General features: G+C 47.7%; 1 protein-coding gene across 1 annotated transcript; it reads left to right on the forward strand.

The window, feature by feature from the left end:
• The first annotated feature begins 642 nt into the window (after positions 1-642).
• BLK (BLK proto-oncogene, Src family tyrosine kinase) lies at positions 643-44,962 on the forward strand. The gene is made up of 13 exons (XM_085574379.1): positions 643-1,787; positions 19,268-19,370; positions 21,694-21,742; positions 27,773-27,866; positions 28,867-28,965; positions 30,021-30,124; positions 35,363-35,512; positions 36,152-36,304; positions 37,156-37,335; positions 37,864-37,940; positions 41,006-41,156; positions 42,949-43,080; positions 44,239-44,962. Exons 2-13 carry the CDS (start codon positions 19,269-19,271, stop codon positions 44,445-44,447), a joined length of 1,500 nt encoding a protein of 499 aa, XP_085430505.1. The 5' UTR covers positions 643-1,787; position 19,268; the 3' UTR covers positions 44,448-44,962.
• Positions 44,963-52,287: the final 7,325 nt, after the last annotated feature.

Raw genomic sequence — 52,287 nt, forward strand, 5'->3', positions numbered from 1 at the left:
TGAAGATCCAACCTTCTCTTAAGTAATATTTCCATCCCTCATCTCAAAAAAAAAAAAGAAAAAGCTGATAAACATCCCATGCTCAGCCAGTCTCAGCCAGGATCCCTGTTGTCCTTCTTGATGAGGCTCTGGCTGGTTTTCCTCTCTCCTTGTCTCAACATGCAGCTTTATCTGCATCTTTATTCCGGCTTTATCCAGGATCCAGCAGGATCAGGAGGTGACACTCATCAGCTTCCTGGCCTTCAGATGAGTTGGTGGGCCTGGAACCCTGGGGGTGAGGGTGGAAATGAGGATGATGGAGCTTCACAGCATTGCACAGTAAAAACAGGAAGGACCTGGAGTTTCTGGAGTGATTCTGGAGGAGACCACGGAGATGCCCCAAGGGCTGGAGCCCCTCTGCTCTGGAGCCAGGCTGGGAGAGCTGGGGGTGTTCACCTGGAGAAGAGAAGGATCCAGGGAGAGCTCAGAGCCCTTTCCAGGGTCTAAAGGGGCTCCAGGAGAGATGGAGAGGGATTTAGGACAAGGAATGGAGGGACACGACACAGGGAATGGCTTCCCACTGCCAGAAGGCAGGGATAGATGGGATATTGGGAAGGAATTCTTGGCTGTGAGGGTGGGGAGGCCCTGGCACAGGGTGCCCAGAGAAGCTGTGTCTGCCCCTGGATCCCTGGAAGTGTCCAAGGCCAGGCTGGATGGGGCTTGGAGCAGCCTGGGATAGTGGAAGGTGTCCCTGCCCATGGCATGGTGGAACATGATCTTTATTTTCCCTTCCCACCCAAACCATTCTGTGATTCTCTGGTGCCCAAAGGCCCTTGGGAATGGAAGGCTCTGAAATCCCCCCGTGCAGTGAGATTTGAGCTGGGCCTCACCCACGGCAGCTCCAGATGTGCTCTGGGTGCTCAGCACAGGCAGAGCTTTCTGCAGTACCACAGAGAGTTAATGGCACCAAACAGAGGGAAGGTAGATCTCACAAAATCTCTCACACAAGCAATAAAGAGATGCCAGGATGTGCTGTCAGCTGTCTCCTGTGCTCTTCCCCCTGTGCCCTAAATGGCATCAGCTGTCTTGTACTCGTTGAAGAAAGGAGGAAGAACATGACCTGTCTCTTTAGGTGAGATCTGAAGCAGAAGCAGAAGCTCAAATGGAAAGTGAGTGAGGTTACAGCCCCGTAACCCAGCTGAGTACAAAAAAAGAAACTTCTCAGACTCGAACCTGACTGGTGATAAGCTCTCTGAAAGTGAAGTGCACGCAATAAATAACCCCACCCCTTCTATTGGCTCAGACTGCTCTGAGCTGTGAATGGGCCAATTTAGACAACTCCAGACCCATATTTCCCCTCCCATTTTCAGACCAGCTTTATACCCTGAGGCTCCAGGGGCTGACTTTAACCTCACCCCAACCTGAATGAGAGCAGTTCAGGGTCCTGTTGAAGCAGGACCGGACTTCTTACAGGCTGTGGAGCCTTTGTGGGTTCTTCTAAGGTAGACCCCATTCTAATATTAGTAGGGTGTGAGAAGTGTGGTCATACCACCAGCCCTCCACTGCTCTAAGTGTAACAAACCAGCTCCATTTGTCATTCAGCTGTTGGCAACAGGAAACCACCAACAGCAACTCAACACACGACAACAAGAAGAATTAGGATTTTCTCTTTCTGCATACTCCAAGGATTGAAACTCATCAAAAGCACCTGATGGTCCCAAGCTGATGATCTGGAAGGGCATTTTCAACTCTGGTGGACAGCTAAGATTGAGCAGGATATGATTTAGTCTGAACACAGGGCTCTCAAGGTAAGTGCAAATGATGTTCCAGCAGTTTTTGTCCTTCCTGCTGCCTGTTTGTTGTCTGGTGCTCCACTGGGCAAATTCCCTTAGGTTATTTAAACATTTGGCCCATCTATGGACCGGTGATTATTAAAGCCTTTAGGGTGGGATGTCCAATGAGCCAACCTGCTGCTGTGGACAAGGATAGGGCATGTGTCTGTCTGTCCTTCTGCCAGCTTCCCAGTGCTGGAATTGGGAACACGCTGAGGTGGGACTGATGCTCCAAGTTGGGCGCTCACCCAGTGGGTTCTGTCTCAGGCACAGGCACAGGCCAGCCTTCTTTCTCTTAAAAATAGTGAAAGTAGGTGATAGCCAGGGGTGAATGAGTTTCATCCAACCGAATTTATTGGAAATGAGAGTGACAGGAGAAAGTGAAATCAGGGACTCAGTTCTGAAGTTGAGGGGAGGTGGAAGTTTGGGTACTCAGCTTCCAACACAGCAACTTTTGGGTGCTGCAGACAGTGCAAGGAAGGGTCAAATCTTTTATTTCCCATTTGTGGAGATGCACATTTGGGATTTTTGAGAGCTTTTGCTTTCTTCCATCCCACAGATGGTTTAAATGGTCTCACTGGATGCAATATTTTGTTTTCACCAGCTCCTCCACTGAAGCTGGTAAAACCACTGCAGAGTTAACAGTGGTTGTAGACAAATCTTTTGGCAAAGCTGGAAATCTCCAGTGGAGCTATAGGAAGAGTGGACTTGCTGCTTCTACCCTGGTCACTTCCCAGGGTCTGCACTAAGCCTGTAACTTTCATTTCTGATTGAAATTTAGGTCAGGCTCAAAATTGCAGAGCTCTAAGTTGGAGCGTGGATATTTCAGGATATCCCTGCTTGCTGTGGCACCTTCAGGAGGGAATAGCACTTGCTGTGTTGTGGGGTATTTGCATCTCAGACCTCCTCAGGTGTTTCCTCAGGGCTTTGTGGCTGATGATGCCCCAGTGAATGCTCTTCAAAGTGCTTTAGTTACCCCACTCATGATTTGGGGCTGTTTCTTGCCTCTCACGATGGGCTGCTCTGATATTTAATTGATTATGAATCTTTAAAAGTGCAGAACCAGGACACAGCCAGCAGTGAGGGTTCCTGCTGCATGCAGAGCACATGGTCTCACCTCGGGTACGTGCTGGAGATGGACGAGGCAGATGGAAATGAGGAATAAAAAAAGGACAGCTGCAGGGCAGCCCAGGCACCCTCATTAATATGCTCGGTCAGTCATTCTGTCAAGGTTTAAGTCATTTTTATCAGAACATTTGAGGGCTGCAGAGCTTGTGGTTTCTCGTCCATATTCTGCTTTCTTCTCTCAGACCTCCTGCATCCTTTTCATTATATTGGTACCCGAAAGTCAGTGAAAAAAACCCTTCTGGCTCATTCTTGTTTTGTTCTGCTGATACAGGGCTATTGCTGCCCCATGAGGATTGCAAAGTCAAAACCTGAATTTTCTGGTGGAGAGGAAACACCCAAGGCATATTTAAGTGAAAATTTTGCAAAAGTGCTGCTGATTATTCTTCATCTTTTCTTCCAACAAATTCCCATGTTCGATTTAATCAGCATGAAGTGTTCTGGGATGCTGTAAAACGCAGGGCTTTCATCTTAGATGGTGTGCTCCCAGCTCCTCCTAACTAAACCCACAATATCCCAGGATGGCCATCCCATTCCCTCATAATTTGGGCTATGTGTCCCTTTCAAACATGACTATCAGCTCCTTAATTTCTGCTTTGTGGCTTTCTTCCTGATTCATATTTCAACCTTTAATTCTCTGTGGCACCTTGATGGGCATATCAGCATCCAAAAATGACCTTGAGGATATTTTCAGAAATAGCCCAGGCTATTTGTCATCTGAAGCAGCTGTGGAAAGGGGGGATTCACATGGATGGATTTCACAGGGATCTCAGGGATGTGCTGAGCAGAGTTAGGAGCTCCTGGGCACGCTGTTGGTTCACCATTATTTGCTGCCCTTCCTTCCCCTCATTCTTTCCATTCCATCTGTGTTAAAAAAGGAGTTTCCTCACTGCTCCTCCATGGTTCACGAGCCTCTGGAGGCAACCAAGCATTGCCTCCATGTGGGTGAGTTCTCTTGTAGCCAGTCATTTCCTGCGGGTGTTCTATCACAGGCAAAATATCTTTCGGGACACCTGGGGCTAAATCCTGCTGGAATCCTTGCCAGCCCCAAAGTTTCCATCTATGTCTTAATTCCATGTGGTGCAAGTCAACTTTTTTCATTAGGCTGACTCCACACTGAAAGATTAGAAGTAGCTGGGGCGGGTAAAAAAGGATGAAATTCCCCCTTGCAGAGGTCTTGGCAACAAATTACAGCCCTAGGGTCCTGATGCTGCTTGTGGAAGGAGCAGTTGCACCACTCGACATCACTGGACAAAACAGGCTGTGAAGGGTCACAGTTCTTGCTTAAACATAACAGGAATATAAACCAGAATTCCAATATTTCTTGCTGGACAAGACATTTGCTTCTCACAGGTCAGCCTGTTTTCCATACCAGGTTTAAATCCATCACAATATCCAGCCAAAAATATCTCCCCACGCCACCAGAAACCAAGCCCAAACCACAGAAGCTCCTTGTGTTGAAGTAAAAAAAATGGGTTTTAATTATATTTTTTTCTAAGAAAAAGTTGCAACTGAGCAGGAGAACAATGTTCCCGTGGTTTTACAGAGTAATTTTTTCTTTGTTAATACTGGTCAGTTTTAATTTCAAAAACATTGTGGCCTTGCCTATTCAAACTTCCAAACCCAGTGATAAATGCCTGAAGGAGAGGGACATGGTTGAGCAAAGGTGTGGGAAGGGTGAACTGTGTGGAATTACTGCAAGAAATGATTTTGCTTCATTTGCTGGAGACACAGCAAAGAAAGAAGGAATAAACTTGCAGTCCACCACGGAATCATGGAATGGTTTGTGTTGGAAAGGAACCTTAAGGGTCAGCTCATTCCAGCTCCCTGTCACAGGCAGGGACACCTTCTGCCATCACAGGTTTTTCCAAGCCACATCCAACCTGGCCTTGGACATTCACCATGGACAGGACAGGCAGTCATGAGTCTTTCAGTGAAGGAAATTAGTGGTGGTCATTAGGAAATAATTTTAAGGCTATGGGAATTGGAGGGGTGGGATAGTCTGATAGGAAAAAGTGGGAATTTCCATCGCTGAAAGTTTTGAAGTACAAGTTAGGGGGTCTCTGAGATTAATGACCTTTTTGGTGCCTGTTCTACATTTCTGCCACCCTGTGTAATACACATGGCTTCTGAACTGAAACGAGCTTTTCAAAATCATCCCCCTGCATTTCCCCCTCTTTATTTTCTTACGTACTTATGAAATAATTTTCCAAATTTGATTCAATCCCACTGACGATTTCTGCCCCTCTGGAAGCTGTGGAATGTGTTACTGATCAAAAAGCAGGGAGCAGCAGCCCTGGGGTCCTGTGTGTCAGGCACATAGGACACACAGCAGAAATAATAAACACATGGCTCACAAATTAATTCTTCGCTACTTAATGAGCGTAGAGGAATGAAAAATTACTCACTGTCCAGGGTGTCTGGTCTGCTTTGATGATGGCAGATTCAGGAATGATTTTGGGGGATGAAGGTTGGGTGAAAAGCTCTTAGTCCCTTCATAAAGGGACATTACAGACAAGAGGCAAAAGAGGTGCTTGGCCCTGTGCCCCATGGTCCCAATTTACTACAGGATAGTGTTTCCTCATTTATGGAAGGTCCCTCTTCTCCATGAAACCTGTGTGGGAAAGAAAAACAGTAACAAAATGCCTGGCACAGAGGAACTGCTGGGCTTCTTTCAGCCCAGACAGCTCCTTGCCCAGCACCTGAGCCTTGGTGGCATCCAGGGTTCTGTGAACGACTCAGAATCATGAAACTTGAGGCAGAACATCTCAAAACATGTCTGTTGGAGCATGATGACTGAGGAGTGGGCTTTGAATAAGGGTTAAATTCGACCTTTGGAAAAATCAAGACGTCACCTGTAATGCATTATGGAAAGAGGGAGAAGAGATGGCAATCTAAGCAGGCAGAGAAATTGATAGAAAAGCTTTCAATTGACTTTTATCTCGACTTTTTTTCCTGGCTGTCTCTTGCACATTTGGCCTTGACCATTTTAGAAACAGAGGAAGAAGAGCACAGCTGCTTGAGACATTAATGCAGCAAACCTGCTCAATTATTATTCTTTTTTTCCAGTGAAAAGTGCCAATATTCGTGGTGTTTGTGTGACAGAACCTTTTGAAAGGTGGTGATTTCCAATGGAATGCTTTTTTTTCCCCTGAAAATTGTGGTGAAAAAGTTGGAAAAAGCACTCTAAAAGTCACTGAGTGGTCTGCCAAGGAATAATAACTGTGAGTGGAAGGGATTGTGGGACTCTGTACAAGACTGGTCCTAACCAGGTGAGAAGAAATTCTGGTTGTTTTAGTGCAATACTGCCAGTGCCAGGCAGAGGATGGACACTGGCAAAGCAAGAAATTTTAGGAAATAAGATTTCTTCCAGCTCTGAGGCAATAAATTCAGGCCAGATCAAATGTGAGGTAACCTGAGAGTGGATCAGCCCCATCAATTCAGTGCCATAAATAATGACTTTATGTAACAAACCTGGTTGCGAGGTTTGGCTTTGTTCTACCATATTTCTGTCTCCTTCAAGCACCATAAGGATGTTTTGATGTTATTTTAATGCTGAAAATTGAGTTAATCTTCTAATTTTGGATAAGGGTAGTGGGTTCCTTCTTTCTTTACGAGCATCAGAAAGGAAATAACATTGAGACAAAGTCTTGGCTGCTGCAAGTAGTCAAGAATAGTCATGTTGTGACTGTAGGACAAGCTTGGCAGGGAGGACTGGCCTATGTAGGAGTCACTTTCTCTGTCCAAAAAGGCTTTTCCTCATGGGCTGCAGACAAAATCTCTTTGTGGCAATTACTAGCAGAATATCTCCCATTTGCAAAACCTGCCTTTTCATCTCAGTCCCTGGAGATATCCCTGCAAAAACAATGGGATTTAATAGTAAATAATGGTAGTGAAACAAGAGGGAGCCCATCTTCACCCTGCACTCGGGGTATTCTGGTACCTGTGTCTGAGTGTTATCCCAAACACAGGGATGGCATCAGGGAAAATCCTCTGTTTTCCTTCAAATCAGGGGAGAAAGGATAGCCTGTGTCTTGCAAAGTAGAAATCCAACAGGAAGGCTGTTGAAATCGGGATAGACTTTAAATAAACATAACAAACATACATGCATAAATATAAACCAGGAGCAATCACAGCTCCTGTAGAATGGGGATCATATGGGGTTTGGGTGCAGCCACCAAATTTTTAAGAAGGGGAGAACCCAAATATTGCCTGTTTTAATAGTTGAGATGCTGCCTCAGCATTCAAAAAGTCCTCGGAGAACTCTGAAAATGAACTCTCAAAATGGATTCTGGTGGGTTGGTTGAAACACATAAGCGTCTTCCAAGAGCAGCAGGACACTGTAAATAAGCTTTTCATTTGCTACAGGAGAGGGAACAGGGTGGTTCTGATGGTAAAAGAGACTACTCATTCCTAAAAGGGAAGAGAAAAGCTTGGCCAGCCCATGAAAACAAAGTCTAGAGGAAATGAGCTGCCCAGCTTTTGCAGCAGCAGGATGGGGAAGCAGTCCTGAGGGCCAGCTGGGAAAGCAGAGGTACCTTCATCCTCTGAGTGGGCTCAGTTCAAAACTGGAGTTGCTTCTGCAGCAGAAATCCCAACAAGAATGCCTTTGTGTCAGAGTGAAATGGATAAAATGCCATGGGATGGGCATTGCTGCACGAGGCCGTGCAGGAGCCACCATTGCACAAGTCTGGCTGTGGGGTCATCCTGGTGGGCTGTGGGTTCTCAGGAACGGCTTCAAACTGACAGAGAGTATCTTTAGATTGGATATTAGGGAGAAATTCTTCCCTGTGAGGGTGGGGAGGTCCTGGCACAGGGTGCCCAGAGAAGCTGTGGCTGCCCCTGGATCCATGGAAGTGTCCAAGGCCAGGTTGGATGGGGCTTGGAGCACCTGGGATAGTGGACGATGTCCCTGCCCATGGCAGGGGGTGGCACTGGATGATCTTTAAGGTCCCTTCCACCCAAATTATTTTGTGATTCTGTAATTCCATGATTTCACACTCGTGTAGGGGCCTGCAAAGACATTGGAGAACATCTGGGGGCTGGCACATGAAAACAGGGTGGAAGCCACCACCAGAAAGACCCTGCTTGGCTGGGTGAGATCACAGCCTGTGCTTCCAGGTTGGGTGAACAGGGACAGATGGAGCCCATCTGGAGTGACTCTGAGCTGCAAATGAGAGACTCTTTCCATTTTTAGTGCCCTTTTACACAAGCTTTCTCAGGGTTCCCCCTCCAGCAGCTTTCAGATGACATCCCTGGGCTGAGGAAGCAAATTTTCTGGGCTTCTGGACTCCAGAAGCTCCATCTCGTGGCCACGAGATCCCCAGGCTGGAGGAAACAGAGGAGGCCCAAGGATGAAGGGATGACTCCAGGTGACACACAGACTACCTTAGATACCTGGAAAACCTCCCTGGGAGGCAGTAGGCAAACCACACCACATCCAGTAATTTTTAATTCTTGCTTTTGAGCTGCTTGAACTGCGCCCATCGCTGGGAGAGCCTTTGCAGCAGGCGGCGGCAGCGGCTGGGCTTCCCCGCTGTCAGCAGCAGGAATGTGTGTCAGATCAGAAGCAGGTTTCTGTCTGGAGCTGCCACGCTGTCGCCCTGTTCCCAGGATGACTTGGCAGACACTACTGCAGTGCTCAGCCTTCGCTGCACCTCGTGGTAGCTCCTCCTTCCCACCTCAGCACTGGGTGACAGCAGCTTTCTAAAAGAGCAACTTCCCTTTTCACAGGGGTAGGAAGTGAAGCTCATTTAGCAAAGAGAGGTCACCCACCAAATGGCGAGCCCCTGTCCTAAAGCTCAAAGTACTCCACCTAACCTGACGCTGCCCTTTTCTTCCCCAGCACCAAACCTGAGGAGCTCCACCTCCATCCCCTGCCCTTAGCTGGAGGAGAATTGGGAAGGGGAAATGGGAATTGGCAAGGGGGAAGTTTGGTAAATCTGCAAGGGCTTCCTCATTTCTGTGTCTCTAAGAGCAGGCACACCTGGTTGAGGCCTGCTGTGCTGGATGTCTGTCCTGGTTGCCTTCAGTGCCACCCAGGCTTGGAGGATGTCAGAGGATGGTGCCAGGCTCTTTCCAGTGGTGCCCAGCCACAGGATGAGCAGAAATAGACATAAAATAAACCACAAGAAATTCCACCTCAACCATGATGAAGCAATTCTTTATGTTGAGGGTGTCAGAGCACTGAAACATCTGCCCAGGGAGGCCATGGAGTTTCTTCTTTGAAGACATTCCAAACCCACCGTGGTCGTGTTCCTGTGCCACCTGTTACAGGTGATCCTGCCTTAGCAAGAGAGTTGGACTGGGTGATCTCTAGAGACCCTTTCCAATCCCAAACTATTCTAGGATTCTAGGATCCTGGGATTCTGGGATTCTGGGATTTCGGGATTTAGAGATTCTGAGATTCTGTGCTCACCCTCTAGGGTGATGGACTCAGTGCGACCCCCAAGGACCCACAGGCCCCTGTGTATGGCCCAGACAGCCTTGCAGCCCTCCATGGGGCTGTCTTCCTTTGTCAGGAGCACAGCTGCAGAGCTGATTCCCATCCCATGTTTCCAGAGGGGGCAGCAGCCACGTGCACCCTGGAGCAGCTGCCCCCACCTCACACATCACGGTGTCCTCAGCCACCCTCTTGTTGTCCTTGTGTCCCGTGGCTGGTCAAGGTCTTCTGCCGTGACCTCAGCTCAGATCTGCCCTGTGAAGCTTTTTCCTCCTGTAAACAACATCACCAGCGTGGGGTGACCTTTAGCTTGTGCATCACTCCCGGCAGATGTTGGCTCGTGTTTGTCCTACTCGGTGGGGGCAGCTGAAGTGTAAACCATGTGAGGTCATCCCAGCCTCGAGCTGGCTGAGACCAAGCGTCCTTTTCCCTCCTGCTGCCGCTTACAACGCAAAGATGACGCCATGCAATTACCCACCGAGGTGTACACGGTGGGTTTTGGGGGCCTCGTGTTTGCAACAGCTGAAGAAAATACACTGAAAACACCGCGGAAGAGCCAGCTCATTACACATTCACCATGGGAAGCCTCTACAGAAACAAATCCTGCTTCTTATACAACATTTATCTCTCAGGATAGAGTTTCAGTCTCTCAATTGAACATGCTGAGGCAAAGTGAGAAAGTCACTTCCTCAGAGCCACCCACAAGTCCCTGACCAGGTCTTTATTCGTTAGACCACGCTGCTATGGTTGAGTAGGTTCATAGAGGGATGGAGCTGGCTGGAACAAGATGTGTTTCATCAATAAAAGGTCTTTTTTTAATGACAGAAAGGAAAGATCATTGCAAAGCCAGTTTGTTGGGCTGTTTTCTAAAATTTGGTGGTTTGCACAGTGGAAGTGCAATCCATTCACAGTCATTTTTGTTGCTTTTAATGACAGCTGCTAATAGCCTGTGGCATTTGCTGGGGTTTGTGTCTGAATTCTCTTTGTGTTTCTCGCCTTCCTCATTGTTGTTTTCATTGGCCAGGTTGTCTGGGAAGTGCAGCTCCCACCCCCTCCCAGGTGATCTTTTTTATAAGCAAAATAGAGCAAAGAATCCTTAGGGGGGAGAAAAGAGTCAGTTCTGACACAAAGACCTGATTAAAAAAAGAAATCCCATTAAAAGCATTTGCAAAACCAGGCTGCTCCTGCGATCTGGGGGTGTAAAGCTGTCGGTCTCATGGATGGTGTGGATGTGGTGGAAGCCAGAAAGCTCTGAAATAAAAATTTGGGGAGAGCCTTCAGCCCCATGGAGCATCTGTCATGGGTCCGACCAGTGGCTCGTGCGTCCTCGGATCGTGTCCCCCGGAGCAGCAGCGTGGGAAGCAGGCAAGTCGGGAACAGCCCACCCCCATCCACATTCCCCTGAGGGTGGGGAGAAGCCCAGCAGGTTTTTCTCTGTCTTCATCCACCCTCCCATTCCTCCTTGTCCTATTTCCTCTCCCCACAGTCTGTGGGTTAAGGAGATGATGGAGGCACTTCCCAGTGCCTGCTGGATCTGGCACTGAGGGATGGTTTGCAGGGATGTTTTTCCCTTGGTCTGTTGCAAAAGGAGGGGAGGACAAAGAAGTGCCAGGTTTGCACATCCTGGCACTCCCATCCCCCCCATTCTCCCAGGGCCTGGAGGGGAAGAGAGAGGATTTATGTGTGGGGAAGGCTGACAGGAGCTGGACACAGCTGTGATGAGTAGGGAAGTGATCTGGCATCCCATTGCTATTCCTGACATGCAGCTGGAGGTGTTCAGGTGGGGAATTGGAATGTACATCCTTCCCTACAGCCCTTTGCCTCTGCTGATGAGGTGGGAGGGAGCATCATTCCCTCTGAGACTGATCCAAGGAACTGCACTCCTGAGCACCAGCCTGCCACCAGGTTCATTTCTCCTCCTGGTCCTGTAAAATACTGTCCTCTTCCTAGGAAAAGTCATCCTCTGGGATGCAGGGCCTCCAGGAAGGGCCTTGCCCAGGGAAGAAGTTTAGATGACCACAAACAAAGGTGTGGAGCCCATCCATCTCCTCATGTTCTGAGGGCTGGGAGGGCCAGGACCTCCCCACATGCCTACAGATTCCTGTGATGTGTTCTCCAAGTGCTGTGGAACAGAGCATCAGGGATTCTGGCCAAGGGACCACGGTTTGGATCACGGTTTGGTCAGATAGGGGTGGCCTGCAGAGGAGATTTCTCCCTGCTGTGCCCCAACTCACCCAGGACCCACCCACAATTTGGCCCACACCAACACTGGGCAGAGAAAGGTTTGAGTTGAAATTTGGATGGAAATTCCAGGCTCTGCAGGAAGTGCTGTTGAACAGTGCAGTTTTGTCATAAAACCTGTCCCACCTGAAGAACCCCAGAGTGGCTGCAGGTACCCAGAGGGATGTGCCTCATTCTCCTGGACCCATCCTCCTCCTCACCCACTCCAGTGCATCCCACTGCCCCCGAGTCCTGCAGAGACATTCCCAGCAGACATCCCACCTTGCTGCCTGGGCTGAGCTCATGAGGGAAGCATGAAGGGAGGTAGGAAAAGCAGTCTACCCTCCTGCTTTTTCCCTCTCCAAGACCTGATCCCTGGCTCTGTTTCCTGGCCCGCAGCCTCCTGCAGCCCAGCCGAGCATCCGTTGGCTTCCAGCGGGATGCAAATCTCAATGTAAGCAGCCATTTTTCCTCCAGACAGATGTTTTGATTAGGGAATGACCACTCTGGCAACAGGAGGCTGTTTTCTTCTTCTGGAATGAGAAAGAAGCTTTTATTATCTTCTTCTCTTTATTATTTTTTTTTAATTCCCTGTCAAAAGACTTTCTGCGTCTGCTTAAACTCAAGGTTCTGGAAATCAGTGCGTTCCCACACCTCCCCCAGCCTCACACAGCCTTCTCCCATAGATTGTCTCAGCTCTTCAGAAAGGCCTGGAGCAGATGGATTTTCTGCTTGGTTCGCTTGCTTGGACCAGGTTCACCTGCAAATGATGGCCTAAGAAAAATGGAAAATTTAGGGTAGATATAAATTGTAATATAAATGGAAAGCTGGCTTGGATTGTAGCAGGAGATCCTAAAAGAAGCCAGTGGGGTTCAATCTCTCTCCTGAAATGCGTACCCCTCACTTTGGGATAAATCACAGGACCACAAAGCTCCCAGATTTGTTTGTCTGCCCTGGGCTGGCAGCGAACAGATATTTCCAAGGCAATTTGGCCACACTGGCTGTGCTCAAGACTGGGACCTGGAGAGAGTCCAAGCCAGGGGGATGGGATGCACTGGAATGGGGAAGGAGGAGGATGGGGCCATGAGAAGGAGGCAGCTACAGCTGCTTTAGGGTTCTTCAGGTGTGAGAGGTTTTATGATGGATCAGCCCCAACATCGGCACCTCACCTCAGTGGGAGAGCCTAGCTGCTCCTGGGGGTTCTTCACCTTTCCTTCAAGGACCTTTGACACGGACCAGAGTGCTTGACAGAGTCTTCATTGCACAAATACAACAAAGATCAGGACTGGAATGGGGTCTGAAAGCTGCCAGTAGGATATTCCCAGTTCTCCAGTGAGGATGCAACATGGAAACCCAACATTGGCTTCACTCCCCAGCAAGAACCACGATGCTTCTTGCTCTGGGTTCTCCAGCTCTTCAGAGTGACTTCCTGCAGTGCTGGAATCATGGAATCACAGAATGGTTTTGTTTGGATTGGGAAGGACCTTAAAGCCATGGGCAGGGACACTTTCCACTCTCCCAGGTTGCTCCAAGACTCATCCACCCTGGTCTTGAACATTTCCAGGGATGGGGTAGCCAGATTTTGGCCACCACATCACAGAGGATGGCTGTAGCCTCCACCTTCTGCCTCTGAGAAAGACCTTGCTCATGGTTTCAGTGCTCTTTATAGCACAGCACATTGGTTCGGAGATGTCTTCTTACCTCCTCTTAGCAATGAAGCTGCAAATTATTTCAAAATATGAGCTAAAAAGGACTTGACCGAAACCCAGCAGAAGTAGAAAATGGTCACAGCAAAAACTGCTTCAGTAGCAAATCTTCCTTCTTATTTAAGGAGCTGATCCATCAAGATCTTCAGTAATTCTTCAATTTTGTGTCTTGCAAAGCAATCCAAGGATGCCAGGTCAGGAAATGCTCTGAAGAGCTATTTTATTGAGGGAAAGAGAACTGAATGCATCTGTGATGCACTGAGGACTGGAGGATATTTTTTTTCTGAACTTTTTTGCTCCTCACTGTTGCAAAAATCCAAATCTGGAATACTTAAATTATTGCATTTGAAGTGAATTGATTTCAGCAATTCTTTCAGAACAAGGGAGGACTTGCAATGAGAAATCCAGCATTTAAAAGCCTTCATAATAGGCTAGATCTGCATTTTCAAGGTAATTTTTTTAGGTTTTTTGAACCCCTTTCCTTTTAAAAATATGTTCTTTAATAGACAGACATTCATAAGTTTTAAAATGAATTAAAATATCTGATCTTGCTAAACTGTTAAAACACTTTGTTGCACCCACCACAGAATCTGGATGGAAAGGGGGTAATTTTGTGATTTCAGTAGGCTTAGGGGGTTTTTTTGGAGCTGCCCTCAGAGTGAAACCCTGTTGGCTTACTTCGATATTAACCTCTTTTTTCATGGCAGTTTCATGGGGTTGAGGCAAATGGTGAGCCAAGACTTCTGCTTTTCTGCTCGATTTGGTCTTGTTTCCTTTCCTATACCCGCCCATGCACTCCCAAGGCTGCCTGTCAGTGTCCTCCACATCCCTCTTGCAGAAGGTGCTGGATTCTCATAAAAAATGACTTCAGATCCCTTTTGCCCTGGTAGAGGAAAGCAGCTAACAGCAGTAGGTTGTCTCACTGTAAAAATGAGATGAGCAAAGCTTTGAACCTGAGGCAATGGTGTGAAACACACTCTGGGCAGGTTTAGATTGGATATTAAGGAAAATTCTTCCCCCAGAGGGTGTCAGGCACAGAACAGGCTCGCCTAGGAATGGTCACAGCCCCAAGGCTGCCAGAGCTTTGTGTCTGGACAATGCTCTCAGGGATGCTCAGGATGGGATTGTTGGGATGTCTTGGATAGGGCCAGGAGCTGGATTGATGATCCTTGTGGGTTCCTTCCAACTTAAGATATTCTGGGATTCTATGATCTTTGAAGAGCTCCCCTTGACTCATTCCTGCTGAAATACTTGAACCTGCACCCACCTCTCTGTAGCCAAAATGCCAACTCAACTACCCCTGTGAAGGCTGCTCAAATTGCTTTCTATCATTCCCCAGTCAGGGCACCCAGCCCATTTCAGAGGTTCTGCCCATACATCCGGTGTTTCTGTGACCTGCAGGTCTGTCCCACAAATTCAGGGCTGGCTGCACCACAGAGCTCCTTGTCCTGGTGTCTATTGGCTTCTTCAGCTTGGCTCTTCCAGGAACATCTAATATTTTTTACTTGTCACCTAGCAGCAGCTAAAGCTGGACACATAAAATTGTAGAATATCCTGAGTGGCACAGGGCCCATAAGGATCATCGAGCCCAGCTCCTGGACCTGCACAGGACTACCCCAAGAATTCCATAATTTTATTTCTGAAGCTGTTTTATGCTAAATGCTTTTATGCATATAGAATCATAAAATCCTGGAATGGTTTGGGTGGGAAGGGACCTTAAAGCCCATCCCATTCTACCCCCTGCCATGGGCAGGGACACCTTCCACTATCCCAGGTTGCTCCAAGCCCTGTCCAGCCTGGCCTTGGACACTTCCAGGGATCCAGGGGCAGCCACAGCTTCTCTGGGCACCCTGTGCCAGGGCCTCACCACCCTCACAGGGAAGAATTTCTTCTGTGTGTCAGACCTAAATTTCCCCTCTTCTAGTTTAAACATTGTACTCCTTGTCCTATCACTCCATTACCTGATGAAGAGGGATATGGAAAAAACTTTGTGTTGCCTTAAAACTTTTTTGTTCTGCTTGATCTGCTTTGATTTTTGGTCACTTTAAAAATAACTTGTTTTGGAGGCTTGAGGAAAAAAAGTTCCCCTCCTCTTAGTTATTAAATAAAACCAACATTTTTAGATGTCAAATACTATAAATTCACAAAAGAAAATTTCCATAGTTTCCTGAGTTATTGTGGTCTCACCAGCACTCATTTCCACTGGAAAAAAATGTAAAAACAGGGTGGGAGAACTACTCTAAGTGGCTTTTCTCATTTTTTTTTTCTTGTGAAGGTAGTTTTTAAAAGCATTAATCAGAAGCAAAACATATGGTCATGACCTACACTCAACTCAGTCGCTTTTATTTCTGAAAATAAAATTACTTTTTAACGATCAAAGGTTCCACCAGCTGTGACATGGGAACCAGCAGCTCACTGTATCCAGCAACATTTGTCTGCAGGATTATTTTGGGTTTTGTAAAACACCTGCTGGCCCAAAGGATGGTGGTGTTGGCTGCCAAAGGTGTTGGAGACAACAGGAGGGTGGGACTGGTGGATTTTGTAGGGACTGCGAATCCCCAGAGCTGTTCAAACCCCTTCTGTGCGTGGGTGGGAACGAGTGACCTTCGTGGGAGGCTTGACTCGAGGTGGGCTGTGTTGTTCCCCTCTCTGAGCTGCTTTTGCACGGCTGTGTCTCCGACACGTGCACGGGGACAAAGCTGGGCCTGTGCAAGGCTGCAGAGAGGTGTTCCCAGTCCCAGCAGGGTGCAGGAAGGGCTGCAATATCCCTATGGGATGGCCCCAAGCCCCTGGTTGGACTTGCTGAGGTTGATGTTCCTCCAGGTCTGTGCCACCACTGGGTACCAGAGTAGTTGAAAGAAGATTCTTGGCCCAGTGGGAGAAGCAGGACACAGTCATGCTGTGGATGATTGTGATTAGATTTATAGATAATACAATAAATATTGCCAGTGAATATCTAAATAACAGCTCCATCATCTATTGCAGTGGTTATAGTGTCACCAGGTCGTAGTTTCTCCTGTTGAGTCATGAGACCTCCTCGCTTTCTAAACTGCTTAAAGAAATCTAAGTGTGGCTCACTCCACTTCGTCTCAGACTTGGTCCACGGCCTATGAACTAAAGCATTACAATGTAAGCAAGTTCATCTAGAAATATACAGATTTTCAGTCTTTAGCCCTGCAGAACTCACAAAGCACCTATGGAACTACCTTAGGATTTATCTGTGTATTTGACCAGAACTGAGAGCTTTTGCTCACCCACCCAAAAGTTCTCCATCTTTGGGCTGGATGTCCTGCAGGTGTCCTTGCCAGGGTGGAGACCCATTCAGAAGCTGCCTTCCATCTTGGAAGATCAGATGGTCCAGAGGGTCCAGTCTCCAACATCATTTTCTACCCTTTTGCAGGCCCCCAAATAATTGCAAACATATACTACTACTACTACTACTTCTACTAATATAATAATAATAATAATAATAATAATAAATTTAATGTATTCCATTAATTATGTGAGCACCTGGTGTTCTTATGATTGAACAAATTACATTGCCTGACACAGAGCGGAAGGGGAGAGGGAGGATGTGTGTGGGAGGATATATTTGATGGCCAAAATATCTTTCGTTGCCATCACGCATTGAGAGCAACTGAAAACCCCAGAAGAAGCATCCCTGATTCTGTGGATGGTGTGTCAATCCTCCCATAGGTTCATCCTTGTGACACAACTGGCAGTCAAAGCAAATTGCTGACTCATGCTGTATCTCACATTCCCTAAATCTGCCAAAAGTATGGCAGTTGCATGAATTACCCCTCATTTGGGAGCAGAGTATATCAAAGATCCCAGGATTTTCCAATGAGACTGTAATAAGGACAACAAATCAATGCCAAACATGTGGGTGGATTTTCTGTCTTTCACAGTTGGTAATGAGTGATAGCTGAAATATATCCATCGTCCAGCCTTGACTTTAAATGATACCTTGCTCTTCCCTGCTGCTGGAAAAAAAAGAAAAAAAAAAAAAATTCAAGCCACTCTCATGGCAAAAACTCCATGATCCAGAATCTGAAATCCTGGCACAAAGTTGTGAGTGGAAGAGCAGGAAAAGCTCCCCTAACAAATCATGTGCTATTGCACCACCAGATCTGCTAAGCAGAGCAAGCTCTGGGTACAACCTGGAGGCTGCCAAATAAAAATGAAATTGCTGCAGGAGCTGCTCTGGTTTATTTAATAGGTGAAACTCCCCCTCTGACTGTGCTGTCAGTGCCTGGAGCAGAGCTGAGGCCTGGGACAGATGGATGGGCCATCTGTACACCCAGGTCAAAGGAAATCTCAGAGATGAAAAAGTTTTGGATGAGGGGAAAGTGTGTATCAGGCTATCCTGAAATATTTCACCAATTCTTTCTATTTTACACACCTTATCCGTAATAACAAAAATAAAGCAGAAGGGAGAAGACATTAAAAAAAAAAAAACCCTTAATATATTGTGGTAGCTCCATTAGAAACCTCATTTTAGAGTCCCAGATATTGAAATATTAGATCTGTGCTAGAAAGCAAATTAAAAAAAAAAAAAAAAGAAAAAAAAAAGTTGCTTTTACTGGAATATTTTCCCCTGTGAGTCTGGCTTGCTTTTCTGAACACACTGGTTGGAATCTGACTACAAAGTGACAGTGCCAGACTGACATTTGGGGAGTGTCCCTGGACCTGAGGTCCCTTATCCTCCATGATCACTGCAGACCTTGAGGTATTTTGTCAGGAATAGGAATCAATGTATCTCTGCACAGCTAAGAGTATTCAGGGTTTAATTTTTGGGGGGGTTTTGGGCATGTAGCCCACACCTTCCAAAGCCTTTGGTTCAAAGCAGGGGAGGGACAGACTTTGGCACTGGATGTTGCACTTCAGCAATGCTGACTTCATCTGCTCCTTCATTTTTGAGGCTCCAAGAAGAGTTTGGCCATTTTGGCTACCCAGACCCATTATTATCCTCGAATTCCAGACCAGAGCTGAAATTACATTTCTAGGATGAAAGTCAAACAGCCCTCAAGCCCAAGTTTGGAAACCTTAATGAAGACCAGATGATGATCCAAGGAAAAGGTTTGATTCCTTTGTGTCTAGTGATCCTTGGGGTGTCCAGGAGGTCTGAGACATCTGTAGGATAGAGGGAAACCTAACCCAAGATATCTGGGAGAACCACACCTTGTGAGGACCCAGAGCACATCAAAAAGTAGCAGAGTACTGCAGATGGATGAGACAAGCCTTCAACCCACACTTTACAGGCAGGATGGGTGCAGGCTGCACCACATTCCTTAAAAACTTAAAAAACTTCTTACAGAATTCCAAAGGGCCAGAGAGCTCCTGTGGCTTCCTGGAGAAACCAAGTGTGAGTCTGTGCTGCTGAAATGTGAGGAACAGCGGGACTGGTTCCGTGCACAGCGCGGCCACATCTGCGTGTTGGCCCTGCTGCGTGGGAGGACAGGAGCTGCAGAAAGCCCTGAGCTGCCTGAGGTGGCTCGTTCTCTGGCCAGGGACTGTGTGACCCTCCTGAAGCCCTGGTGCAGCTGAACAGCTCAGCACAGGGCTGTAGATAAATCCATCTTCATCCCTCTGGCATCACCCAGCTCTGGAGCAAGTTCGGTATCAGATGGGGACCTCTGAGTTGGAGAGGGGTCCTATCCAAAGCAGTCATTGAGCCTCTTTTCCTTGTTTTTCTGGTGACTTAGCATGTTTGTCTGAACCTCATTTGCAAATTGGGAAACACCAGAGTCATGTGAGAACAAAAATCATGGGGTTCTCAAGGTCCCAGGTAGCAGAGGACTGTAGTCAGGATGGTTTGCAACTACTCCCTCCACTGTCCCATCATCCTGCATTCTGATTTTCTCCAGCTTGTTCTTCATGAATGCAAAGACTTTGTCCCTCAGTTGCCTGCACCTTTCCCCAAAACCAGTCTCATTAAAAACAATTTCTGCTCTTCCTTCCAGAATGGGGTTGTTTGGCAGCAAAACTCAGCTGATGCCCAATGAGAAACACACTTCTGGAGGCAATCCAAAAACCAAGGGCAAACCTCCTCCTGCCCCACCCAAGGTAAGCCTGTGGTTTTGTGTCCTTTTGGGATCCTCCTCACAGATCAGTTGATATCTGGAGTTATGCAGGCAATATTTAGAATCACAGAATCACAGAATTATTTGGGTTGGAAGGACCTGAAAGCTCATCCTGTTCCACCCCCTGCCATGGGCAGGGACACCTTCCACTATCCCAGGTTGCTCCAAGGTCCATCTCCAGCCTGGCCTTGGACACTTCCAGGGATGGGGCAGCCACAGCTTCTCTGGGAAACCTGGTCCTCCCAGCTGATCCCTTTTGGACAGGGGTGGGAAGGGCTCTGAGGAAGCTCTGTATATTTAAAACACTTAAAATACTATGCATTGAAATATCTTCTCATCAGTACTTTGAAACCCATGCTGATGTTGCTGACTTGCAAGATGGGTCACATTCAAACTAAAACTCAAAGCTACAAACCACAATGGAAACTTCACCACTGTGAGTCCTCAGCGGGTTCAGTAAAGAGGGTCTGCAGCCAATCTGTGTTGGGGTGAGCTGAGAATCAGAAACTCTGGGCATCTGCTGCTCCCTTTGCATTCCCTCAGCCTCTGCTGGCATGGACGCAGAGCAGGAAGGAACTGGGGAAGGATTTAGGAGACCTCAAATGACAAACTTCCTGTTTAAACTTTGTAAGTCACTTCACCTCTGTTGCTGTCCAAAAGACATGAAGTTGTTTTGTCTTTCCTTGCCCCTGCCAGCACTGCAGCCAGCAGCCAGCACAAGAGAAACTCGAGGTGCAACTCTCATGTGAAGACCATCTTGAGCCCTGGGAGAAGGGAGGAATTACTAATCATTGCTTTTTATGACAGCTGGAGATGTTTTTCACTCATTTACTTTCATTTCTGAGTTCTCCCATGGCTATTTGGTCCATTTTGCATGACAGCAGATGTCAGATTGACCAAGAAGATGTTATTTTCCTAAATTTCATTCTCTCCAGCTCACTGGAGAGGAGCCACCATCAGTATAAATACAGTATCACTGACCATCTTCTGCCATTAGCTATTTTTTTGCCACAGGCACTCGGCTATCACTTGTCAGGGGAAATCCAAATTTCTTCCACTTAAATGAGAAATGGCAGCAGATGAGCAGCTCTCCCACCCCTCACTGCTGCTAAGCTGGGGTCAAAGGGTGGTGCAGGCAGAAAACACGAGGTGTTTTTAGTTCTGTGTCTGTCTTTCACCACTTTTGCACATGTATAAAAATACCCGATGTGGTCAAACACCCACCATAGGCACTGCAAGGTCGGTGAAGGCCAGTTTTAAACTGTTATCCACCAAAACAAGCTGGTTCCATCCCAGCTCACTTGGAATGATCTATGGACAATTTGCCAGTTCCAGCAGCAGGGCCAAACCAAACCAGGAACAAAGTAAATAAATTTTTAAATTGTGCCCAGATTAGTTGCAGTAACCTATTGCTTTTTAATGTCACAATCTACATTTCCTCCTGAGGACAGTGGGGGGGCAACTGCAAACTCTGCTCTCTGTGACCAGTGACAGGACCCAAGGGAGCAGCTGGAGCTGTGTCAGAGGAGATTTAGTCTGGATATTGGGAAAAGGTTCTTCCCCCAGATGTGTCAGGCACTGAGCAGGCTCCCCAGGGAATGGACACAGCCTGAAGGTTGCCAGAGCTCCAGGAGCATTTGGACAATGCTCTGAGGCACAGGGTGGGATGGTTGGGGTGTCTGTGCAGGGCCCAGAGCTGGATCAATGATCTTTGTGGTCCCCTTCCATCTCAGGAATCATAGAATCATTGGGTCATAGAATATCCTGAGTGGATATCCAGAAGGACCACTGAATATTCTATGATTTCTACAGTTCTCTGATTAATTAGCTGTTACAGTCACCGCCTCTGCTTTTTTAATGTAATCTTGAGCAAAGGGTATCATATACCCATGATCCTTGGGACAATTATGGCAGACAACATCTCTGGCTGTCTGCCTCAAACAATTCTGCAATTGCCATTTCTCAATTGGACCATTCATTTTCATCCCTCACTGATCCTAAATCTGGCATCAGTGGACAGGGGTTGGATAGAGCAGGCTCCAAATGAGGGGGCAGCAGATTTCTGCTTTAACTCAGAGGGAAGCCAAGGCTTATTCCAGCTTTCTGTGAAGACAGCTATGAACACCTCATAATGTGTGCAAAATGTGCTAAAGCCATCACAACTGTGGAGCCAGGCACAGGGGCTGCTGACTGACTGCAGTGGTCTCTGGACCACAATCCCACTCGTCTGTGAAGCTGAAATCAGTTCTTCCTGAAACACAGCAAAGTGATAATTATCTCCTTTTTCCTTTCTATTTCTATCGCAGGGGAGACAAGTTATCAACAGCCCTCATCTAAACCAAGCCTCTGCACAAGGTAAGGTTCTGTTTTCATTGCCTCCCTGTGGGGTTTTGCAGGGTGGTGGTCCCCAAATGTCAGGGTTTGAGGACGAGCCATCATGTCACAGGTGTGTGGTTTCTGTATTTGCAGCCGTGCCAGGCAAGGAGTTTATCAGAGTGGTTCAGAAAACTCAGTTTACATCACCAAGTCCTTGCAGCTGCCAATTTTCCCCTGCTCATCAAAGAAACCCGGTGGGAAAAGCACTCCCTCCTCTCCTTTGGAACCGGGTCACTTCCAATCCTGTGATTCCATCAGTGGTGGAGCAAAGGGAGGTCTGAGCCTGGAGCTGTGTGAGATTTCTCTGCCCTGTCTGCAGTGTGACAAGTCATGGATGCTTTATCCAGCCAGCTGAAAATTTCAGAGGAAATAGCAGGCATCAGAGAGGCTACAAAGAGAAGGAGAAGAAAGGAAAGAGCATAAAATAAGGATGCACAGAGCCCCTGCCTGGAGACGGGCTGTTGGCTTCATCCACCTCTGCAATTATCTGTGGGTCACAGATGGTGTTTGGAGATTATTGTCTTGTAGCAGGGAGCCCTCAGCTCCCTCTGCCCAGCCTCCAGCAGCAGCTCATGTGCATTTCTGTCAAAGAAATTCTGCAGATTAAGGACAGAGAAAGAGATTTAGAAGAGAGGGGGAAATAGAGGAAGCTTGGAATAGGGCAGTTAGTTCTTAACACATGAAAGTTCTTCACACATGAAAGTTCTTCACGTGGATGAAAAGGTAGGAGTAGGGGAGATGGTGTGAGGGAAGAGAAGAGGGGGATGGTGAATAAATGGGATGGGTGGAATGACAGTGGCAGATCTTTTTAGGTCTTATGGATGGTGATGGACGGTCCCACCATGAGCCAAGCACAGGAGCTCTTGCAACATCAAAATATTCTTCAAATTTCGCTTTTCTTATGGAGATCAGATTTGTGGGAGGTGAATATCTTCAGCCATGTGATTTGGGGTGTGTTTTCATGGAAATGCCATTTTTCCAGGAACTGTATTTTCTTTTGCAGAGTTGTTTTCATGGCACATTTCCAAGTGGCCGTGCTCTCCTACCTCTCCAGCTGAGCAGGGACTGACAGTTTGTCACAATTTTATCACAGAGTTTTATCACAGGGTTTTTATCACAGGATTTTTATCACAAGGTTTTTTCCACTCTGGTCAGAGTCACAGCCAAAATTGTGATCAAGGAGGGGATTTTACTTCTCCTTCATGCCCAAAGGCAGAAGTAGAAAGAGCTAAAAAATGGATTAGGTAAAATATTAGCCATTTTCAGCTCTCAAAAATAATTTTGTTCATTAGATTCAGTTCCAGTTCTGGAGGAATATTCACACTGATAGTCTGAAAAACTTCCTATTTTTCTCTGACAGTGTCTGAGTTTCCTGAAATAATGGTACATCTGACTGTGCCCTGTGTGGCAAAATGGGCTGATAAGAACCAAGCAAGATATTTGAGATACCAGAGATCTTCTCCTAAGTGACAGCAATTCAAATGAATCAAAAGCGAAAGCACAAAATCCAGGCAATCACATCACATTAAAAAAATAAATTCAGAGAGATTAATTAAATCCTGTGGGAGCACTTTAAATTCAATCAGGGAAAATTATTGCCTATGGAAGTGTGGTATATAATGTAAAATCAACCCTTTCTTTTCCTGTTTTTTTAAAAATTTTTGTGGATTTTTTGTTTTTGCTCTCCTTGTGTTTGAATTGTTTTTCTTTGTTTTTGTCCGATCTGGAGTTGTTGAAATTGTCTCACACTTTCCAGCTTTCACACATCTGTCTCAGAAATCATTAATTTGCTTATTTTTAACAAAAACGTAACTCATCCTGACAAAATTTATCCTCATGGAAGTGACATAAAGGCAGGCAAGGGGTGCAGAACTCTGGATCCAATGTGGTGCACATGGCATCACCAATCCTTTTTTCACTTCAGGCAGTTCTTCCATGGTGTGTCTCCCATTCATTTTAACACCATTCCCTGAGCAATCACAAAGTTTTTAAGGCTGGTTTTAAGTCTCTGTGGAGTCCAAATTTTAGTTCTGAGCCCCCAGAGCCCCCAGCACAGCAAAGTCCTGGCCCATGGTGGGCCGCAAATCCAAGAGTTCCACAGCAGAGCTGCTGTTTGCTTGCATTGGATGGATAAGACATAGAAAATAGGTGGAATAACCCCTGCCCTTGCCTTGCCAGCTGCTCACAGCTGGATTTAAATCCCAGTGATGGAAAGAACTGGTGGGTTTGGGTGCTTGTCCTCAGGCATTTTAATAACCTGCAACAGCATGAGGAGTCTGAGTCTCTGCGAGGTCATTTCTTCTGGTGAAGAACCACGACTTCCTCCACCTTTTTACTTGCTTCTTGCTGACCAAAATATGAACAGGAATGAGTTTCAGGGTGTGGAAAGTCAGCATGCTCTGGAACCTGAGGTCTTCTGCAGCATCTTAAAGTTAATGCCGAAATTCTTGGTTGTTTTTGTTGTTCTTACTTGAATATGGTTTTGTGTTTGAAAGGAATCCTGTCAGAAACGCGAGTTTGAAAGTGGGAAAAGGAAGGGTTGTTTCTACTGAAAAGGTTGAGTTTTCGGTGAGGAATTTAAAAACTTCTAATCAGAAATGTTTGCCTTGATCTGGAGCACATCTGAGGAGAAGAGGCTGAGGGAGTTGGGGGGCTCAGCCTGGAGAAAAGGAGGCTCATGGGGACTTTCAGCCTGAAAACAAATTGTAGCCAGGTAGGGAAAAAAAAAAAAAAGTGAAAGGACGAGAGGAAATGGCTTTAAGTTGCCCCAGGGGAGGGTTAAATTGGATACTAGGAAAAAAATTTCACAAAAAGCATTACCAGTCTTCAGCTCAGGCTGCCCAGGCAATGGAATCACCATCCCCAGAGGGATTTAAAAGCCATAGGGATGTGGCACTTGGTGACATGGTTTAGGGATTGCCTTGGCAGTGTTGGGTTAAATGGTTGGACTTGATGACTTCAAAGGTCTTTTTCAAGTTTAGGATTCAGTGATTCTAACCAGCCCATGCCAGGCTGACACAGAAAGCTGGCCCCGTTCCCAGCAGCACTAACCCATAGCTCAGTGCACCCAGCTGGCCAACGTGACCTGCACGTTGTCACTCACACCATGACCACCCTAAAATGGCTCTAAACCAATGGATGATCCTCTGGGACACCCTGGCACGGTCTCAGCCCTGCTTTGTGGCCATGAGGACAAGTCAGCGGTGGGAGGACTGGTGGAATCATTCCTATTGAGCCACCAAACTGGCACTCAGCCTCTGCAAAGCCTGCTGGTATCAGACTTTCCTGACAGCAGCTCTGAGCCAGGATGTGTTTGGCTCCCAATCAAAGTCCAGGGCTGGCAGCTTTATCTGAGAGCTCCTCACAGCCCCGAGGAGCCTCCCGTGGCCTGAGTGGATCAAACTGGCCAAGACGGTGTAATCCATGTGTTTCTCATGGGATGATGGAGTCAGGGACAGGAAGAGCCCCTTTCATTATGAAATGGCAGCTCCTGCTAGCTCGGGCAGAGAGAGCTTTTCTTTTGGCTCACTTCAGTGTGCAGTGTTTGCAGTGCCTCTTTTGGGATAAGAGGTGATTACGTATTTTTTCAGCATACAAACCCTTTTTGTCCTTGCTGTAGTCTCTCTTTTAAATTTAATTTCTTTTCACTTATGTCAGTCGCTTCGAGATCAAAACTCCATTTTCATTTTCTGGAGTACACAGCCATTCTGGGCTTGAAGATATTTACACACTTGCTCCTATTTTTCTGAGCAGGAGTGTGATCACTGCATTTTTTCCCTTTCAAGAGGACCAGGTGGGTGTTTGTGTGGACAGCAGGCTGATGGTGGACACCTCGCAGGAGGCACCAAACCCTTTCATGTCTGAGCAGATGTGTGATAACAACTTTCTCAAGGAGGCAGACAGAGTTTGGGTGCATTGCTAATTCGAGCTGCCTCAAGGGGAAGCCCCCAACCGTGCCAGCTATTTTCAGACTTCAAAGCATTCTCCCTTGTGACTGATCATCCTTTTCCCATCCTGGGAGAGAGGCTGGGCTGGAACCTCTCATGGATCTCCGATTTCCTTCTCAAAAGCCTGAAGGGAGCTGCTCAGGGCTCTGCTTTCCAAAGCTGCCTTTCCTCCCACCCTGACCCTTTCTCCTCCCGAACAAATTGCCATCGGAGCAGCAGCCAGCCTTGCACAGGCACAAACCCCAAGTCGCCCCAGAGACACGCTTATCTTGCTGTGACAAAGGGCCAGTCTGCCTCTCTTGCTGGTGGCATTATTTGAAAAGGTCACCCAAAGACAGTGGCTTGACAGGCTGTTTTGAAAAATGCTAATAATAGGCTGTCCATCGGTCTCAGTGCATTAATTAGGCTGAGCACAAGCTGAAGCCTTCCTGCAGCACAGCTCCCATTCTTTTTCTTTTTCTTTTTCTTTTTCTTTTTCTTTTTCTTTTTCTTTTTCTTTTTCTTTTTCTTTTTCTTTTTCTTTTTCTTTTTCTTTTTCTTTTTCTTTTTCTTTTTCTTTTTCTTTTTCTTTTTCTTTTTCTTTTTCTTTTTCTTTTTCTTTTTCTTTTTCTTTTTCTTTTTTTTTTCTTTTTTCCTTTTCCTTTTCCTTTTCCTTTTTCTTTTTTCCTTTTCCTTTTCCTTTTCCTTTTCCTTTTCCTTTTCCTTTTCCTTTTCCTTTTCCTTTTCCTTTTCCTTTTCCTTTTCCTTTTCCTTTTCCTTTTCCTTTTCCTTTCTCATTTTCTTTCTCTTTTTCTTTCTCTTTTTCTTTCTCTTTTTCTTTTTCTATTTTGCTTTTTTCTATTTTCCTTTTTTCTATTTTAATTTTAATTTTAATTTTAATTTTAATTTTAATTTTAATTTTTTTTTTCCTTCTCCTTCTTTCCCTCCTCCTTTCTTTTTCTTTTTTACCAGAGCGTTTGTGTTTGATTTTCGTGATCCTGCGCATGTGCTGATATTTTTTATAAATTTTGATTGGCCCCAGAATAGCTGTTCTTTTCTGCTTCAGCAGCTCCGAGCATGCAGGGCACAGGGCAGAGGTTGCAGCGCTTCCCCGAGAGCAGCCCCAGCACCTCCCGGGTTTGCAAACCGAGAGATCCAGCTCCAGCCCACAGGGACCACCCCGGGCTGTGTCAGAGCATCGTGGCACACGGACAGGGCTCGGAAAAAGGAGAGAGGAGGATTTTGTATATGGGCAGAAAGCAGCAGGACAAGGGACAGCAGATTTAAACTGGCACAGCACAAGTTTGGGTCAGATGTGAGGAAGGAATTATTCCCTGTGAGGGTGGGGAGGCCCTGACACAGGGTGCCCAGAGAAGCTGTGGCTGCCCCTGGATCCCTGGAAATATCTAAGGTCAGGTTGGACAGGGCTTAAAGCAGCCTGGGGTAGTGGAAGGCATCCCTGTGCATGGCAGGGAGTGGAATAAGAAAATCTTCATCCAATCCAAACCATTCCGTGATTCATTCACTGCAAGGAAAAGTTTTCAAGAGGGAGGGATGACAAGACACCAGATAAGACCAGAGCATAGGCCACAGACCATGAGCTCAGGGAGAGCTGAATCCTAGAAACAGCCTCAAATAACAGAAACTGCAATGATTTTATACTTTTTTCAATCAAAAACTCCACATAATTTTGAGTCAAATTCCACAGCCACCATGGGAAATGTTGCAATTTTCATTTACCACTGTGTAAAGCTCAGGCTCAACTCTGACAGGTTATTGATGACCCTTCTAATTCCACACATACCCCTTTTTCTTGTTGACACTGGGTTTTGTGGATGGGGGAGGGGTGGTACTGCAGTGTTTTAAAAATATGTACACAGGAAATGCTTTGTTGAATCAGTGTTAATCCCTGAGCAGAGGTTGTGGTGAACAGGAAAGCTGCGTTGGTGGAAAGGTTGGATTTGGAGGTGGGAGGATGATAGGACCCTGTGCTTAGGGGCTGAAATGCCCCACCATGCACCCAAGTGTGCATCAAGCCACTCAAGGAACAGTCTGGATTCAAAGGAGTTAATTCTTCTTTCAGATCACTTGTTTGTGGTTGCACTGTATGATTTTCCTGCCTCAAATGACCGTGACCTGGAGCTGGTCAAAGGGGAGAAACTCCAGGTCCTCTCCAAGTAAGTGACCCAGGAGGAAGTTCAAAGATGAGCCCAGGGAGGCTGGGAAAGGGGGGACCCTGGGGTCAGCCACCACTTTGCAGCTGACCAGGCTGAGCCTGTGCCTTGGCTTTGCTCCAGAGTGTGGCTGTGGGTACCCCCTCCTCTCTGCAGGGTGACACTTCCATGGGTCACAGATACTCTGGGGCTGGGCACTGCCCCTGCCTGGGTGGTCCTGGGACCCTCTTTCCTGTCAGTGCCTGTGGGTGCAGAAGTAGCATTTAAATAACAACATCATCAACAACAACAAAACAACAAGAAAAAACAGTTCCTGTCCTGTGTTTGTGCTGATTCTGCTTCTGCAAAGGATGTGGGTTGGGTGTAGTCAGAGGAAAGGACAGAACTGAGCCAGACACTTGAGAGGTTTCATTTCAGCTTCTCAAACTCACCATAGAAGAGGCCCAGGGCAGAGGTGAGCTTGGGGCCCTCAGACCTTGGAGGGCTGCTCCATCCTTGACTGCTGGAGGTTTGGGGTGGCCTCCAGAGGTGACATTTCTCACCCAGATGCCATGGGCTGGGACATGTGGGACAAGGAGGTAGAGAGCCCCCTGCATGGGGATGGCTTTGGGCCATGGCTGGTGGCCCAGCCAGCAGTGGGACAGCAAGATGGGGTGTCTGGAGTACAAAGGAAGGAGCAGAAAGGACCCCAATGCCCTGTTCAGGAGACAAAATAAACCCAGTGACCCTGATCCCCTCGTCCCACTTGAGGTGTGCAGCAAAGGTTTGGGTCTGTGGTTGCTCCACGTTCATGGAGAGAGATTGTCACCTCCACAAGTCCCTGAAACACCAACAGCCACCAACCTGGTTTTGGTCTCTGGGAGCCCAGAGGGAGCTGCAGAGTGGATTATGGAATCCTAGTCCATCTGCAGTGCTCAAACCCCACAGTCCACATCTCCACAGCCTCAGCTTGTCACAAAACCTCCTCTGGGCACTCACAGCTTTTCCTCTGCTCCCTTTGCAGGGAGGGGGACTGGTGGCTGGCAAAGTCCCTCAGCAGTGGGAGGAAAGGATACATCCCCAGCAACTTCGTGGCACAAGTGGACAGCTTGGAACAGGAAAAGTAAGTGGGAAAGCTTTATGAGAGGTCAGCATGGATGCTGTGCCCTGGATCTCAGTGAACTGCAGGAGGAGCTTTATTGATGGCAGAAAGATGTCACTGCTGGGCTGGATGGCAGGAGGGCTTCCCTCATCCCAAACAATGCTGCCCAAAAGATCAGGACAAGTTTTTAAGCATCATGGTGCTGTGGAAAGGGAGGATGAGGTTGTTTTGGGGAAAGTGGGCAAAAGTTCCTCTACTATTGATTGTACCCATTGTGGAAAACAAGGATTTAGAAGTGACAACAGAAAGGTTATGGTGGCAGTGCCAGGGACCATCCTCTGATCCCACTGGGCCACTCCACCCACACAAATGGCTTCAAACGTCTTCACCTTCCAAGACAGTACCGTATATAAACTGGGAATCTCTGGATTGGGTGCACTGATCCAGGTCTTGGATCTGCCAGGGACTACAGCTAAAATTTAACAGGACAGAAAACCGAGTGCCAGAGCCCAGACCCACAGTGCTGTTCTTTACATGAGCCCAGATGTAGCCTCCTTGCAAGAAAAACCAAACGAAAGACTACAGTAAAAAAGTTTATTTTGCCTGTAATACAAACAGAAGGAGACTTTTTTTCCATGAGTTATCCTCCTCTATGGCATTCATCTCTAAATGATTAGTCCTACCTGCAATCTCTTCTTGGAGGGACCCAACCATCACTGAGTTCAGCAAACATTTAGCAGGGCACAGAAATGTGGCTGAGACACAAAAGCTCTTTGTATCCAAAACCTGAACTTTGTATGGGATACTGCACACCCCATCTACTCCCCACACTGTCTGAATTTCCAGGCTGTGAAACAAGCCCAAAGTGACCCAAATCTGGTGTTAATCTATCCAAAACAATCTATTACTGCCACTTTCCAGGAGACAAAAAAAATACTTGCTGATGAAAACAACCCTCAGTTTCACAGTGTAATGATTAAAAAAAAAAAAAAAAAAAAAAAAGCTAACTGGGAAGAATTCCATTTTTTAAAGAGTTTTTCCTTTTCAAGCCATGCTTTTGCGTTTTCTGTCTCCAGGTGGTATTTTAGAACTCTGAGCAGAAAAGATGCTGAACGGCTGCTGTTGTCTTCTGGGAACAAAGTTGGCTCTTTCCTCGTCCGTGAGAGTGAAACCACCAAAGGTGAGATCCGTGGAGCAAAGGTAATTCCTCGTTGTTGCCCAGGCTTGGAAAACCTTCACCAATGCTCTAGGAGTGAGCTGGGTTTTGGAGGGCAAAGATTTGCTCATGATCTACAAATTTGTGCAGTTCTGGCTGTGGTAAGATTGTCTCATCCACCAGAGTTCATGCCAAAGACACAGGAACACAAATAAGCAGATTTTCCAAAATAGTTCAGGTGTTTTCTTTTCCTTTTTTTCACAAGGAAATGTCTCTCTCTCTTTTTTTTTTTTTTTAAGCTATTTCTACACACTTTAGAAGGAATATTTCCCCTGTTTGCAACAGAAACTTGCAGAGTTTTCAAAAAGTAATTTTCCCAGGGAAAACAGGTTTTTACTGATTGTCTGTAGCAAGGGGAATTCATGCAAACCAGAACTTTTGGAAGGAGAGTGACTGGACCAGGATAAATGAATTTCATCCACTTTCCTTCCATATGAACATGTCTGACTTTTGGAGAAATGATCCAGTGAAGATGGAAAGGCCAGAGAATTGTTCCCACTCCTCTTGGGCAATGGATATAGTTATTAACCATAATATAAAAACATGTAATTTCAGTTTCTTTCTTCTGTGCTATTAATTCATAGAGTCTGGAAGTTAGTTTAGGTTTTCCCATGGGAATTCCTTCTTGTTTCTTTCCTACTTTTTTCTCCTTGCTTCCTCTGGGCCATCATGTGTGTTTACAGCACAGAGGAAATGATGCTCATGATGGTCCCATGGTTCTGCTCTGAACCAGATCCATGGAATAGTTCAGGAAACTGTTTCAGTCTTGCTACCATTTTGCTCCTTTCCTTTCAAGTGGATGCAGGAGTCTTTCCTTAACACGTGGAAAAAGGTGCTTTGTGTCTTCCCAACAGAACCAAGGAATTATTTAGGTTGGAAAACCTCTAAGATTGTGGTGTCCAATTGTGACTTGTTCAATAGAGAGTTGGAGCACCGATCTGAAACCATATGGAACCTTCTTTTCCCAAATATTTCCAAAGGCCCAGGCCAAGCAGTAAGAGAGGGAACAGTCTGGTTCCTCCATTCTACAGGTGGCTCTTGCCTCCTGTAGCATCTCCTTCTTCCTTTCTTGTCTCTTTTTTTCTCCTATTCACAAGGGAGGCCTCCAAGGCAGCATCTCTTCCTTCCACCATGGAGATGTTCCTCGCACCTTTCCCTACACTTGTTCAGGACAATTGCCCCCAACTTCTGGAGTGTGGGTGGATCTTGGTCACACAGGGCTTGAGTAGAGGTGGTGGAGTTCTGAAATCCAAGGAGAAATCACCAGATCCTCTATTCCCTGTCTCTGCTGTCAAGGAGGTGTGGGATATTCTGCATTAGCAGATGTAGGTTCCACTTTATGAAAGCCCCATGTGAGTCCCAAATGCTCAGATGTGTCTCTGCCCTGTGCCTTTTCTGATGTTTAGGATGAAATATGGGGTTTATTCCTTTGAACACCTCATCCTCTGAATCACTCTGTGTGCCCAGCTGCTACCTGAGCACCCTGTGCTCTGGGCTGCCTGAATGACCACGTTTGATCCATCTAAGCCACAGCTTCATCCTCCCTAAAGAGAAAGGAAAAGGACAAAGCCAGGCCATGAAGCTGAATTCCCAAATGTGCCATGAAGCTGAATTCCCTGATGTAAAGCACCCTGTGGCCCACCAAGAGGTGTCCAGAGCAACGCCATAGAATTACCCCTGCCCTTAGAGCCCCACTGTTTTTTCCTGTTTTCTGTCCCCATGACGTGTGTTTTCATTCACTTGGCACATCACCAGCAAAGTTTGACCATCAGGAACAAGCACTGGGCTGAGTTAAATCCCATTAGTGACTTAGACTGGGAGGTTGTTGCCTCATACTGGGATGTCTCAGGCGCACCCCCAGTGATGGGTTCTGCACCCTGACTAGGAGCAGCACCTATTCCCAGCCCATCCTGAGCAGAGTCTTGTTTTCCTCATGGTTTGAGATGCAGAAACTCTGCAAATCTTCAGAGCCAACATTTCTCAGAGTCCACCAAAGGAACATTCAGCATCCTGGGAAGATGGGGACAGTGTGGGAAGCAGTGAAATCATCGGCAGAGCACTGTCCTTGTTGAAGCTGCTGCAAATAAACAAAGTCCCCCTGGAGTAACAATCATCCCAAAGCTGCAGGAGCACATTTCCCCAGCTGTGCTGAGCCACAGGCTCCTGGCTCCCAGCGGGATTCCTGCATCTCTGCTGCTGGCTGGAGGGATCTCACTGAGCTCAGCCTCTGCATCCAGCTCAGCTCCAGCCCTTCCCGTTGGGAAGGATTTAAGGGCTGCTGAGAGCTACAGGAGCAGGAAATGTCCCCAGGTGCCACATCTACGTGGCTTTTAAACCCTTCCAGGTATGGGGACCCCATCACTGCCCTGGACAGCTGTGCCAGGGCTGGTCAACTTTTTGATGAAGGAATTGTTCCATAAATTTTGTACTCTGGACCTTTACCAGCCCAGGCCTCTGCCAGGATGTGGTGCAGGACTGTAGAACAGGTGAATGTCCCTTGAAGGGCAAGAACTCCTTTTGTCTATCCTGGATATAATCAGAGGGAATTAGGAGTCAATGATTTTCATTTTCTGCTGTCACTGGGAGCAGGGACCAGGTTGGATGGGGCTTGGAGCAGCCTGGTTTAGTGGAAGGTGTCTCTGTCCTTGGCAGGAGGTGGAACAAGATGAGTTTTGAGGACCTTTCTAACCCAAACCATTCCGTGATTCTGTGAAGGAAGAATTGAATCTTTCCCTTCAGTGCCTCAGCAGCTCCCAGGGGAACAGAAACTGGCCACAGAGGGTGACAGGGAAGCTCCACCACGCTCCCTGCAGCAAATTAAACTGTGACTGGGGCTGAGATGCAGTCATTAGCTTAATGACAGGGTAAGAATTAACACTGGCAGCTGAGAGATTGGCCCTGTCTCTGTTTCAAAGGTGTTTAAGGATTGGTGGGGACTGGAAAGGAGATCCTGTGGGAAAAGAGTATTTTGGGTGCAAACACACTGGCAAAAAGGGCAGGTCTCCTCTTCCCTGCTGACTCTCAGCCCCCAGACACCCCCCTGTAGATGTGTTTGTCATCAATTCCTGAATTTCCTTCTGCAGGATCATTTGACCTCAGTGCAGCTGCCTTCACACCACGTTTGGCTCCTTCCTTGAGCAGTCCTCACCCTGTAAAAATCCCACACAAACCCTAAGCTGTGTCCCAGGCATGCCAAGCACCCTCCTGGTCTTGTGCCACATGAGCCCAACTCTCTTGGGCTGCAGCCTGGCCTGGGCAGTATTTCAGTCTCTTTGAAATTAAAACATCACCCTAGACAGCAATAATGGAAGTTAATAATAGTTAATTGCAATAATAATAATAATAATAATAATAATAATAATAATAATAAATAGGCGTTGTCATCAATGTCATATTCTTCACAGAATTACAGAATAATTTAGGTTGGAAAAGATCACTTCACATTATCAAGTCCAGCCTTTGGCCTTGATGTTTATTATCATTATTTTGGAACTTAGGGCCATGTGGGTACCACAGCGGAGCCATCAGAGCTATTTCTTTGCTTTTCCCTCGAGGTTTTATTGCCCCATTGAAGATGTTTCAGGGCTGTTTCTCAGTTGTTGAGCTGCAGGGCTGATCAAATCAAAACGGCTTCTCAATTTGTCTTGTGCCTGACATTCATGGTGAAGCAAAGAGGATCAGAGGAGCTTCCTCTGCTGAGGAGAGCACCACATCAGATTTGAGGTTCCCTGGCTCTGCACTTAAACCATCAGTTTTTTTCCATTAATTTTACACCACCAGATCTGGTCTCTGCATGAAGGGAGTCCCATCAAAATGATTGCTGGCACTTGGGAAAACTTTAGACTCTTCCAAACTCTGCTTATAAAAATTTATGATCACTTCAACAGAGCAAATATCCACAGAGGTGGCTTTTTTTTTACTTTTATTCTGCTTTTTATAAATGCAGATGGTTTTCAGGCACAGTGTAGGGAAAACTGCTGGTGCTGGGATGAAGAAACACCAGCCAGTGAGGATTTTGTGTTAATGAACTTTCCCTTCACATGCAGGATTAGGGTTTCAGAGTTGCTGTGGATGGCTCTTCTTCTTTTTATGATCCTGCACAAACAGATACACACTTTTAAACATGTATAGCCTTGCCTTTTCATTAAAAAAACATCCAAAACTGGCAGTTTATCACCTCAGGTGACATATTAGACTTAGACTAGCCCAGCAGGCTTGTAACAACTCACTCCAGAAATATGATCCAGACAGAGGGGGAAAAGCCCCACTGCTAAGCTGCATTGAATCACACTGACACGGGCTGGAAGTTCTGCTCTGCAGCAACATCTAGTGATGCTTTTGTGCACTGAAAAACAGCCTTGGTTTAGATTCTCATGGAGGGAGTGGTGGATGGCTGAGCAGATCCCTTGAAGGCCAAAAGGGACAAGATTCCAGCTGGGAATCTCTAGATCTGGTTTAGCCATGGTCACAAGTTTGTGGCTGAACAACACAATTCTCCTGAACCCACCTTCTGTACCCCCGCAGCTGAGCCACTGAGCTTGGCACAAGGTTTAATAATGTTTGATCCAGAGGAAAAAGGCTTTAAATGGCTTTAGGTTGAAAGAGGTTAGGTTTAGATTAGATGTTAGGAAGAAATTCTTGGCTGCAAGGGTGGGGAGGTCCTGGCACAGGGTGCCCAGAGAAGCTGTGGCTGCCCCTGGATCCCTGGAAGTATCAAAGGCCAGGTTGGATGGGGCTTGGATCAGCCTGGGATAGTGGAAGGTGTCCCTGCCTGTGGCAGGGGGTGGGACTGGATGAAATTTAAGGTCCTTTCCAACCCAAACCATTCTGATTTCATGATGCTGAGGTTAGCAGAGCTCAGGTGGGAATATGGAGCTGTGGAAAGACCATCCTGACCTGGGGAACATCGACTGCTCTGCCTGGAGAGGTGCTGCTGATCCCCACAGTGCTTCCACAGGGCTGTAGGCCACAGCACAGGCAGGTGTTACTCCAGGAAACCTGGACTGGATCATTAAGCTTTGATGAACTTTTATCCTTTCCCCTTGCCTTGGAGACAGGAAAGCTGTAAATTCTGGGGGATTTGCCCTGGAAAGGCATCAGCCAGGGCTGGTTTGGAGCTGTTGACAGCCATGGAAAGAGGAGGCAGCTGGTCCCTGGCTGGGGTGCAGTTTGTCCTCACAGCTGCTTCTGCTCCTCCTCCAGATGCCTATTCCCTGTCTGTGAGAGACAACACCTCTGCTCACGGGGACATCATCAAACACTACAGGATCCGCTCCCTGGATGGAGGGGGGTACTACATCTCCCCCAGGATGACTTTCTCCAGCCTGCCAGAGCTCATCCATCATTACAGCCGTGAGTTGTCTGCCTTCCCTCGTGGATTTGTGTCCCTGAGGAGAGTGGGGACAGAGGGAGGACAGGCTTGGGAGGCAGGACAGCTGCTCCACCCGCTCACACGGGGCAGGCGTGATCCTACAACCAGAACCCATGTCCTGGTTTCCATCTTAGGGAATTGCAAGGGTGAGCTCTGCCCCCAGCCCTAAAGTCAGGGGGTGTCTCCCATCAGGAAAGGAAAGAGGTGAATGTTGTCAGGATATGCAGGAGGGATGCATGGGAAGCAGGGTTTGGAATAACTGGGCAGGATAATTTGCTCCTCTATCGCTCCCTTTGAGCTTTCCTCTTTGATTGGGACCATTCTGGGTGTCTTGATCCCCGTGGCTGAAACTTTTCATGAAATCATAGAATTATAAATGTTGGAAAAGCCTTCTAAGACCACTGAATCCAACTGCTCCCCAAAACTGCCAAGGCCACCACTAACCCATGTCCCCAAGTGCCACATCCACACAGCTTTTTAATCCCTCCAGGGCTGGGGACTCCACCACTTCCCTGTGTGGTTGTGGAGGTTTCCATGGGTTGATTTTTCCTGGCATGTGTGGGTGGAGGAGGTTTTCTCTGCTATCCCACTGAACTGTCCTGTTCTTTGTCCTCATCCAGAGAGAGGGGATGGGCTGTGCCAGCGCCTCACAGCTCCCTGCACATCCCTGGTTCCCCAGAGACCCTGGGCCAAGGACGAGTGGGAGATCCCTCGGGAGGCCCTGAAGCTCGTGAAGAAGCTGGGCAGTGGGCAGTTTGGGGAAGTGTGGATGGGTAAGTGGAATTCTCCCCATTCCAGGGAAAAAAAAAAAGATTAAGAGAGGAGATGGAAAGTTTTTTTATATCCCTAAGGCGAGACTGTTCCGGGGATCCTTATGGACAAACACAAATTTATGGGTCACACACAGAAGCAGCTGCAGGATTCCTGGGAAGGACTGGACAGCTCAGGTGTGCAGAGATCAGTAGTTGAGCAAAGGTTTCACAGGGGTTGGGTGTTGAAGTCACTATTTACTCATCTCTTGGGATATGCACTCATTCTTCCTGGGAATCCTGGGAATGCTGGGCACAACTGTAGTGATGCCAGTGATCCCAAGTCACACCCAGTAGGGTACCTGGGTGACATTTTCCCACTTTTTCTGCCTCTCTGTTCCACATTTTTAGCCCAAATCTCCATCCCTACTGCCTCCTGATGCCCTCCTGCCTACTGCTAATCAGCAGGAGAGGAAGTGGGGGGAGCTCAGCTTCCTTTGCCACCCTCTTTGTGGTTGCTGGTTGCCTTGGAAATGGAGACTGTGGACAGGACCAGGCTGAGTTCATGCGCTGACTGCTCAGTCCTGCCTTTTGGGGTGGAATTTGGATGCTTTGAAAGCCCAGCTGGTGGGAAGTCCCAGGGATTTCACCCAGAAAGGGTCTGGGAGGGCTGTGTGAGGATGGGCTCACTGCAGGGACGATCCCTGATGCTGCCTCATGGATTGACAGCTGTGACATGAGTGTCCCTTCTCCTCTCACACGTGCTGGCACTGGGATTTACCACATGTTCCTGTGGTTTTCTGCTCCTTATTACACAACCCCATAGAGCCTGCAGAGAGCCCAGAATTCCTCAGAACACCACAATCTCCCTGCAGGCTACTACAAGAACAACATCAAGGTGGCTGTGAAGACCATGAAGGAGGGCAGCATGGATCCTGACGCCTTCCTGGCAGAGGCAAACCTGATGAAGAAGCTGCAGCACAACAAACTGGTCCGGCTGTACGCCGTGGTCACCAAGCAGCCCATCTACATCGTGACAGAGTACATGGCCAATGGTAAGAACCCTCCTGGAGCTCCGTGCTGGGCTTCTGCAGAACCACTTTGGTGTTCTGGCCAGTGCTCCCATGCAGAATGAGGGTGGGCAGGAGGGGTTGTACCAAATCTGCAAGCAAGTGACCCAAAAGTTTGATTCTAATACAGAGAGAGACTCTCTGGGTGATGAAAAAATGGTGGTGATGCTCCATTTGAAGGGTATTTAAAGTTCTCCTCTCCACAGTTCTCACTGGAAGTTTGTTTCAGGTTTTTACTCCCTTCATGGTGAAATTGTCCTTTCTTTTGCCCCTCTTGTTTATAAGTTTAAATGATGAATGCCCAGCAGTTTGTAACAGACCTGTGCAAAACAGAGGGGAATTTGGGCTGTTTGGGAGCTTTCCTAATGGGAGATGCTGCAGTGGACACCCATTCTGGCTCCTCAGATTTCCCTTAGGATGGAGGCAGATTTGTTGCATATATTCAGAGAAGCAGCAGGGGAAAAAAATTATAACTTATTCAGAATATTGACAGCAGTCTCTCCTCTCCTGCAGGGTGTTTGCTGGATTTCCTGAAGACAGAAGAAGGGAGCCAACTGAATCTCCCCAAACTCATTGATATCTCTGCTCAGGTCAGTGAACAGTTGGTGGGAAAAGGATCCAAGAGTTTTTATAACTCAGTGAAATTCCTGCAAGTCTGAAGTCAGTCAGAGCAAAGATTTCCTGGAGGAAAACAGCTCCTCCTGGTGTGTTTTTTTAGGGATTCTCCTCATCCTTCTGGTCCATGTGCATATCAGGTTTGTCCTTAGGGCAACCCTCTGACAGCGTAGTGCAGGGCTAGAGATCTGGAGTCTGGGGGGTTTTAGCGGGTAGTTGGACTTGTTTTGGTCTGATTTTATTTATTTTGCTTTTCTTTCTTGCTTAGCAGGGGAAAAAATGTTTTTCTTTTTACAAAAAAGGAGAAAAATCTCAACAAAGATACTTCCAATGCAGGAGGAGCAGTCCTACCATTCTGATGATGAGGCATAAAGGATGTTCTGATCCTCAAATCTGGGAATATTGTTCTTTAGGAAAACAAAATTTTAACCTTTACGCATGCTCAGGCTGCAAATCTTCATAGCTGTAGCTGCAGCTTAAAATTTTAGTCCAGAAGTGCATCTAAACACAAATAGAGCAAAATTAGGGAAACCACATGAAGAATGAGAATGGCTAAATTACTGCACTTTGGTCCTAGCAGCTGCTAACAGAATGTGGCTCATCCAGAGCACAGTTAGGCTAATTAAGAAATATTGGCAAAAAAAAAAAAAAAATACCCTGAAGCATCAGGCTGAATATGGAAATTATCCATAAAATCACTCAGCTTCTTTGCCAAAGTGGACTTGAGGAAACAATGTGCAAAGTTTGCTGGTTCCAGCCCTGATATAGAGTTGCTTTCTAATAAATTAACAACTGGAATAGTCTTAATATTTGAGGGGATGTTTTATGATAGTGAAATGCTTTCATTCTTGCTTTAACCAGAATGAAAATATTTAAATGTTTTAAAGCAGTGCCACCTTCTGTCATTTTTACTTTGAACTTTCCATAGGGGTGCAGAGGAACCTCTTTCTGTTCCTTTCCTCTTCACTACTGATAAATTTTCCATATCTGCAGCTTCATCATTGTTGTCTGTGAGATGTTACAGAGACAAATGCATGCTCCCTGTTTAGGGTATTTGACTTAATTACTTCCCTCCTTCCCTCCTCTCCTGAAATCTCCACTTCCCTTCCTCCATCTTTCATTGTTTCATTCCCTCTCTTGAAAATTCCAGTCTGTGGCTTGTGTTAAATTGCTGAGGATAAGGAATTTATTAATTCCATAATTAATTAATTAATTAATTCCTTGTTCCACTTAATCCATATTACAGATCCCTTGGGGTTAGTGGGAGCATTCCCCAGAAATTGGCAAGATGCATTTCTGTGCAGGACCAGAGCAATCTCTGGGGGACTCAGAGCAAAGATTTTGGTCAATGTTACAGAATTATAGAATCATGGAATGGGTTGGGTTGGAAGGACCTGAAAAATCATCTCATTCCAACCTCCTGCCATGGTCAGGGACACATTCCTCTATCCCAGGTTGCTCCAAGCCCCGTCCGACCTGGCCTTGGACACTGCCAGGGGTGGGGCAGCCACAGCTTCTCTGGGCAAACTGCACCACACAGCAGGACCAGGATAACTGAACACAGACCAAACCCCACACCCCAGTCATACAAAACCCACAGAAATCATCCTCAGCATGGGCTAGGAAGGATTTTACCCATCCCTGAGGTATTGACATCAACTGGCAGAACAACTTTCATCCTTCCCTCTCCCAACCCAGCACCACCTCCCCAGGGCAGGGACTCAAACATTCTCTGGGTATCTCTGGGAGGAGCAGCAGGAGGAAAGGGCAGTCTATGGAGCTATTTTGCAATCTGCTTATCCGTGGTGTTGGGGTGACATCCCAGCTCAACAGGCACCCAACTCTCTCGAGTGCAGTTTTTGACCCAATGACATCCGTGTGAGTTAAAATTAGAGCAGCCTGGGCTGATGCACTCGATCCTGTGGTCAGCTTGAAAACACTCTGGGCTGGAACAGGCCAAGCAACCAGGTCCTATCTCATTAACATCAGGACAGGAAATTACATCAGTTTTTCCATTTTCCACTGCAGAAACCAGCCCTTGCACTAGAGGGGTGTTGACACAGGTTAGAAATGCAGCATTGGAAATATGTGTGAGTATCCTGTTCGAAACCACATGTGAGTGCAGAGGCTCATGTGAATCTGCATGGAGTGGAAAATTGCTCTGCCCTCACCCACAGGCACTTAAAAGCTTTAATGGGCGCTACCCCTTCTAGCAGAGGCTGCACACGTCCATTCACCTTCCCCATAAATGCCCAGTCCAACTCTGAGACTCAACCTGGCAATCTCTGCCTTCTACCAATCTCCCTTTTCAACCCCCAGCATTCATCAATGAAATATTGCTGCTGTCATTGATAGAGGCTCATCACACACCAGGTGCCTCAATTAGGTTTTAGGAATAAATTCTTTACTCTGAGGGTGGGGTGGCACAGGTTGCTCAGAGAAGATGTGGCTGCCCCTGGATCCTTGGAAATGTCCAAGGCCAGGTTGGATGGGGTTTGGAGCCACCTGGGATAGTGGAAGATGTCCCTGCCCATGACAGAAGGTTGGAATTAGAGGATATTCAATGTCCTAAGGTCCCTTCCAACCATTGTATAGTTCAATGATTTGTTAGTTTGATTTTTGTGTTTGTTTTTTTTTTTTTCTTCACATACTTAACCTGGAATGTTTATTACTAAAATACCCAATGGAGAGGAGGGATTTGTGGCAGAAACTGGGAATCCAGTGATGTGGTTTCAGCTCTGGCTGCAGACACGACTCAGGGCTGTGACTTCTGAGCAAAACGGAGAGTGGTGCTTCTGTACTGCTTCACTTGGCTGCTCAGGATGGTAAAGCTGAATATCTGCACCTGTATAGGTGCAATATCTATTTATTTACCTGTCTGCTGATCCACCTGGCCATCCATCCATCCATGGGCAGCGTAGGCACATCTATGATCATAGAGAGATCACGTAAAAATGCTGTGCTTTACAAAGGCGGGTGAAAACCCACCAAGATACCATGGGGAGGTGATGATGAAGATGGGCTCTTCCTCCCCTCCCAGGTGGCAGAGGGCATGGCCTACATCGAGCGCATGAACTTCATCCACCGGGACCTGAGGGCCGCCAACATCCTCGTCTCGGAGACGCTGTGCTGCAAAATCGCTGATTTCGGCCTGGCCAGGCTCATCGAGAACGAGTACCTGGCGCAGGAAGGTGGGTGTCCTTCCCTGCACTGCCCTTATCTCCCACCCCCAGGAATGCCAGGACACCAGGCTGGCATCAGGCACAGGGCAGCAGAGCCCGCGTGGCTGCTGCTGTCAGCACCCAGCAGGAGAAACAGAAACACCCAAACATCCGCGGCTTGGGGACTGTAAAACCAACTGAAAACTGCAGAGGGAAATGGGAAAAAAATCTCTTTTGGTTCTTTTAGGGGGAGTCCTGCTGCCCCTCCAGTGTTTGCTGGAGAAATTCGACCTCTGGTAATGAAGGCTGCCTCCTGTGGCCAGGTTTTCCCAGGGGTTCAGTCAAGAGGGAAGGAAATAGCAGAGCTGGAGCCACAAATCTGGATCCAGCAGCAGCTTCCAGGTGTGCCAGGCAAACCCAGCCCTGACCACATCAGGTCCCTTCCGCAGCAGAGGGGCTACTTAGAAAACAATAAATCATGGAATCATTTAGTTTGGAAAAGACTTCTGAGGTCATCCCTGTACTGAGCTCTGACTCTGAGGTCAGGCATGAGATCAAATCATTCAGATTGCAGAGGGACTCTACAGAGCATCAGGGAAAACAGAAGAAGTGACTAAAATAAAACAATTCAGTCACATGCAAGTGGAACTTACCAGAAAATTTTCAAATTTTTGAAATCTGTCTTCTTCTAGATTCAGGATGAGATAAAATTCCCTTAAAATATACTCTGAGGAAAGGAAACGTAATAGTTTTTGTGGGCTTTTTTAATGAGATAAGAAATATTTCTTTTAATTTCCTGTCCCCAAAATACTTTTTGATACAAATTATACCCATTTCAACATGCAAAACTATTTCAGAGTAGTAAAAGATCCCAAATGCAATCCAGAAACTGCCATGAAGGGAAATTTTGACTTTGCTGCAAATTTTTAAGGCAGTTTTATCCTTAAGAGAAGCTTTCATGAAATCAGTATAATTCTGTTAATAACCAAAGGAGATGCTTTTCCAGTGGAAAGCAGCTCCCATCAGCATTTTTCCAGCTGCCTTTGCTCTGGAATAACACCTCCCCTCTATCTGCTTTGAACAATTCTCACTTAATATATTGCATTTCTGAACCTTGTCACTCAGAGTGAGATGTGTGACAATTGAGGCGCTTATTTCACACCCTGCAGTTGGATTTCCAGTCCTGTGAGGATGTATATAAATAAAAATGTGGTTTCCTTTGCAGTGTCACATGATCAGTTCCCACTTATCAAGGTGGTTTTGCTGTTGGTTATTTTTTTTCTCTTAGCTAAACTGAGATTGCAACCTTATGGTCATTGCTGTCCACAGTGGGTTAAGCAAGAACTTGGTGGACAAAATAAAATGGGGGTTTATTTTTGTTTTAATAAAACTATGCAGCTTTAAGGACTGGGGGATTTATATTTGCTGTAATATTTATGCACTTTTGCTAAAACAGCCCCCTTCTAACAAGTGATTTCACAGAATAACAGTCTCAGGTTGGAAGGAGACATCAAGGATCATCTGATCCAATTTTTCTTGGCAAAAGCCAAAGAAGTTTTATACAGAATAAAATCCTACAGTTGTTGTCCCATAATAAATCTGTCAAACTGGTTTTGAATATTCCATCCAAATCTGGGATGGAGCAGGTCCAGAGGAGGACGTGCAGATAATCAAAGGGCTGGAGCTCCTCTCATAGGAAGGACCACAAAATCATAATTGAGAGCCCAAAGGAACCAGGGATTTGGGGAATTATTGTGCCTGTGACAGGTGAGGGAGATGCTCTAACTCCAGGAATTATTTCCCTTTGTTTCCTTTGGGACAGGTGCCAAATTTCCCATCAAATGGACAGCTCCAGAGGCCATTAACTATGGGGTTTTCACCATCAAATCTGACGTGTGGTCATTTGGGATCCTCCTGACAGAGATCATCACCTTCGGCAGGATCCCTTATCCAGGTATAGGATTTTTATCCAGGTACAGGATTATTTATCCAGGTACAGAATCCCTTATCCAGGTACGGGATCATTTATCCAGGTACAGAATCCCTTATCCAGGTATAGGATTTTTATCCAGGTACAGGATTATTTATCCAGGTACAGAATCCCTTATCCAGGTACGGGATCCCTTATCAGGGTACAGGATTATTTATCCAGGTACAGAATCCCTTATCCAGGTACGGGATCCCGTATCAGGTACAGGATTATTTATCCAGGTACAGAATCCCTTATCCAGGTACGGGATCCCTTATCAGGGTACAGGATCATTTATCCAGGTACAGAATTCCTTATCCAGGTACAGGATCCCTTATCAAGGTACAGGATCCCTTATCAGGGCAGGTGCAGGGTGCTGGGAATGCAGGATGAGTGTCCAGGCACTTCCAAGCACCCAGAGCTGCTCCAGGCTTGGGGACACCGACCGAGGTGTGCCCAGACACACACAGCTGTCTTAGAACCACAGAATTGTTTAAGTTGCAAAAGACCTCTACATTGAATTAACCCAGCACTGCCAAGGCCACCACTGCCCCGTGTCCCCAAGTGCCACGTTTAACGTGTCTGGTAGATCACTCGAGGGATGGGGATTCCACCACTGCTCTGGGCAGCTGTGTCAGGGCTGGACAGCCCTTTCCATGAAGAAATTGTTTTTAATACCTGATCAAAATGTCCCTTGGTACAACCTGAGGCCATTTCCTGTTATCTGAGAGAAGAGCCTGACCCCCCTGGCTGTCCCCTCCTGTCAGGAGTTGTGCAGAGCCACAAGGTCCCCCCTGAGCCTCCTTTTTTCCAGGCTGAGCCCCTTTCTAGCTCTGTCAGCTGCTCCTGGTACTCCATCCCTTCCCCAGCTCCGTTCCCATCCCTGGACACGCTCCAGCCCCTCAATGTCCCTCTTGCCACAAGCTGCCTTTCCTTCCCTCGGTTATACCTGTGCAAAGCCCAGCTTAGAGAGGGGAATCAAGGAGACGACAGAGGGATGGAGGGAAGCACAACCCTGAGGAAGGGACGGTTCCCAGACACAGGAACCACCTCCAGCCCTGCCTGGGTGTGAGCTTCGGGGAGCACTGACCTTCCCCCCCTCCCGGGCGCTGAATAACTCCTGCTGGGCTGTGTTCCCCCCAGGAATGACCAACCCCGAGGTGATTCGCAACCTGGAGCGGGGCTACCGCATGCCCTGCCCGGAGTCGTGTCCCGGGGAGCTCTACAGCGTCATCCTCAAGTGCTGGCGCAGCAACCCCGAGGAGCGCCCCACCTTCGAGTACCTGCAGTCGGTGCTCGAGGACTTCTACACCTCCACGGAGAAGCAGTACGAGCCCGAGCCGCAGCAGTGAGCCGCCAGCTCCTGGGGACAGCGCTGCAGGACAGCCACCACCCGGCGGTGGCTCCGTGCCGGCCTTTCCCTTCCTCCCGTCCGCGCCTGGAGATGGGCGATGAGCAGAGACATGAGGGAGGAGGATGCTGCCGGCTCTGTGGTTGTCTCCAAGACTGAAGAGGTGGCTGAGAGGTGGCACAGCTCCTGCCTCGTCCGCCTCGGAGGGCTGTGCCCACCTGGCAGGCATCACCTCTGGCACACGAAGGACAGAAAACTCCTTCGTGACCCACCTGGATAGAGAAAAACCCCTCAGCCCCGTAGCTGCAGCTCCGAGAAGAGGGAGCCAGGGTGGTGGTGTAGGGGTGAGGAATCGCTGCCCCACTCTGCTGGCGATCCTACACCCCCTCCGTGCCGCGGGAGGGGTGGCAGCGTGTCCTGTCCGCACCTGCTTGGGCCACGCCAGCTCTGGAGCGTTCCCGCCAGGTGGTGGCCCCGCTCTGCCTCAAGTCAGCAATAAAAAACTGGATACGAGGATTTCCCACTTCTTTATTGAGGCGTCAGGGTGTGAGCGAGCCCCTGTCCTTGCCAGCCCCTGGAGGAGAAGGGAGAGGCCGGGGGGCTCCCCGGGCAGAGCGGGGGATGCTGAGGTGGTACCCGCGGAGGGAATGGGGGGATGCCCGAGGAGCAGGAGAGATGTTCGTGGTGTGGCCGCGAGATGTCCCTCCTTCCCAGCGAATCTGGACGGTTCTTGGGAAGCAAAAACTCGCGTAAAAAAAAAATACTTCAGAAATAAAACCCTTCCTCGCTTGGCTGAGCCTTCGCTGCACAAACTCTCGATACAACAGCACGGCAGGTGCGGCTCCGCACCGGACCCGGGAGGGTTAAAATGACATTTCCCTGGTTTTTGGTGAATCTCCAGCCCCGGGGAATGCCCACAAGAGGCTTCAGGCTGGTCTCCAGTCAGGAGTTTCACTGGGCTGAGGAGTGGAGGGCAAAGAAAAAGGGCACAGATGGCACATGGGAGGAGTGTGAGGAGCACAGGAGTGAGCTCCAGGCTGGGGCACGGGGGAACACCCCAGAACCATCTCCCCAGGGTGTTTCATCTGCTGATTTCTCCTCCATGAAGTAGATTTTGAGTCCAGCTGCAGAGGGTGCATTTCACAGTGGAAAAGGGATGCTATGGGAAAGAAACAGCAGAGACAGAAAGAGAAATCTCTGATATACCTCAAAAAATTCAGATGAGGTTTGTAAGAAAGATAGGGATAGACCTTTTACTGGGATCTCTTGTGATGGAACAAGAGGTTATTTTTTTTAAAAAATAAAATAGGGTAGATTTAAGATATAAAGAAGATGGTTTTTTAGAAGGAGGATGGGGAGGCCCTGGCACAGGGTGTCCAGAGAAGCTGTGGCTGCTCTTGGATCCCTGGAAGTGTCCAAGGCCAGGTTGGATGGGGTTTGGAGCAACCTGGGATAGTGGGATGTGTCCTGCCCATGGCAGGGGGCTTAGAATGAGGTGATCCTTAAGATCTCTTCCAACCTAAACTATTCCATGATTCTATGATTTCATGCTCCTGTGATTCCATGATTCTATGTCATGTGTATCAGAAAAAGCACCCAAGCTATGACACAGAATTACCTGTTCATGCCACTGCTGCACAAGAGACTGGGAGGAAAAGGAGTTGTCCCCCTGAGGGGGAAAGGAGGATTTAATAGCAATAAATATCTCCCAGACTGAGAAAGAAGGGAAGTGGCTGAGATGACCCAGTCTCAGAAATGCTAGGTCTAGTGCAGAAACCCTAAGGTGTCTGGGATTTTTCCATAAGGATGATGGATGGAGGTCTATGGAAGATCAGCACCCCTCCAGGACTGCACTGGAACTGGATGGAAAACCTCGGGCTGTGGAAAAGATCTCCATCCTCCCAACCTGAACCCTATGAACTCAAGGCTAGCAAGTCCTAGAAACAATTTAAGATTAATCAGGCTTGGTCCAGTTCCTTTGTGGTTCCCAAGGGACAAGTCCCATGTGCTACACAAACCCCCTTTTAAACCACAGGGGGAAAAAGCCATTTATTCAATAACTTCATTGGAGTTGAAGCAAAAGTCTTTCCCCTTGTTTGAACTCCAGCTTGGTCTCTCCCAGATACCAGGAACTCCATGCAGAGCCAGCAGATTCCAGCTAATGAGATGATAGTCAGGAAATAAATACAGATGAAAGCTATTTGACTGCTTGGCTGCTAATATTTTATTGAAGTGACTACTGTGGGTTATTTGTGCTGGAGCAAAGCAGGAAAAAGGGCTGCAGGGTGTCTGCTGAGCACTTGTACATTGCATTATTGCCCAAGGCCAAAGTGTCAAGTGTTGTGGCTCAAATTAGAAAGGAAATGGATATTTTTATGGCCAGTAGCAGCACGTGGCCAAGCCCAGGATGAACATAACAAGAAGCTGTGAGCTGAGCTTCCTCTGCACTGGACACCATGGTCCTTTTTGTTTCTGCTGAACAATCACATTAAATTTGTTCCCTGGGGCAGACCTGGCTCCGTAATCTCCTCCATGAAGCCACTGGAAACTCTTCCCTTGCTTTGGGGAGCAGGCTGGGGCTATGCCACCAAGCTCAGCCTCTCCAGGGGATGGAGGGAGAGTGTGAGCTCAGTTAGCAGCCATGGTTTTACAAAACACCCACAGTTTTACAAAACACCCACCAAAACTGCTGGGAAATGGGCCCTGCAGCTCCTCCACCACAGCTGGACAGAAAAGAACCTGCCCTCCTGAGCATGGACATCAGGGGCTGCAGCCAAAATCCCAGGTGAGGAGTGGGGCGCTGTCATCTGTGACCTCCAGCCCAGGATGTCTCCAATGCCATCAGAAAGCTCTGGAAAAACCCTTTCATCCCCATACCAACCTGGCAGCCTAAGAGGTGTCTCTTCACATGCGTGAGCTCCAGCCAGAGGCTCACAGGGGAGTTTTGGAACAGGAAAAAGTGATAAAAGTGATCCAGGCTCTCAAATTCAACCTGCCCAAGAAAAACTTGTAGGGTTGTGCAAAGGTATTTCATAAGATATGAGTCAATTCCTGCCACAGACAGAGTGTGAACCTCTGAATGGCCCAGACAAGGATTAAAAATATTATCAAGTGATGTGTATCCTGCATAATAGCCAAGATAATCCTTTCATTTCTTCCCTGGGTGCCCCTGGAATGGTCTTTCCAACTCTCACACTCAAAGATTCAGTCTTCCTTTGTTGGTCTTTTCTTTCCTGTGCAGCCTTGGTCCTGTGACTGCATCCCCATCTTCTGCCTGAAATTTCATCTCTGTGGGTAATATCTAGTCTTGTGCTGAGTTCGTTGTCATTAACACCCTGTTTACAAGTGGTTTGAGGCTTTGGAAAGAAGGTTTTTGTGGTATTTCTCAGTTCTTCAACTTGCAGATGTAGAAATAACCCGTGGCTGCAATGTAAAACCTTTCCTGAGCAATGGCTGTGCACTGTGGCATCTTGGCAAAGTGGGGAGTGCATCTGGAAACTTGGAGCCAGTGGGGGAGATTGGCATGGAAAAACCAGCAGGTGCTGAGGGGAGAGAGGAGGGAGAGGGAGGGACAGCAAAGGAAAAGCAGTGAGAGGGCAGGGCTGTGGGGAGCTGCAGCACTGGGTGGTTTTTCTGCTGTCTGTCTGGTAAGGTGTGAGCTCCAGCTTTCCTCAGAACCCGGGCACTCTCAGCAGCGTGGATTTTCTCATATCTAATAAAAGATTCAGTAGAACACACACTCCACCTGCAGCTGGACCCTGCGGCTGCAAGATGGGCTTGGTCAGCTGGGGTAAAACAAGAGCAAAGCAGCCGTGGAATCACAGAATGCTTTGGGATAGAAGAAACCTTAAATTTCATCTAGATCCAACCCCTGCTATGGACAGGGACACATTCCACTATTCCAGTTTGCTCCAAGCCCCATCCAACCTGGCCTTGGACACTTCCAGGGATCCAGGAGCAGCCACAACTTCTTCACAGACAAGAATTTCTTTCTTACACCTAATTGAAATATATCCTCCTTCAGCTTAAAGCCGTTGTCCCACATCCTGGGAAATGGGATTTTATTTCAGTGCCATGCCATGCTGGGCTCTTGTTTGGAGCACAACAGCACTGGCAGGCACACCGCACACACACTGCCATATTCCAGGAGCTCAGGATCTCTCCCAAGGGGATCAAAGGAGGATCCAGGTGTCTCCACCTGCTCTGTGCAGAACAGGCTGCCTGGAACTTGCCTTGCTGGCACTGCAAATCGAGGCTGCTGGGGAAGGGAGATGGTGAGGAGCCCTCACCTTGCTCTGTTTTACCTCCACCCACACACAGCGGGGTAAATATTCCCTGGCAAACACTGCAGAGCAAACAAGGACACCAATGTCCTACCAGGCTGGGCTCTGGTCACTGAGCTGCTCCACCAAAGGGAACAATGACCACTTTTTCCAGGAGGGCCCCCTCCCTGGCCAGGCTGCTCAGTGCCAAGGGAGGATTCACTGAGCTTGCTTCTCCAAGGAGTCTTGGTTCTGAGCGTCCCCCAGGCTGGTGACACTCCAGGCTGGCTCTGAAAAGAATTGCTGGTCATCCCTGAGCACCCCTAACCAAGGAGAAGCTGGATGTGTGTGTCACAGCCAGGCTGTGAGGGTGGCAGACGGCACAGATGAGTTCCTGGTGGGAAGCAGAGACAGAATCTGCAACAAATCAGCCCAAGGAGAGTCCTCTCCATCCCCACTGGAGGCTCAGGGCAACATTCCATCTCTGCCAGCAGCCAGGAAAACCCCACAGGGATAACAGGGCTCAAGGGAAGCATTTTCCTTCCTCACGAACCAAAGAGGTTTGTGTTGGTTTGCAGGCAGAGGGATGGGGCTGTTTCTGGAGGATTGCTCATCCCTCAGGGGGCTGAGCCCGGTGTTACAACACCATCCGTGGCTTGGAAAGTCTCTAAATCACTGATTTCCTTGTTCTGCTCTCCCAGGGCTCATGCTACCACATGACATTTGGGATTGCCCACCACTGCAGACAGGCTGTGACCTGCCAAGGGTTCTCCTTTCCTAGGCTGCTTCCAGACCTCCTTTCTCCAGGGTTTCCTCCTCCCTTAATCTGTCCAAGGTCACTCCCAGCTAAAATTAGCAGTTTATCCAGTGTTGGAGAGAAGGCATAGCCAGCTGCTCTGGCCTGCTCACAATCCTGGGAGCTGGCAACAGGAGCTCCAGCTCTGACTCCCCTTGGAGATGAGGATGGCCTTGTCATCCTCATGGTCACAAGAAAAGGATTCACAGCCAGCTTGTCCTCTTGCCTTAAACCTGAGCTGAAGGCACCTGCCAGCAAAGCAGGAGGAAGGAACATCTCCCTGGAGCCACCAATCCCTGCCACCATACTCTAAATGCCAGATGTCACCCTGGTTGTACCAGAGCCAGACGTTTTACTGGCCATCATTGTCTCTGTGACAGCAGGAGATTCCCCTCAGCCTTTCAAATGTGTATTTAACTCATCCTCACCTGAATCTTCTTTCTGACCTTATCTTTCCTCTTTTCTTTTAAGGGTAGGCTGAAGCCACAGGGTGGAGACTGTGGAATGGCAGCTGTGGTAGGGTGGTGGGAATTTTCTGTGGTCATCCCACTGCCATGGGCTGGGGCTGCTCTGAATCATGATCAGAAATGGGAGTTTAAACCATATTGAGGTCTGGGAGTGAGGACACCACTGGAAATGAGGTAACAGCCTGCCCAGGGCAGTGGCTGAATCACCATCCCTGGAGGGATGAAGTGTGGATGTGGCACTTGGGGACATGGGTGAGTGGTGGCCTTGGCAGTGCTGGGGGATGGTTGGACCTGATGATCTCAGGGGGCTTTTCTAGCCTAAATGGCTCCATAACTACAGGAGCCTCCAAGCCACAGGGATAAGCCTTGACTGGGGATTGTGCTCTGGCAAGCAGGGGGATCTTCAGCTGCCCTGAACTGGTGCACGTGAGAGGCTTTACCCCTGGTTTCTTACCCAGATCAAACCTCCAGAACAACTGGTCTGTCTCATCCAGGAGATCAGAAATTAATATCACACCTTGCCTCTCCCATCTGCATCTGACCAACTTTCATAAAATCACAGAATCACAGAATGGTTTGGGTTGGAAGACATCCTAAAGATCATCCAGTTCCAGCCTCCCTGGACAGGAACAACTTCTCTAGACTTCGTCATCTTCAAACAAGGACCTCAGGGGCCTTCCTTTGGCAGAACAAACACTGCCAGGGCTGCTCTGGCTGGTGTTGACTCTTCAGTACCTTAAACTTTGGCACCTACTCAGTACAGCTCTGCTCATAAACAAAAAATCACCACTTCTTTCCCCTGGTCCTGAGGCCTGTTGATCTGCTCTGGCCATGTCCATGCCATTTAACGCTGTCAACCATCCAAAACAGTGTGGACAGATCCAAATTATATTTTGGGAGTTGTTCTTGATGCGTGCTGTCTCTAGTCTGATGACCAGGGATTGTTTGGACTTTTAACAGTTTCTGGGAGGAACAGCTGAAGAGTTTAGCAGTGCAGATGAGCAGATTCCTGACTGGGCTGAATTTAATATCACAAATACAAACAATAAACACAAATTTGCCTGGAATCACCAGCGCTGGTTTTCATCTGGTGGACAGAGCCACCTCTCTGCTTGGGCCAACACCACAGAGGACGTCAATCAACCCAGCTGGTCAGGCTGGAAAAAGCCACCTCTGCCATCCATGAACTGGCAAATGTTTATCCCAGGTGTTTAGATGCCCCTGTATGTCCCCAGCCCTGGCTCTGTACGGGCCAGGAGCCCTCTGTATCTCCAGATCTCCTCCCCTTGGGCTGTGCAGCATCTCCCCACGGCTCCCCTCGCACTGTAGGTGGTCCTCCAGCCCCACCGCATGGTCGCTTCCCCCTGATAACTCCAGGGTCTCAAGGGTCACCCCAAGGGCAGCGGGGGGACATGTATCAACCAGCCCCGACACGCTGCACTCCAGGAGTAGCTGTGTTTAGAGCCAGCGACTCTCTGATCTTCCATAACCTGGCAGCAGCTTGTAAACAGTGCGTTTGACGTGATAGCATCCTCCGTGAGCAATTTACACCCTTCCCCCCCAGCCCTGCCCTCTTCTCACTCCCACTTTGGCTGCTCGGAGCCAAAATTGCTGGGAGAGGCTCAGCCTGTGGCTGAGTGTCGGATGCAGTGGGCTGGGGACTCACGGGAGGCTGCAGGGGTGGGAGCATTGGCCTGTGTGTGTTTTCTATGTGCAGTTTGGGTGTGTGGTGCTACAGAAGCACTGATGGTGTTTCTAAAATATTGCCTTGCTTCGTCTCTTATGGATTTGACCCAAAAAGAGTGGGAGAGTGGAGCACTGCAAAGCCTTTGGCATGGAACAACAACATCCCAGCCCCAAGTGTGACATGAAAATGTAAAGCCATTTGTTGGGAACAAAGCAACACCCACCAGGCTGGTGATCTAAATTCACCTCCAGTTTCACAGAATACTTGAATGGTTTGGGTTGGAAGGGACCATAAAGATCAACTTGTTCCACTATCCCAGGTTGCTCCAAGCAATTGACCTGACCTTGGACATTTCCAGGGATCCAGGAGCAGCCACAGCTTCCCTGGGCAACCTGTGCCAGGGCCTCACCACCCTCACAGGGAACAATTCCTTCCCAATATCCCATCCATCCCTGCCCTCTGGCAGTGGGAAGCCATTCCCTGTGTCCTGTCCCTCCATCCCTTGTCCCAAGCCCCTCTCCAGCTTCCCACCCTCAGCTCCTTGTACACAAGTAAGGAAGGCCTGAGCCCTGGGGATGGACTTTGTTTTACTCAGAGAGGTTCTCTTGGCCTTGTCCCACTTGAATGTA

The sequence above is a fragment of the Lonchura striata genome, chromosome 3, assembly GCF_050655825.1.
Source record: "Lonchura striata isolate lonStrDom1 chromosome 3, ASM5065582v1, whole genome shotgun sequence".
Taxonomy (NCBI): domain Eukaryota; kingdom Metazoa; phylum Chordata; class Aves; order Passeriformes; family Estrildidae; genus Lonchura; species Lonchura striata.

Excerpts from the sequence above, each read along its gene's own strand:
- BLK (XM_085574379.1), top strand. The coding sequence starts at position 19,269 with ATGGGGTTGTTTGGCAGCAAAACTCAGCTGATGCCCAATGAGAAACAC. Across the intron at positions 19,371-21,693 it reads CTCCTCCTGCCCCACCCAAG|GGGAGACAAGTTATCAACAG; the intron begins GTAAGCCTGTGG and ends TTTCTATCGCAG. Across the intron at positions 35,513-36,151 it reads GCTCATCCATCATTACAGCC|AGAGAGGGGATGGGCTGTGC; the intron begins GTGAGTTGTCTG and ends GTCCTCATCCAG.